At 40.7% G+C, this 60948-nt stretch overlaps 5 protein-coding genes across 10 annotated transcripts; 3 read left to right on the top strand and 2 right to left on the bottom strand.

Moving 5' to 3' along the window:
• Positions 1–1349: 1349 nt before the first annotated feature.
• snorc (secondary ossification center associated regulator of chondrocyte maturation) lies at positions 1350–7096 on the top strand. Of its 2 annotated transcripts, none has more exons than XM_040021720.1 (3): positions 1350–1616; positions 5771–5929; positions 6051–7093. In XM_040021720.1, the coding sequence occupies exons 1-3, from the start codon at positions 1538–1540 to the stop codon at positions 6158–6160; spliced, it is 348 nt and encodes a 115-aa protein (XP_039877654.1). In that variant the 5' UTR covers positions 1350–1537; the 3' UTR covers positions 6161–7093. The 2 variants fall into 2 exon arrangements, with proteins under 2 accessions (XP_039877654.1, XP_039877655.1); XM_040021721.1 differs by lacking the exon at positions 1350–1616 and adding an exon at positions 5183–5673 and having other exon boundaries at positions 6051–7096.
• A 4019-nt stretch (positions 7097–11115) lies between these two features.
• On the top strand, positions 11116–16862 carry LOC120727452 (G-protein coupled receptor 55). Its single transcript, XM_040021715.1, has 3 exons — positions 11116–11281; positions 12330–13092; positions 13810–16862. The coding sequence occupies exons 1-3, from the start codon at positions 11277–11279 to the stop codon at positions 14032–14034; spliced, it is 993 nt and encodes a 330-aa protein (XP_039877649.1). The 5' UTR covers positions 11116–11276; the 3' UTR covers positions 14035–16862.
• Positions 16320–21662, bottom strand: itm2cb (integral membrane protein 2Cb). Its single transcript, XM_040021716.1, has 6 exons — positions 20988–21662; positions 19025–19162; positions 18719–18910; positions 18512–18622; positions 18203–18353; positions 16320–17515 (listed from the first exon to the last, which is right to left on the bottom strand). Exons 1-6 carry the CDS (start codon positions 21072–21074, stop codon positions 17424–17426), a joined length of 771 nt encoding a protein of 256 aa, XP_039877650.1. The 5' UTR covers positions 21075–21662; the 3' UTR covers positions 16320–17423.
• Positions 21663–23173: 1511 nt separating this feature from the next.
• hes6 (hes family bHLH transcription factor 6) lies at positions 23174–26435 on the top strand. Its single transcript, XM_040021717.1, has 4 exons — positions 23174–23284; positions 23370–23456; positions 23559–23640; positions 23965–26435. The coding sequence occupies exons 1-4, from the start codon at positions 23207–23209 to the stop codon at positions 24378–24380; spliced, it is 663 nt and encodes a 220-aa protein (XP_039877651.1). The 5' UTR covers positions 23174–23206; the 3' UTR covers positions 24381–26435.
• Positions 26436–26856: 421 nt separating this feature from the next.
• per2 (period circadian clock 2) lies at positions 26857–60321 on the bottom strand. 5 transcript variants are annotated; one of them, XM_040021699.1, is made up of 24 exons: positions 60130–60321; positions 52633–53197; positions 43190–43282; positions 42843–42997; positions 42231–42352; positions 41909–42110; positions 40893–40944; positions 40225–40367; positions 39664–39742; positions 39455–39561; positions 39206–39359; positions 38946–39060; positions 38570–38710; positions 37880–37970; positions 37566–37746; positions 37143–37267; positions 36752–36958; positions 35201–35464; positions 33752–34644; positions 33321–33437; positions 31234–31429; positions 30343–30469; positions 28854–29004; positions 26857–28767 (listed from the first exon to the last, which is right to left on the bottom strand). In XM_040021699.1, exons 2-24 carry the CDS (start codon positions 53079–53081, stop codon positions 28618–28620), a joined length of 4314 nt encoding a protein of 1437 aa, XP_039877633.1. In that variant the 5' UTR covers positions 53082–53197; positions 60130–60321; the 3' UTR covers positions 26857–28617. The 5 variants fall into 5 exon arrangements, with proteins under 5 accessions (XP_039877633.1, XP_039877631.1, XP_039877632.1 ...); XM_040021697.1 differs by having other exon boundaries at positions 30262–30469; XM_040021698.1 differs by having other exon boundaries at positions 30262–30469; positions 60126–60321.
• Positions 60322–60948: the final 627 nt, after the last annotated feature.

Raw genomic sequence — 60948 nt, forward strand, 5'->3', positions numbered from 1 at the left:
TTAGTGTCTGCATATCATTGGATGATGGTAATCTTCCTGCCCCTGGCTATCATGAGTCTTGGTGAGACGGGTTCCCATGCCATCAGTGCCCTCTTAGCCTCTGGTGCCAACAGTAGCGTGATTGTGGTCCACATCTTCGTGCCCGGAGTAGATTATGGTTTCACCTGAAGACGGTCTGGTCTGGCCGCTTCCGATCCATCGGGTCTCACATAGTCCGAGAACCTTGATGCTGTATCTTTTCATCTCATTGGCCACCTGCGCTGACTCGCCTCTTTCATTCAGGGTTCTGATGTTACAGGTCCCTATCCTGGTCTTGGCCTTGGTCGTAAGAAGACTTGTCGGCGAGCTTGCTTTCACCGGCACGCATCATGGGCCCCACTGAAGAGGAGTCTTCCCGTCCAGGCAGTTGTCAGGATGTACTTGTTGCAGTTTCTGTAGCATGGCTTTTTTTTAGAGGATGGGCTTGCCAGCCCCACACCCAACCCTCCTCTTTTCTCATCCTGGACTTGGGAGCAGGCAATGGCGGAGTTGGCTCTTATATATATATATTCTCTCAAATCTTTTAAGAAGTGTGCTGAAGGTTCTACAAAATCTTTTAACTTGACAAGGCCAAGGCGTATTTACAGAAATTGAGCTATTTGGCTACAATGACCAGAGGTGGGTTTGGAGGGGTAAAGGTGAGGCTTTCAAACATAAGAACACTTTACCAGCTGTCCAGCATGGTGGTGGTGCTCTGGGGTTGTTTCGCTGCCAGTTGTATTGGTATATTGCACAAAGTGGATGAAATAATAAAAGAGGACTACCTCCATATTCTTCACCTTCACCTCAAACCAAGAGCTAGACGGGTGTTGGGGCTTCCAACAGGACAATGATCCCTAATACACATGAAAACTGTTTTTTGTAAATGATAGAGCAGACCACAAGTAAACCGACAGAAATTAAAAAATGACCTCACTGGTAGGTCGCCTAAGACTGACTGCTCAGGAAACCAGCAATTCCTGCAGCAGGTGACTTAACAGGAACGGAAGAAAAATATCACTGGGCCATCCGCCTGAGCGTACATGTAGAAGCTGGTATTTTATGAAGAGTCCGCCAACTCTTAAAATACTGTCCACATATTTGAAGCAGTATCAACAAAGATACTGTCTTTAGATTTTCTCAGTACGTAGTTTATCACTGACATCCTCCAGTTTGCAGTCAGATATTTCCTTTAAGAATTGAATGTCCAATAGAGGCCTGCGTGATGTGACCAGGCCCGAATGTTTACCTCTCACCCCAACTATGTGACCGGAGAAGTTGTGGAGTGGGTGGGCCCCTGTGATGATGTGTTCACAAGGTCCACACTGTCCAGAAAATCCTGTGCACACCTAGTTCCACCCACCATCCCTCTCTCCCTCTCTCTCCTGCTTGCTTTCCCCTCACCTTTCTCCCTTCTGTGCTCCCCCGTACTCTTCTCCTGCTCCCCTCACAGACTCAGCTATTCGTTAAGAGAGTCTGCTTAAGGAGTTTTTGGAGACGCTCGTCGCTCACAGCCGCCATGGTTCACAACAGCAGCAGCATCTGCAGAGTTGCCCTGCTGGTACTCTTCAGCCTCCTGGTAGCCTTCGTCCATGCAGGTAAAACCTCTAGTTCTGAGTAATATTTATATATATATATATATATATATATATATATATATATATATATATATAGATAGATAGATATATAGATATATAGATATATACATATACAAATGTATTCCACAAATATACACATATATATATGTGTATATTTGTGGAATACATTTGTCGAATACACAATAAAGATCACCTGGTTGCGAAGAAGTTAATGGAGGTGGAAATGTTTCAGAACGAAACATGCAAAACCGTAAAGAAAGCATCAGCCTGTCGCATTTTAAATGTGGGCAAATTAATTTCTTACATTTTTTAAAGTAGGTCGAGGTGATTTCTTTACAGACACTGAGATAATTTCATAATCTCCATAAAGAAGAAAGTATTTTCTTTTATTATAGCTGAGCTTTTCTTATATATGAGTACATTTTTAGGGTTTTTAGACAATGTTGCCTGCGTTTCTCACAGCTCTCAAACAAAAAACTTTGTATATTCATGTCATTTTTCCCACAAAGGCACACTGAGGGCCTGATGTGTGTGTCGGCGGCTTGATGTAAATGATGCAGTTGTGAGAACTGAGAGAGCTGTGAAAGCTGCTCTTTGACGAACAAGATGACTCAGTTGCTTTGCCTGATGTTCGTATGAAACTCAAACCCGCCGCCCTCTCACTCGAGCTAAGCTGAAGTGATTCAGCGTAGTGCTGGTTTGGATTTTGGTACCTCTGGAGTGCATTTTATGTGCGTGAAGAGAATTTAGAGATGGTAAGAAGAACATTTCACACAAAAACTGTTGGTTTTCTGAATAAGGGCTATTTTGGATTGACAATCTGAAATAGCCCTTGACAGATTGCCACATCACTGCTCTTTCTTTCACTTTCTCTTACCTCTGCCAGTGTTTCCTTGGAATATATCTCAGATTCACTCGAGAAAACCTCGGGAGACTGTAGACTGGCTCTCAGGCCTAGAGGTCAGAGTAGCAGTCAAGAGGGCAATGGGGCAACACGGTCCTCCCTGTCTTGTATGGGAAAGAGGCAAAGAAAAATGTGTGACCTGTCACCGATTACACAACACCTACATATATTGTGAAAGACAAGTCTGCAGGAGTTATGACTTGCCTACAGCTTTCTACATTTTGTGGGCTGTTCTAACTTTGGAGGGTGCAGTTGCAAGGTGAAAGCATGTCTTCTATGCCTGCCAACACTGACGAATGAATGCTTTGTTGGATCACAGAGCAAAAAAAAAAAAACTCCCGCCAGGAGAATTGCTAATAAGGCCAAGTCGTCATGGCTACAGGTTGCATCTCTGCTGACTTCATATATAAATTTGCAGTGGCACGACTGCATTGTCATACAGCAGTGTCGTCAATTGTTGTCACAAGTCTTGACCACAACATCATCCAAGATGAGCGTGACAGGCAGCTTCATTGGTTGACTCAGCATAGGAAACACACAGAGAAATGTCAAATAAGAAAACAGTGTGATAATTACTCACATATACTCAGTGTTAAAAATCGTAGCCTTGACAGTGGTGTAGTTGTGTAATGTGAAAATGGAAAACAAAGTCTCTTCAGGCTGTCCTTGTTTCAGAGTAAAATCCAAAACACACACCAATTATTTTTCAAATATTTTACTGTGGAAAATGTGTCCACCTACTGTGGTATTTTAAGATGGCGAAGCGAGGGCACACAACACCACCGGTGTCATGTCTGGGCTGCATTACTTGTGGTTTTCGATGCTCTGCCAGGTTGCTTTAGACATGCATTCGTCTGCGTGCTTTGTCACCTGTCTGACTTGTGTGAAATCCTGAGCAAGGAGGCCAGGGGCCCCAACAAATGGGCCTCTGTGCTTTTTAGTGTCTGAAATCAGCCCTGCCCACAGCCTGCCAAACGCGTAGCGAGTCTGTGCTATATAAGAAGAAAGGCTAACGTCTGGAGTTGTGTATCTTTAAAAAGAGAGAAACAAGCAAAGATTTTTTTCCACCCTGAAAAACGCGATGTACACATATGCACGCAGTGAGCACTACTACTGTGAGCAGGAAACTGCACGTAAATGACAGATGCAGCAAATATGTTACAAATTTAAATTCATATATGTAATTTCATTTGATTTGTTAGAAGGTTCAAAAAACAAAAAATCTTTTCCTGGTTCACACTTCACATGGTTAAATCGGACAGACAAAACTGTCATTTTATATATAGCACATATGTTAACACAACTCAAGGCTGCTGTTGCTGTTTGTTGCTCTGAATGCTCTGTGGGCTTAAAATGAAAATAACTTCTTTCTAAAACTCATTTTTATTTTTAGAAATGAAAACTCCTCAAAGCACTGGTGTGTGCTGCTACTTTCAGAAAACAGTGCGAACTTGCTCTAACAAAAAGGAGAACAACAAATAAGATGTCCAACGTCAGAACTGTTTCACAGGCGCTTCATTATATATATCAAAATGAACTGTGCTGGTTTTTTTAATGGGAGTAGTACAAACTGTGGCATGATGTGCCATTGCAAAATGCAGCTCTGTGAGACTCTGTAGGTATACCTTAAAAATCATAAATGCTTTATAATGAATTATTCCATTAACTATGAACTAATTATGCACTCGTGTATTGCAGTTTAACAGCTAAATGTTGTGCATGAATGGTTACAATATCAAAAACTCTAATAATATAAATCCAAACTTGACTAATTATCACAATAACAATCACCACGTTAATAGAGATTATAATCCATTTATAAGAAAACCATTGGAGTGGTCATGTGAAAGAACTGTGAGTCCAAACATGCTGAGGCACAGACAGTAGATAATATTTTTTTTTCTCTAGTGGCTCCCTGACTAGATTCAAACCCTACCTCATGGAAACAAACCCAACGGAAAACATGTTATTATTTTTTTAACCTTCTTATTAAATCATTCTGTCCAGAAGGTGCAGCCTTTCACACATAGAGAATATTTAATAAACAAGTTTGTTTGACATCCAGTGCCCAGCCACTGGCTGGCTAGAGCCTGTCCGGTTGTTACTGGTTGCAGCCTGCTGCCCTGCGTGACCGCACAAGCTGCCTTTTGTGCCCTCGGCTGAAGGCCTCATTGATGCCTGAGCTGGCCACAGGCCCGGGCCTCCAAACCTTCAGCCAGCTACAGGACAGGAAGCTGCACACAACTCTGAGTCAATACTGACATCAGGCTGCGTATCAGAATTTCAGAGATACTGCCGCTAGCAAGACATGATATGATGTGCACTAGTTTCAGTAATTTTGTCGTGTTTTCCCCTCTGTTAGCAACTAAATAAGGTGCATTTGAGCCTGAAATAAGGATGAATCAAAGGCCACAAAGTAAATATGTAGGGTCAAATAGCTGAGTGTAAATATGTTTGCATTACGGTTTTTTGGTATGCACAGAGTTGAGGACAGAATAATTGAATCTGTGAGGGTCTGAATGGGTGGGCTTGTCTACATCGAGCTTATTTTTTAAGCAGAGATGATGATCAGTTTTTCCCCCTCTAACTTCTAAAAAACAGCTGTACAGCTGTTCGATTGCCAAAGCTGTTACCAAGCTGTTAAAGTGGTTTAAACTCTCCAAGTGAGCATTTCCTAAACTCTAAAAATTGGTTATTAAACACAAACAATTAAGTCCAGAGAGACATCGTGTTTTTCTGGCTACTGCAGCAGTGTGAAAAGTCTCAGGGTGACTACATGCTCAGAGCAGAGGAATGCCAGACAAAGAAGATTTGGGATGGAAGGAGAAGAGACGACTGAAGTTGAGAGCAGAGTCGGTAAATCACTTCATCTCCTACAGGATGTTTGTTTGTTTGTTCTGTTTAAGATTGGCTGAACCCTTTTGGGGGAAAAGAAACATGTTGAGAGATTCTACCTGGACCTCAAACGGATAAAATGTTCATCTTCTACAAAGGGATCTTTATACCCAGACCTGAGCTGTTAACCCAGTGAGACAAGAGAGACGCTGTTGGAGTCCTTACAGAAAGCCCCATGCATGCAGTTTTGCATCCCACCTAACACAAAGACAAGCAGGCTCGTTAGCAAACCTGGCGCCTCGTCAGTGAAAGACTTCAGTAAGAAAACATGCAATCATAGCTGATGCAGCACATCAGCCATGTCTTTTCTTTTTTTTTTTAAATAAAAGCTATCCTTGTTGTCCTTTTTCTGCAGACACTGTTTCAGACACTGCCCCAGCAACTAGGGACAACCAAGACACCGTGTCTGGAGATGAGCCACCCAGCGACACCACCCCCAAAACCCACTACTTAACAGACCATCCCTCCACCATCGACTATGATGATGCCACAGAAGTTTTCAACGAAGAGGAAGGTAAAGTTGTCCCATTTTTGACTGATCAACATGCACACAACCACCAAATAAATTTTCTTTCCTAATTGTGTGTGTATACATATACATATATATATAAATAAATATATATGCGTGTGTGCAGGGGCCATGGGGCCAGGGGCCATCACAGCCATAGTTATAGCAGTCTTCCTGGGAGCATCTGTCCTCCTCGCTCTCATCGTCATCACACTCAGGAAGTTCACCGCCTCCTAGAGGAAACACATATGGTTTATGTGTGTGTGTGTGTGTGTGTGCGTGTGTGTGCGTGTGTTGGTAAACCATGACTGTTTGTGTGCCTGTGTTTCTCTGTTGCTTCTCAGTTCCATCTTTCAACTCCAGGCTCGACCTTTGTGTAAAACGTGTCTTTTGCTTTGCTGAAAATTGTGGCAGGCTCCTTATCTGACTATTTGCAGATTTCCTAAATACTCAAATTGTTGCTCAACACGTCCACTTGTTGCTGAAGGAACCATCTTAGAAACTGGCTGGCTCTTCCAGTGCAATGCTGTAGCACATTTGTCACTTGTGGGTTTGTTTTTGTTTTTAAACATGTTGTTTTCCAGTCATTTCAATGTTTCGCCTTTCTTCAATACATGATTTTTCTTCTATGTTAGCAGGAAGTGTTTGTGGTTATGTTTGTCTGCGTCTTACTTTTCCAAACAGTGAGAAATATATTTGAATTTTTTTTAGCCGTACATGGAAGGTTTTTATTGGTCTTTCTCAGTAACTGTACCTGAGTAATTTTCAAAAGTATTTCCAAGGTGTCACCGTGCAAAAGTTTTCAAGTTTGTATTAAACCATTAACAAACATTTGTAGAGTCAAATTAAGAAGAGAACATCTTTAAAAGGGGCTTTTTCAATGAAAGTAAACAGACGTGTTGTTTGTACCTGCAGAGCAAATATGCAGTTAGTGCTTGGATGAATGTGCCTTTTGTCTTTGCATGTTTGTGTGGGTTTTTTGTCTCTCTTTTTTTGCAGGAGGAAAATTAGTATAGTATATTATGAGATATTTTTCTGTACAACCCAGAGTCCTCAGTCATACAGCTGGATGCTGCCATTTTATCATCAAGTCAAAAATTATTAAATCATATTTTAATAGTTTAATGTGTGTGTGTGTGTGATTGCACATGATTACTGAATTAACTGTAATTTTTTTCTTATAGACATTATACATTTTCGTGTACAGTTACAGACTGTATATAAAAGATGCGCATTTGGGTTTGAAAATTGAAGCCAATTCAGTTGGGCTTTAAAGCTGTTTTCTTTATATTGGCCAACAGGGCGCCATGTATCTGATTGCTAAGATGAAGTCAAATTCTTTGGGTTTATAAGGAAGGGACACCACTGGTCCCTCGATGTTTGACTTCAGTAAACACTTTCCTGATCGGTTAGCTTTCGCTCATATTTACCAAAACATTCACTTTGTAAATTATGGTACCATTTAGATATATAAACATGATGAAGCATGGCATGATCCGTGGCACCTGGTGACTAAAAAGTCATAAGTACCATATGGGCAAAAAATGTCCTTCAGTTCTTATTCACTGCTTGCTCATCACATTTAGTTTCAAAAACTAAACAAGGCAACTGGAAAAAAACCTCCTTGCTCAATGCTTTTCATAAAACCAGACAGTGACTCACATCAGAAATTATTCAATTTTAACTTTTACTATAGAACTAATACTGTTATTTCTTCTTAATTCAGAATATTAATTTTAAAATGTGATATGTGTCTTTAGTAGTTAGTAGTCATCCTGTACTATAGTATATCGTCTTTCACTTCTGATGTTTTTAAAAAAAAATCGGGTCAGATGAACAAATAATAAACAAATAATAAATGAATTAAGACACACAACATGTCTTAATTTATTTAAACTAAACAAAGCCAAAATTCAGAGGTACTTTGTGAAAAAATCAATACTGAGTTAACAGAGTAAGTAGATAACAGGTGCTGCAACTCAAATACACTTTCAAACTGATCAAATTAACTCATCATCAGCTGGTGTCTTCCTCACAGTGGACACCCTGGCAAATTCACCCAAGCCCAGACCGTGCAGTGCTCAGAGAAACTGCAAAAAACTACATGCCTCAGTTAGCATGTTAAATGTTAAAGTCCATTAAAGCAGAATCAGTGAAAGACTGAAGAAGTGTTGCCTGTTTAGACGGGATGCCAAGAGAACCTTTCTCTAAAAAGAACATGGCAGCACAGTTCAGAACAGCATGGCAACGTTGCAAACTCAGCATATCAGCAGAAACAGTTCATACCAGCTATGAAGCACGGCAGTGGAGGGGTGATGATATGGGTTTATATTGTAGCCACAGGCACCTGTAGCCACTGAGTCCTCAATGAACTCCTCTGTGTACCAAAGTATTCTGGAATCAAACGTGCGGCTATATTTCCAACATCTAAGGCTTGGATGAAACTGGACCAGGCAACAAAGCAAATATCCTGAGGAGAAAAGAAAGAAAAGATTCACGGAGTTGTCATAAGCCCAGTTACAGTCCCAACCTCAACTCAAATGAAATGATGAGGCGAGGCTTTTAGAGCGCGTAAACAAATGCCCGCAAACCTCAACGAACTGAAGCAAGACTAAAGAAGAGTAGGCCAAAATTTCTCCACAACAATGTGAGAGGCTAAGAAAGTCATACTGAAAACACCCACTTCAGGTTATTGCTTCCAAAGGTGATTCTTGAAGCTACTGAATCAGGGGGCGTACTTAGTTTTTCCCACACCGTATCTGCATTCTGGCTTAGTTTGTGTTGAATAAAGACACGGTGTAGTATGTCATCCGCTGTTGTTCATTTGAGGTTGTATTTTCTTAAGAACTTGGCAATGACCGGATGACTTTTTATGTCCTGAAAACATTAGAACTGGAAGAGGGCATACTTTTTTCACATGACTGCATACAAAGAAACACATTTACAGAAACAAAAAAGTGTCATATGGTTTCCCCAAAAGTGAAAGCATTTTTTTTTTCCCAGTTTAAAACTGAAAGCACATTTCGATCTCTTCTCACGTACTTGAATTTAACTATATTTCTCTGGTGACTGATGATGGTAACTTCAAGCTGTGAAGTGTAGCTGTGGGCACATTCTCACACTTTAAATTCAGTTAAGTCATCTCAGTACATGAAACCAGGAAACCCTTAAACATAATCACAGTCTAAATCTGCTTCTGCAGCTTCTCACAGACTTAAAAGGAAAAGGGCTTTGAAAGCAGTGTTCAGAAATTTTCTTTCACATAGGACAACTCATAGCGGTACGTTTACTAATAACAGCACTACTACTGAAATCACAGTATTGGAGGCATCTTGCTTTATTAATAGTGACTGCTGAGAGACTGTAAACAAACTAGTTGTTGACCTAAAAAAAGAAAAACCATGCAGGGAAGTCACATGGACAAGGCCTGGTCTTTATATTCAGCATTTAATTTTGATCAAATGTTACATCTTATATTATATAAATCTACATTCACATTATATTCATATCTCTTACGATTCATGCAAATCAATTTGTAAATAATGATGGAAATTCCAGTTTGAGGAAACAAACCGCAAGAGAATGAAAAAACTTGTGGTATTAGGCAAGAATTTTATCAATAACAGTTTCCTCAGCTTGATTCATTTTCAGCAGCCTGTGTCTACATCTGATATGTGTTCTACCTTGTAGCGTATCCTTTGCTAAGACTGCAGAACTTAAGATGGTAAAGTTGGTCTGCTGGTCACTAGGTTGGCTTACCACTTTTGGTTCAACTTGAAATTTCTCAACGGCTGTTGGATTTCTCCAGTGTGTGATTCCTACTAGCTCACTGCTACTATTTTAGTGAAATATATCAAACAACGAGGATGGATTTCTTTAAAAAGCCACAGATGTTCAGATTTTACTAAGGATAAATAACAATAACACTTCATCTTGACGTCAAGAAATTTGTGACTTCTCTCACGATCAGACTAGGAAATCTTTCACTTGTTGAGCAAATGTGCAAGTACTACAATGTTTACCATGTTAGGTTTTAATTTTTAGGCAATAAATAATATGTCCCCTAGCCACACAAGGGCTGGTCCGGAGTAGAGATAAATGGAGAGGGTTGCATTAGAAAGGACGCCCGTCATAAAATCCTTGCCAAATCAAACATGCAGATCGAGACTAAAACAATAAATACCAAGAAGGCCACACATTTTAGTTAGGTTCTGGCAACAAAACCATTTATTTTGATTTAGGGAAAGGTCACACTTTGGGTTCTGGTCACAGGCAGGATAAAAGGTGGATGTAGCTGACATGATGCCACCCATTGGTTTCTTAAGTCCCATTTTGAGCAACATTGCCATCTTGGTTGCAACCCCGCCTCCCCCCAGATGTGATGAGGAAAGGGTGGGTCTGACTGTGAAACCGTCTCTCCCTGGGTCATGACTTGTCATTCGCAAGTGGTTAGCTAATGACTTTGCAGTTTCATATCACTGACAATCCTCCATTTTAAAACTAGGAATGACCAAGATTTTCAAATGAAACTTCATCTTCTATTCAGTATGACCCAAAATGAGTGACTGAGCTCATAATAGTCATGTGCCCATGTTTTATACTGTCTAAATTTTTTATATAACCTTTCAAGAGCTTTAACCAAGCCTTCAGGAGCATATCTGAACCAATAACAGGTACCTCTTGTTATCTCTCACAGCGTAAACCAACCCAAACCTAAAACTGAAAGTATTACAAGACAAAATAAACTTTTCTGATTTAAAGCACCAAAGCCACACTTCTTAAAGTAGCTACTGGCATAGATTAGCTCATAATGCAAATTAGCTAGTAGTCTGTGTTGCGTAATTCTAACCTTAAAGGCACATTTACCTTAAATTGCAATGTGGTGCAGTGGATTTGTAATATCATAGGCCAGTCATGTAGCCTTACAGGCCTAGAACTACTCAAATCAAACATCAGCATGAAACGGCTAAGTCACAGCACGTAGATTATATCTTTTGTCCAACCCAGTCAAAGTAAAAAAAAAAAAAAAAAGTCCATTATGATAGAGAGGGGTAAGCAGCCTATCAGGATAAAGCCCACAGTCATTTTAGGAAAATATCTTGCCACTTAAACATAAACATAATCATCGTGAGTGCTGCTGCTAGTTTCTTCACATGTTTACACAAAAATAGAGTTCCAGCAGACGTGCAGGGCAGGTTCATGTTACTTTGATTTTAAACAGCTATAATGCATATTTGAACACATGCATGATGTGTGGCACAGTCAGGAAGTGGTGATGAAACAACAAAGGTTTGAAAAGGAGAAGTGCGTCTGGCACCGCGCAGACAGTCAGACACACTGAAACTTGACTGGCATGAGGTAAGAACACAACTAGATTTCACATTTTCCACTACATGTTAGCTGATCGCAAAAGAACGCCAGGTTAGATGTTAAAAGTGCTGCAGTTACATGTAGATGATGAGTCAAACGTGAGGAACTTAAATTACAAGACATATTTCATTTATTTATCTATTTTTAAAATTTATTTACTTATTTACTTCTAATTAATGCTTACGTTAAAAGTCAGGTTTCATTGTATATATAATGTGCTTTTTTTATCTTCATGCAAATTATTTTGATCTGAGTGCAAAGGGCCTTCAGCTTGCTCGCTGTAAGGAGGGACTCTGCAGCCAGCGACACGTAGTGCACGCAGTCAAAACCTGCCTGTTTTTTTAACATTAGGTTTATTTCAGTCGAGTGTCAACTCGATGCACAGACACTCATGTCAGAGATGTATTTGGGATTTTCCTGTAAAACCATGGCTTCACTCAAAATAGAACAGGTGTCAGGTTTGTCCATCACAACCTGACACCAACGCAATGAAGAGTAGAACATGTGACGAACCACCTGCTCATTTGTTTTCAACTGATATTAAATCAGTAAACACTCCGAGGTAAATGGGAATATTGTTAGTGTCCAAACAAATAACCTCAAATAGAGAACCACTTAACTGTGCTGTCGCAGATTGCAAAACTAATACAATAACAGAAAGTCATTTCCTTTGAAATCTTGATCATAATATTCACAATTTGTTTCTAAATGTCGAAGTAAAATGAAAGTTACTCCGGCCTGTACTTTACTAAGACTACCATTGCTACTACTTTCATGAGAATCAGGAGGCTAAAGGTTAATAATGTTCACGGTGCTCTTATGTTTGCTATGTTGTTTATACCAGAAACAAAAAAACAAGTTCACAGTTCCTGTACCCACACAGCTGAGAGGTTTCTAGTGGCTTGGTATAGTGGCGTATCATACAGCCGTTTCTGTGTGGGAACGAGTAACAAAAACAGGAAAGACAACTTAAACTGTTCTTTGAAATCCTGGCAGAGATGTTGAGATAAAATTGAATCCAACTGTTATATTGCAGTGACATCATGACCAACAACATGTCAGTGAACTGCAGTAAAGAGTTCGACCACGTGGATGAAGTGATGAAAGTTTTGGAGCTGGTCTTCTATATTCCTATATTTGTCGTTGGTCTGATTCTCAATATTGCAGCGCTGGTGGTGTTCTGCGGCCTTCTGCGAAAAAAGACTGAATCTGCTATTTCTGCTATCTACATGATAAACTTGGCTTTGATGGACTTGGTTCTCCTGTCGATTCTTCCCTTCAAAATGCATGCCACTAATCACAAGTGGCCCGCCAGCTTCCACGGACTGTGTTCAATTTTGGAAGGGCTTTATTTTTATGGGATATATGGAAGCATATACATCATTATGTGTATAGCTGTAGATAGATGGGTGGCTATCTGTCATCCGTTTAAATCCAAGCAGTTGCGTTCACCCAAAGCAGCTATGGCAACTTGTATGGCCGTGTGGATGCTTGTGTCTGCATCAGTCATTCCAGTCATCTGGAACTTCAGGAAAAGCAAGAGCAACACATTTCATTGTTTCCACGAGTTTTCACCGGAAGGCTGGAAACCTCCCATCATCATCAGTGTGCAGGTGTTTGGGTTCATTCTGCCTGCACTGGTGGTGGTTTTCTGTTCAGTTCAGATCATCTGGACACTTCAGCAGTCTGGCCAGCACAGCCCACAAAGCCGGGCCTGTGTGAAGATCATCTACAGCGGGCTGTGCGCGTTCCTGGTGCCTTTCACTCCGAGCCACCTAGCCATCTTCCTGCAATTTCTGGTGAGAAACCCAAGGCTCATTTTATGCTCATTTTAAGTGTAAAGAAACTGAAACAACAGTCCAAAGCATATCACCTTAGGGTCCATTTAGTAGCTGTCCTTTATCACATTTATTTCAGCAGGTAAACATTTAAAATTTTGATGTTTAAAGTCTCGAACTCCTTATAATCCACTGGGTAGCCTGAATCAGAAAAATATAATGTGTACTGAACCTATTTTATAAAAAAAAAAAAAAAGCTTATTAATATTTCAGTTAAAAACATTTAACTTTCTGCAGCTTTTTTACTTTGATTTGAGATTTATGTTGAGTAATCATCAGAAAAATTCAGGGGGGGGGGAGGATGCTGCAAATGTTATGACTCAGCAGCGCTTTTTATGTCAGTAGCACATATGGTATGACAAAACAAGCCTAAATGGTTGTAACCACTGGGGTATTTGTTGAGGGGTACTTGTGTATAATTTTGATACTTGCAATAAAATTCTTCTTCAAAAGTTGACGTTATTAGAAATTATTAGAAATTAATTATCAAACTGGAGAGTATGGCAAGTGCGTAAGCATGTGTAAGTACTGCAGATATGCACAGAGAGGATCTTCATAGGAAAATTCACAGATAGGACCTGCGCTTCACACTGCAATGCTACCTCTGCTACAAACCAAAAGTGTCACACATGATTCTTTGATGGTAAACTAATGTTTCCTTAACACACATACTTGCAGGTGCATCAAGGAGCATTTCAGGACTGTGGCACCAAGGCCAATCTCAGCCTGTTCATACAGATTGCTATGTGCCTGTCAAACATCACCTGCTGTCTGGACGCCATGTGCTACTACTTTATTGCCCATGAAGTGAGGAACACCAGACACAGCTTAAGGATGTCAATACTGAGCCAAAGGAGAGCCACCAACAGCACTTCTGAACGGGAGAGAGGCGAGTCAAGTTGAGACAAAAACTGTCCCTAGAGGATCACTGATGTGATGTGATGTTGTGTTAATATAGCAAAACGAGGCTAAAACCTTGTTTTGTATCAGAGCAGTAAAGCTGGAGACAAGTCAATAGTGGACCCAGTAGCTGATAAGCATAGTGTCACGCACTAAAAGTAATTAACCTGCTCGTAAGGAAGCAGGTCAGAGTGTAATCTAAATTAACCACACAGCTGAATGCAAGGCTGTATGATCTGATCCAGCAGCAGGAAGCCAGTAGGCACCTCTCTAACCTCAAAGCGCTCTAATGCGTTAAATGAAGGCTGCAAAACAACCCATGAACTAAAAAGCCACAGTCTGACATGCTTTAAAAAATCATTAAAAGCATGAAAAGGTCACTCAAACCTGTGAACCAACAATGAGTGAGAAAGTGACAGGGACAGGCAGCATGACTCATTTTAAAGAACTAAAAACTGATACTGGCGGGCAGTTCAAAAACGCCTTTGTGATATTATCTAGGACTGAAATCAAACATGCACAAAGACGGCTTTTATTAGTCAGAATTCTCATCAAAGACAAAATAGATTAATTGTTTCAGACTAAATGAATTTAACAGATGCATAATTATTATTTTTTATATTCAAAAGAGTTAACTAACCGTAATAATAAGCATATTTTAGTCGTGAATCTCTAATCTATGAAATGCAGATTTACATAAAAAGTAAACAAAACGAAATTATGCCAATATATCTAATTAATTACGATTCAAATATGCATATTTCCTTGACGAGTACACAGATGAATCAGGGTTTATAAATCACATCCACAGGTATAGCTTTAAACATATGAAACTAAAAACGAAACATTAGCAATAATTTCAGTGGTTCATTTCATTTTTTAAAACATTAAATAATACAATGGATCCTAAATGGTTGTAAAGAATTCTCACTGCAAAATAAGTAACAATATCATCTATATTTGTAAATGTAAATGTTTAATCAGAAATACAGCAACAGTCAAATATAGAAATAAACACGGCCTGAGGAAGAGTAGAGAGGATTTTTTTGTGCGTTGTTAATAGATTTTACATTCATTTTCTGTCTTTTAAATCTCATAAATTATACTAAAAAAATATAATATAAAAAAAATATTAAAAGTGACATTATTATAAGAGAGGACTAAAGCATTTATGATTATTGCATTAAGTGATCTGTTTATAGTTTTGCAGATGAAAACTGACTTCGTATGCTTTTTTTGCTTTGTTTATAAACTGATATTGTTAGCTGTAGCATTTCATATTTAGCTGTACTGAACTTTGTATTTTATTTTTAGATTGCAACCTTAGGTGCATAATAGTTTTATTGAAATGTTTAAAAACCGTAAGTATGTAGTCCCGGCCATGCGTAGGTCACTGCTGAAAGAACTGTTTTCATATTACTGTTTGGGTTTATGTGAATGCTGTCACATGAAAAGTCAAATGGAAAGCTGCTTATGAAGCACACAGAGCTGTCGCTGACCATATGTTGCCGATGTTGAACGGTCATTTTGTGTTTTATGACAGCGTGCCTCACTGGTGGCTTAACCGTACCATAATGTTGTATTTAATGTATATATCTTTCATAAAAATGTGTGAAAAGCTCTCTTTGAAACCATCATATGCTGGTTTCATTGCATTACCTGCATATTGAAACTTTATTTTATTATAATTTAAGTTTCTGCATTTTGTACTCAATTTTATTTTTACTTGTAAAATACTTTTGTGATCCCTGCATCTTGAGCCAACCCACGGAGTTTGTCGGTCTGGGCTTTTTTCCTTTTCTTCATAAGTTTAAAGTCAAAATAAAAACAATGTGAAGACAAAAACAAAAAGGATTTATGAGTGAATATTATGAATATTTATCCTAAATATTTAATTAATGAAATGCAGCCGGAAACTAAGCGTTTACCTAAATATTGCATTTTTGTAACTATAGTAACTGCTGAATATTTAAAAATGTACACTATTAAATGAGACATTGTAAAGTAGGCTGATCAAATCACAAATGTATTACTCATCAGTTTTGAAGGGAAATAACCTGAACAGATTATGATGTTTAATTGATAACAAAGTTGCAGATGAAAACTTTCAGATATTATCACTGTATTTTTGTTCCATTTCAGTGAGAATGCCACAAAGGCAGTGTAATGCTGTGTTGTTTCGCCTACTTTTATCAGTACTGTTCAGCCAATCTCCAATTGATCTAACCCACAGCCTACACAGTGATTATGAGCCACTGTTGGTGAAGAACATTCAAAACATGACCAAGAAAGTTTGATAATTTATTCTCAAAGCAGCAAGATTTTACAAGAAAAATTGACTGTACAGCGAAATACAGTACCCAAGACAGTGAAATATGACAACAGATCACAGATCTCTCTCTCTCAACAGAATCAGATTTACTCCAACTTATACATCAGAAAGACAGCCCAAAATCTTTTCCTTTTTTAAGCTGGGACGAAACATCAGAGAACATTATAATGCCAAGATAGGAAAGATTGGGAAATGGCAAGAGCTGAAGACAACAGGCAAATCTGAGTGAAGAGGAGGAAGAGCAAGACAACGTGAGTTTTTAGCCTTTGATATCATCTACAGTAAGTGATCTAGACTATAAAGCGTTCTTTATAAATAATTCATATGTCCTTAAAACCAAGCTTGTAGCATCCCTGACTGCAGACTTTGGTTCCTTCTGTCCTTCTACAGCACTGCTACTAATTACAGTCTAAAGCCGTTTATATCCAAGGAGTAGGAAAGTGTGAGAAGAACAAAACTAAAAGGCAAACAAGAAAGAAATGATCATCCACAAAACAAGTTGATCTCAGATAAAAATCTATGCATGTAACAATATGAAATTAAGAAGAAAATCAATGTACAGTATATATTGCTTAGGAACAATCAAAGTTATATACACCACTCATTATGATATCAACCAGCAAAGTAATATCTTAACTACATGAGGTATGTTTCGCCATCTTCCGACATTCAAAACAACAACAAAAAAAGTAACTAAAAATAACTTAATTGAAAAAATACGAAGACAAGTATAAAAATGAAATGAAATCAAGTCCATTGATGTAAATGTCACAAACTTACATGCACAGGTTAACACGTTCTGCACGACATGACAAGCTACAGATATATCGAAACAAATCTATAACATTATCCAGGAATCCGTTTAAATTAAAAAGACATTAACATAGTACACGGACGTTTCAAAAAAATAAAAGCATAAACAAAAACATTCCAACTGGATCTGAAACTAAAACTACGAGACAAACGCTTGCTCTTAAAGTGCAGTTTAACGCTTAAGGAATTCAAGAGGTATGGTTTAAATTGGCTTCAGTGTTGGATGGCTGTGATTTCCACCTCAGATTTAGAACCGGTCGCAGATCACAGTCTCGACCACAAAAGTGTTCTCAAAGTGGCGGATGCTGTGACAATTCTTGGTCTCACGCCTCTCAATACCTGGAAGAGGAAAACACGACGCATTTAGAAAATCTGTTCAGAATCGAAAGCGGACATTTGTTCACATGCTTTCTCAAGCTACTCTGCCTACAACGTCCATTTTGAATCAGCAGAAGCCATCCCCACAAATCACGTCCATATATGTACGCAGGGGGAAGTTTGTTGCATCATTTCTGAAGCTCTAAACCCAATCAAAGGCAGCGACGACACAGATATCACTCATCCGAATCACAAACACCTCCACAGAGTGTGTGGATGTGTCCACTGCACTACAAGTGACTCACATAGCAGGAAGTTCCCAGGCTGAGCCCACACAAACACACACACACACAATAATATTCAGGCTCACAAGCTGGTACAGCAGCATGTTACACTGCAGACGCACTGTCTCAAGTGTTCAAAGGAAGACCCTATATGGTCCCCGTTGATATTTGCTTTTCTGTCACTCTCTCTTTACTCCTACACACCAACTCTAGACACTGGATTCCCTGTGACTCAGTGGAGGAACATCTTCCTCCTCAGGTACAGAGTTTACAGCAAACGTCACTTGACTCAACATCTGACAAGAGCTGGTGTGAAAAAGAGGGTGACGAAAAGCGGAAGCAATCCTGCACATGTCACTACATTATTTAACATTTCATATATACTCCGAACAGACTGGAAAAGGAAGTGAATGTGTCAACTCACGTTGGCGCTGGCTGCGGCGTCTGAGGCGGTAAGTTTCTCTGCCGTAACAGAGCCTGTGAATGAAAGGGCCCAGCTGCCTCATGTTCCTCACCCTCCCCGTCACCATCATCTCCTCCTGGATGATGTACGTCTGAGGAAGGTACGTCCCTCTCTGTGGCAAAGAGACAAAAATGAATCACTCGACTGATCGGTCTGTGGGAGGAACGCTGCCAACAGGAAAGTGGGAACACACTGTCCTTCACTCTCAGACAGCCATTTATCTCTTACAACCACAAGTGGCATTAACAGCTAATCCACTGCGTGTCTCACCTTGACATTGACGAGCAGCTCCCACAGGTTGCGTGGTGGCATCACTAAGGTTGTGTTCAGCTCGGTGATGTAGCATTTGTCCAGTGCGATGTCGTGATAAGCTGTAAGGCCCTGGAACAGAGAAAGAGAGAAATCGTGTTATGCCTTAATCAAACGCTTACAAACAAGTGTAATGAGAGGAAAAAACACGCAAAGACAAACACCTACCCTCTGAAAGTCGTGGATGATATCGGCAGGATCGCTGCCACCAAAACGTGGCACGGGTACGCTGATCTGCTCGTAGTTGTCTTCAAGGTAGATGCCGACGTTTTCCTCGAGTTCTTGCCGCCCCCTCAGAGGAGCATACACAGAGTCCTCAAAGATAACCCGACAATGGAACAAACTGTCCTCTGGGATCTGCTAATGGGATGCAACAGAGCTGTGTCAGCATGTGACGTTTACTTTCAGCTGTGTGATTTTTACCCACTGTGTTCAGGATGTTATTTAAGAAAAGAGGGGTAATTGCTGACTAACCTGAGGTATATAGTAGTGGCGATAGATAAAGACAGACGCCAACACCAGTCCTATCAAGAAAACTGCCAGGCCCAAGGCAAGGCAGCACAGGCCGGTTGGAAAAGGCTTCTTTGGCCTGACTGGGTGAACCGACTGCCCCTGTAAAAAGAAAAAGCAGACTGGTTAGAGTTCAGATCTTATATCTTATCCTACATCCTGGTTCTTTTCATAGTAGTGTGTGAAAGTTTTTAAGAGTAGTTTAAATGATGCACTGCAACTCTGAATTTGCTTTGTGCAGTGTGAAATATTTGTATCTAATCCTATCACACTCACACTGCTTTACTTTCATACCCAAAAGCCAAATTTGTAACAGAGTTCATTTTGAAAAGAAGCAAGTGCCAAGTTGAGATCTGGTAGACGTACGACGGACATGAATAAAGCACGCCAGATGCCCACCCACAGTCTCTCAGTCAATCTGCTGCCTCTCCCTACTACTGTTGCTATGGTGAGCGGAAGCATGCTCTGACGAAGATGCTGGCACGTGGCCGTCTGGGTCTATTCTTAGAGGCCTACTTCCACGCTCCATATTTGCAGATATTAAGTCTTAACTCCCTTGGTGGGAGTTAAAAATGAGGACAGTTGCGTAGAGCAGGAGTCCCTCAGAGGCGGGCGTATTAATAGATCTACACACATTGGCTCTGACGCCTAGCCTGCCATAGCAGCCAATGGAAATCCACACAGCCTTTCACATCCTTCTGTTGACGTAACGAGCATTGGTAAAATATGTCTGCAGAAGTGATAGGTGCGTCATCTGTGCAGTGTGCTAGGGGGGAAAAAAGACGAGAAGCTTTATGTGAACATCCATTATGTGCCAAATATCTAATTATGTTCAACTCTGGGGATGAAGTCCAGAAAGGAGGCTAAGAAAAGCTGGTGACAGATCTGACTTCCCACTCAGCTAACGCAGGTACAAGCCGTTCTGCAAACCCCACTTTACACAAGCAAGGAAAAAAAATCAGTGTTTGAGAAACTACATCTATGTAGTTAAATTACATGTTTGAGAACTGGAGACTGAAAGTGTTGCAGAACTGAAATTGAGACAGAACTAAACTCCTCAATTTTTTTGAAATAAACTCTGAATTTTCCAAGTTTTATCTCCTCTAATATATTCATCGAAAGCAGGAGCTACAAAACAGCTAGGTCAAAACGACACTGACTTTTTATACTGCTAGTTTCGGGAGGGTTAAGCTGCCTTTACACACACACTTTGCTGCTAGATTACTACCACTCATTCTTATCTGCTCTCCGGCACTATCTGCAGGACACACGTGGTATAACACCGTGACATTACAGACTGGTGCAGTATTCACATCTGACAGCTCTATTGTTTCCTCACAGCGACAAAAGAATAAACAAGCCCAAGGCTATCTGTACGCTGACAGCGAGAAGCCTGAGATTTTTGTCTTATACATGCACACTTTATGAACAACTTGGTAAAATGATGTCCTCTTTCTGCCAATTGCCCACATGTATACAGGACTGCCTCTTCTGCAGTGTGCCTCCTAGCTGTGGCTAAACAAGGTGATGTAATACCAACATCCCATAGGTGGGATTGCATTGCAATGCTGGGGCTGTTCCCTTGTTGTAATATTAATGCACAATAAAACTTTTTTAGGCTCAGAAACACTACCACTGCCTTTATTAACCTTTAAGCTTGTAGATAAGGGTGTAATTATATTTTTTAAGAAAACAAATGCAATATATAACTTTAAGCAGTTACTGGCTTTTCTTTATAATCATGTCAATCACATAAAATCCAATCCCATTAAATGCCATGATGCATGGACAAGGAAAGCGAAACTAATTATATCAAACTTTATTTTTTTAAGCTATAGCCTATGCAGAAGTAAACATCTACTTATGCTATAACGAGACAAAAGACAAATGCCGCAGCATGAAACAAAGACAAAGTGTGCAAACTCACGTGAGCCTGAGGTATAATGATCTTGTCCTCATCGTTGTCTTTTTCGGGCTTCTGCGCCGACACTGGCTGGAAAGTGATCTTCACCATGTTTGTTTGCTCAGTGTGTGCTTGCTTTGTCTCCTGTCTGATTCAGTGCGCTGGTTTCGTCCACCGGACCGGGAAGATTATATAGCGCCGGACCAGGCTCGCCCCCGGGCCTCGGTGACCTCACTAGAGCGTCTTCTCTGACGAACAAGCAGTGTGTGGGTCTCAGGGAAAAGCCGCCTCGCCGCTGTCAAAATAAGAGCCGCTATCGGACTTCGACTTTTAGAAAAACGCTAAAAATAACAGACTGTGAGCTTAGTTGCTTCCTGGTGAATATAATTAAACATTTAAAGCGGCTTGAGTGGAAAAAATGCTAAATTTAACTCGATTTTGAGGATATTTGGCTACCGAGTGCCCTTATTTTGAAGACAAGCGCCCAATATGGAAGTGCTTTCCGTATTTTATTTAAAGCTGAATCTTCTATTCTCAATGTTCTCAACACTATCATCCGGAAATATTGTGATGTTTCAAACTGGCTGATCCAGCTACTACACTGCAATAAAGTTATCAATAGGTCAGCACTACTTAGTAGTAAGAGAGATAATGCTGCTCAGATGTCCATGGGCTCATCAATGCATATATAATATTTTACAAGGTGATTGTGTATTACTTGGTTAATATGCCATATAATCTAATTTATATGAATGTGGTTACAAAATGTACTTTGTAAGACAGATTAAGAATCTATATTATGCATAAAACAAGCCTGATGTCATTAATACGATTCTAATATACAGTAACAGTTACTAATATATAGTAACATTAAATTATTCATTTCTTTCTAGTGAACATCACAAGAAATATGCTAATCAGTAATATATGCACATTTTTTACAGCCATGGTGTACACACAGCTCTCATCTCCTTGCCTCAGTAATCATTACAGCATCTATGAGTCACTACAGACATAAGACTTGCAGCAATGAATTAGACAATATAGGAAATTTGAGCTGATAGTTAGTGATAGAAGCATGTCCTGAAAGGGTTACAACCCACACCACAGCAAAGTGAAGTCCTAATGCAATAGGGATGATCTACTCTCCACAGTGTCATCACTGTTTTCCGGTCTTGATCACTTTTAAAGAGGTTCCAGGCGCTTTACACATAAGAGTGGTCCATATTCTCCGGGACCCATCTAGTACTATAGATGGGGTGATGCCCCACAAGCTCCAAAAGACATGAATGTGTGGACTGGCAAACATACGGTCTATAGCCCTAGGAGCTGTGGCTCAAGTGGCAGAGAGAAGTGGATCAATCCCAGGATTCTCCAGTCCACATGTCTAACACATACTTGGACATACTGAACCCCAAATTGATGCTGATCTGAATGTGTGTAAAATTTTAGAAAAAGCACATACAGAAAAGCATAGTATGGATGTGTATACGTGAGACTGAGTGAATGAGACTTGTAGTAGAAAGCACTATGAGTGCTCAATTTGAGTAAAAAGGTGGCTTCGAGGCGATTGTTATGATTTAGCACTATATAAATAAGTGTTTACTTCTTCCCACTCCCTTTCAACATGTAAATTAATCAGAACGGTAGCAATATTGAAATGTATTGATTTTTTTGTATAGTATTTTTTCTCTCTTATTTTCTTTTCTATATGTACCTGTATATTGTTTACATGTTTGAAATAAATTACCAATCAATCAATCAATAAATAAATAAAACTGAATTTAATATAAGTAACATGTTTAGCAAAATTGATTGAATGTGGTCAAAAGCTAAACCTCCGGTTATGTTTTGCTTTTCCAAAATAAAACTATTTTCTTTCACCCACTACAAACTAAAACCTTCAGAGTTGTTGACATTACCTTTGCAGCCTCTTTGTCCATATTTTGCACTCTTATGTCTGCATGCTGCTCCATGGTTAAGACATCGTTGTGACACAATTTAAAGTGACCACATGTGTTGGGGGGTCGTTGCTCGTTCACCAATTCACATGCAAATGAACCCACTGCACACAGTGCATTCCCCACCCCACCCAGTTTCCTCCTCTCTGTGCTCACTGCTGCTGGGATCGCCCCGGCCATCTGTCCCACTGACGGCCTCTAACGGCTCTTTGGATTACACACCAACTAACCAACCTCCAGTCTGGTCGGCTCCTGGCAGCGCCTGGGTTAAACTGCAAAAACATGGCCCCCATCAGCAGCAGCAGCACACACGGCCTGGACAGAGTGGATGATTGCGGTGGGGTCAGACCTGACAGAAAGGTAAGATCCCATGTGAGGATTCAGAGCTACTTTTAATCAGCTTTGAACTAGGGAAAAAACAACTCAGTTTTCCTTACTGTTGTAGATAAGAAAACCTCTGGTTGAGAAGAAAAGAAGGGCTCGCATCAATGAAAGTTTACAAGAACTCAGAGTCCTTATCGCCGACGAAGATGTAAGTTGCTGTTGTTTATGTAGCGCCATTGCTCAACAGCAACTAAACCGATGAGTGTGTTGTGGCTAAGCTAGCTTGTGTTCCTGATGTTTGTTGCTGCAGTTACAGTCAAAGATGGAGAATGCCGAAGTGCTGGAGATGACAGTGAAACGAGTGGAAGGCACTCTTCAAAGGCGTGCTCAAGGTAAACCGTACATATAAACCTTATTTAACTTTATTTACTTGAGTGTACAGTATTAACCATAAGCTTAATTTAAAAAAAAAAGAGACATATAAACAGTAATACAATTTACAAATCATTCTTCCGCCAAGTAATATAGTTCTTTATAACTAGTAAAACTACTGATTAATTCATTGCTCTTGGCGGATTAATATTTTAATCAACTGTACTGTGGCCGCCACAGGTGCGCTTCGACCGTGGCGCAGCCAATCAGAGCACAGAGTGTCTGTTAGTAATTACACGTTAGAAACTAAGGTTTAACGGTCGTTTCCATCTGTCTGTCCACAGAAGCAGATGCTGTACACCGGGAGGCCTGTGAGCGTTTCGCTGCCGGATACATCCAGTGTATGCACGACGTTCACACATTTGTGTCCAACTACCCGGGGATTGACCCAACAGTGGCAGCGGAGCTGTTGAAGCACCTTCTGGAGAGTATGCCACTTAACAACAACGAGTACCACCGAGTGATGCTTCCGGACATCGTAGCGGACAGCCCTTGCTATAGCAGCACTTTGTCCCTGTCTGAGAGCATTCACACAGCCCTGGTGTCCCCGGCACCCTCCACCACCTCCAGCGACGACCTCTGCTCTGACCTGGATGAGACCGACTCAGAGCAAAGCCAGGTTTCTTCTTCTGAGGAGGCAGACGGTCAAGAAGCGTTGCCCTGCCTAACTTGCTCTAAAGCTCTGTGGAGACCATGGTAGACAATTTAAGGTGGAATAGGAGTTTGGGTTTTTTTGTCGAAACAATAGCTTGGGTTAGAAATAGGCCAACACTGCCTGAATGGGCATCAGATAAACTCTTCGTAAAGATATTCTAATATATCTTTACAGAGCTTAGTGACCTTGTTTGGGCCTGCTGACTTATGTAAATATGTACTTGTTCAATATAACTGCTGTATAGAAAGTAGACCCCCACCAGAAATGCACTAATATGAGTGTGTGTAAATTATTTCCTAATTAGGATCTGTTGAAAATTCTATTTATACATGTCAGTTGACTGCTAGTAGGCTACCTCATCTAAGTTAAGCTAAAACTTTTAAATAAATATTTTAGGGGAAAAAAAAGACTTGTACTCCATTTGTGCAGCAGACTCTTCAGGAGAAAAAAAAACCTCATTTCACACACAAGAATCCCACTAACCACCCACCCACGGCTGTTTCCAAGATATTTGTTATTACTCTGCAATTGTGGACCATTTGTGTGCACAGGCTCTCCAAGATCCCTTAGCACGTCGTAGGCATTTGTGAGGTGTGAAATGAGTAATCCACTCACTCCCTCCTTATATAGTCCTTGTTGAGAACTTGACAAATGGAATTTATAACTCTGCTCGACTCGTTTTTTAAATAACGTGGGCACATAACCTGCACAGTCATGACTCTGGAATAAGTTTGGCTTTGTATTGCGCTGTGATATCCACAAACAGTCATCTTTTTCTTTCTTTCTTTCTTTTTGCAAGTTTGGAGTGGTGCACAAGCCTGTGGAAGTGAACATAATTTTAGGCCTGTGAAATCTAAGCATGTCATCTCGTAGCAGTGGGTCAGGCTGCCATTGCTGCTGACTTTCACAGCTTGCTTGATGTCACACATCACTTCTGTGGTCTCAGTGAGAGCCACAGACAGTGTTCTGCATCTGCACCACCTAGCTCCTACTGCTAGGCATGAATAAGAAAAGCCAGCAATCCTAAAACAAGTCTATTCATATGCCACGTGGAGTGTGAGTCACGTCTTTACACCCCACCCCCGACTTAATAGGGGACACTGGTGAAATGAGAAGAAAAAGACTAATACACTGTGCATTGAATAGTGGAGCATTCTCCTATTTAGCAGATAGAGTAGTAATTATACATCGAGGTAATGCAATCAGGTAAGATTTCGATCTGCTTTTGTTGTTCTTTGTAATCCCCCTTGCTAGAAATAAGATCGACACACTGTTATAATAAATATCAAACGGTGTGACCATACGATAAAGTTAGAAGGCCTATATTTTAAACTTTAAGCATTGGTATTTTTATAGTTGTTTATTTATGTAAAAAGGTGATATTTCGTTTTAAACCCAGCTGTGACCACTTAAATTAATAACAAGCTTTCTCGAGTGCAAGAAGGCACAAGTAAATTATCATAATTCAAATTATAAACTACTAAATGACGACCCATACATCCTTGTTTTGGTCCTATTATTTGCTAAACTTGATGTAGTCCGCTGTGTTGTGACCAGACCGTATTAAAATATCACCGTATTAAAATATTACCGAAGGTATAGCTGTCCGGGGGGGGATGTTCTTTCTTTTTCTTTTTTTAAAGCATGTTCGCACCTCACGCTCAGTTTGAAGTAAGTATGAAGGTGTGAACAAGGGTCGCTTTGATCAGGAGGATCTGCGCAGAAGTCTGTTGTTTCGGTGGTTGGACAGACAGACATTTGCATTGCGAAGGTAAAAGTGACGACAGAGAGAAGCATGAGTCTTTTTACTTTAAAATTTAAATATGTATAAGACAGGCGGCAGCAGGGGCGTTCCCAGGATTTTTAAATGGTGTGGCACAAGGGGGAACCCATAATAAGGCAAAGAGGGGAGGGCACAGGTAGTCAGATTATTTAATCAGAGTTAAAAATCAGTGTAGGAATATGCTGTACAAAACATGGGGCATGATTTCCATCTGTCTGGTTACAGATTTATTATGTTAAAGGTGAATTTATGCAACCTTAAACATATGTGTGTGTGTGTGTGGGGGGGGGGGGGTGTCTAAAAGTTGTGATCCGACTTAAGCAGCTTAACAGTGAAGATATAGTATAACAAAAATATAGTTAACTAAATGTGTTCATTGTGTGGAATGACACTTTGCAGAATTATATTAAAGCCTTACTTATTTTGCAGATAAATCATATGAAGTACAAGACAAAACATTTGTATCCAAAATAAAACTGTACTTTATTCAAGTAAATATATCAGGTTACTTTGCTATCCATATATTCATCCAGGGATTTGGGGCACTAAGATTAACAGAATTGTAATTAAACTGCATTTAGGGCTCTGCAGACACTGTTGAGAAAAACTAACAAGCTAAGTTTAAGATGTCGGAACAGTCTTTTTTTTTTTTTTTTTCCCCCAGTCTGCAGAAATCATCCCGTCTCTTCCTTATTCGTCGTTGTTGGACTGGCAAAGAAGGTGCACGACACACTTTGCTTTAAGTTATGCAACATTTTATTTTGAGAAAAGTTAGCAAACATAGTGGAATCATTTCCTTTAAAAAATAAGAAAAACAAAAATAAAAATGTGTATGTCAGTGTCTGTTTGAAGACCACCCCCCCCCCCAAAAAAAAACTTGAACAAAAATGTTCAAGTTCCCAAAGAGACTCAAACAACAGCGTGGGCTTCAAAGTGAAAAAACTCTTCAGCCACCTGACGTCCAAGCTGCTTTATAACAGTGAAATTACCCTAAAGTCAGCCTGAAGTGTTTGTTCTGAACAGTAACGAGCTTCAGTCTGTTCAGGATGTTCCTCTCCTTGTTTATGATTGCAACATCAGACCACGTCGAGTGTCATGCAGCACACTTCAAAACTGGGGAAAACCACAATAATCTCTTTACAATAACCACCCACCCTAAACATGCAGCTCGGTACTTTTCAGTTTGTGATGAGCGGCTTTCCTAGTGTTGATTATGTAATTCACATTTTCAAAATAGATCTTATAATAAATAATATTAATTCTTTTGGTCCAGTTTGCTTTTTAAACTTTTTTTTTTAATACTATAACTTAAAAACACATTGACTCATTTATAGAGAAACAGTTATCAGTTATTTTATGTAAAAATATAGCCTATACATATGCCTAGAATCAGAGAGTGTTGCAAACACCAACACAAGCTTTGAAATACATTTAAAAAAAAAAAAAAAAAAAAAGAAAAAGAAATCTTTAAAGTGAGTGTCACAGCTGAAAAACAAAAATGCTGCATTTCATCAGAAACAGATGAAAGGAAATCTGCTGAATGAAAAAAAAATAAAAATCTAGAGCTGCTTTTAGTAACATGTCACCAAATGACAGAAGTGTAAAAATTTTGAAATGAGATTTTTTTTAAAAGTATGACATTATGTGAATCAGTGTAGCATATGTGCCTCACATCCCCACCCCCAACTCAGTGCAAACTTAAATCAACTCCATCACTTGATCAGCAATGCTTGTACTACATTGGACATCTTTCCCCTCTATGTTTAACAGCTGAGATCCCCCAATTGAATACAGGCATCAGCAGAATGAATATCAGACCCACAGGAGTCTCATTTATGTTCTTCTTTATCCAACCCACTTTGTGGGTTGGATAAAGAAGAAATATACAATTTAAGATTCAAAAAGTTACCTTAGTATCAGATTTCTTTCAACTATAAATACTAAACTGCAAAGTGCACTTGTGCTCATTTGGTGTCTGATGTGTATGAATGACAGAAGTGCCGTTGCAACTCGGGGAAACGCCACGAAATACTGAATTCATCAAACACCACAGAGCCACCGAGAGCAGCCCCCAGCTGACTGATGTTTGTTTGACCTCTGTGGTGGTGCCTGGCATGCGAGCACACTTTCTCTTTCCCTTTATTGGGCTCAGCATCTGGTAATCAAGTCTATATAAAAACCATTAAGAGCCGCACGTGGCAACATGCTACAAAAGGGATGACGCAACAAACAGGCGCAGTCTTAGAGACCAGCAATTCCTCAAGCAACAACATAGTGAACAATTAAAAAGTAGATTAAAATATAATGTAATGAATCTACTACACATGTTCACATTCTACAAAAATCTGGACTGTTTTATCCAGTTTTCTTGCTGGCACCTACACAAGAAGAACTCACAGAACAGCAAGAGAGAAACAGTAAGAGCACATTTAAAACTGGTCCCTCTTCAAAGGCTGTAAGCCAGTGGCTAACAAAGTCACTCTGGACACTTTGAGAAGCTTATTGTGCCGCCGTCTGTGTTTGACAGTCGGAGGCCGAAGGAGAGCCGTGGCAGGATATCCCGGCGGTCTCAGATTCATCGAGGTCTTGGTACGGCTGATCCTGTACCGCCGTCGCTGCCTCTAAGGCGTCATCACACCAGGAGCACATCTGGAAAAAACATGTTCAGGTGTAAATGAGGCATTATGTTTACATTAACAGTGGATATCTGAACTGGAAGGGGTATTCAATTCTACCTTGATATCTATGGCTTTGGGTAAACCTCCCTTCTTGATCCAGGGGTGAACCTCGATCAGCTCCTTCTTCTGCTCTTCAGAGAAGCGCGGTTGGCTCTTCTGCAGCAGCCTCAGTTTCTCTTTGTCTTCTCTCAGCACCTTTTCAATATCACTGCAGACACATTGAAACGCACAGACACGGTCACGATTCAGCTCACACATGTGACAAATGCTCAGATAAACAACACTGGAAGCTTTGATTTGCATGCTTATGTTGCACTTTTGGATAATTTATTACTTTTATGTTCGAACAAAGTTTCGCTGTCAGGCTCCTCACACCCAACACAGCAGATCTCTTTTGTTGTGAGGATTCCATCTAGTGGTCAAAAGTCTTACTACAACCGTCAGGGTTGGAGCTTCTGTGTCATGATTACAGATTGCAGTTTCTCTTTTCCTCCACATTTACAAACACTGAACACAAAAAGTTTCCGTGCTCCCTCTTACACAGAGATGATGCAACACAACAGGAAGATGAACATTTGCTATCACAGTTAAGGGAGTGTGTGGTAGATGCATAAAGAGTCTGAGTATATCAAGTGATGCTGCCTGAAAAGGGTGCATTGAAAGTATCGCATCTTCTTTCTCTGGAAGATGTGGTAGTCAGTCAGCATCCCAGTAGAAGCCTTGTAGACTAGCACTAATCTAATCCTATTAGAATAAGGATGCCAGAATTTATATTGAATATTTTCTGGGCAGTGGGCCTTTTCTGTAATTTAACACATTTATTTATTTGTGCTGACAGATTTCTTGCATTTAAATGGTAAATGGCCTGTATTTGTATAGCGCTTTACTTAGTCCCTAAGGACCCCAAAGCGCTTTACACTACATTCAGTCATTCACACACTGGTGATGGCAAGCTACACTGTAGCCACAGCTGCCCTGGGGCACACTGAGGCGAGGCTGCCAGACACTGGCGCCACCGGGCCCTCTGACCACCACCAGACAGCATCATCATACGACAGCATCATTTCTTCATCGTGCAGGAAAAAAAGGAGTCTCACTGTTGACATTGCACTTCTTTTTATATTAAATGGGATTAAATGTGTAGTTAAACATCTATTCAGCCAGTGGTTCACCTGAGATCAAAGCTAGCTAGTGATGAATGTAAAGCAGTTTTACAGGGTGGGTTAAAACTGCGCATACGCTTTCCAATGGTGGGGACTCGGTTAAACATGTTAAACAGTCTTTTAGCAAGCTGTTGCCTTCAGGCATCCCACACCAAGTTTCCTGCACACGCACACAGCCTTATCACTAGTGCATTACTGAGGAACCTTCCATTACAAACAGATGGTGAATAACTACCGCACCACAGTGTCTACAGGGTCATTTATCCTACTCCTCACTGGCTGAGCCCCATTCTCCCACTCACCGCGAGGCCAGCTGATAGGTCATCATGACCTTCTCATCTGTGTTAGCCATGAGCAGCCACAGCGGGTCCTGCAGTACATACTTTGTGATATGGTCGCTCTGCTCCATTCTGCTGCGTCTTCCATCTCTGCCGCTCATATGACCTTTGACCTTCTGGCTGTGCAGCGATGAGTCCACACTGCCAAAGTATTTGCTACTGTTGGTGCTTTCTGAGAAGAGCCAAAGAGCAGAGTATTGTTAGAGGCCAAGTAAGTTAATGATCATATGACAAATTATGTAGTTTTAAAAGCTTTGCATTGGCCTACCTAATAACACGACATTTATCATTGAGGGGACAATGCTTATTTTACACAGGCTAAATGTTAATTTTGCAGAGTTTTGGAAACCTTTCACTTCCTACCTCTACCACACTCACTCTGTACTGTGTGGTTCTCTTTAATGATGAGATTTCCCAGTTCAGTTCTTGACACTTGGCTATACAAAGTCATCACAGCATTTCCATCTCCTGCTCTTTAAACATCAGCGGTTCTTTTTCTCAAGTCTAAACTGATTTAATTTTTTTTTAGCAGGATGCTTTCTCAAGTGACAACTCGAACCCTCGCTGAAGTTTTTATACTGTGTGTAAATTGAAAGAAAACCCTCAGTTTTTAACTTGATTTTATTAGCTTTGCAAAGTAAGAAGTTAAAGCACATCATTCCACAGCTGTTGTTTACATTATGGATCAATAAAAGGTCAGTTTTTCAGGTGGGCTAATAATACTAACTCTGGTAATTTTTGTCTTTCTTTTGAAATAATTCTGTTATTGTGTGCAAACAGAAATAATTTATGCTTTCTAAAGAATGCTACTACGTTTAGAAATGTTAAAAATCGCTTGCTCTGTTAAAAAAAAAAAAAAAAAAAAAACTTGGACAAAAACTTCAAATCTATATAGCAATCACAAGTTAAAACACGTGGTTATAACTGTAGGACTACCTGAGACTCCGCTGGCTGACGTCCTGCCCTCAGACGTCCCACTATTCGAAGTGCCGCTGGCTGACGTTCTGTAGCCCATGGACCCTGAGGTGGCTGAGCCGGTGCCCGAAAAGGAGTCCTCTTGGAGGATAATGTTCAGCATGTCACTGGATGAAGAGTTGGCATCGCTGTTGTTAGCGTCACATTGCGAGCTTGTCTGCAAAAACAAATATTGAAGGAACGCCACATCAGAGGAGCAGGATTCAGGTCCTCACACTGAAGCATTCATTACACTCGCAGACGCCGTTTCTCTTGCCGTTTTGCATCCTGCCTCAGATTTTAAAGACTCACCTGGGAGCATGTTTCTGCTTAATCATAAAAAACTGTCATTCTCAGCAAACACTCCTTGGTTCACAAGGACCAAGGAGACCAGTGTAGTTGGTTTAAATTAGATACATGATCCTGATCCTTTTCCAGCTAATTTAAAGTGAGAGAAGTCAATAATTCATGAATGCAATATGTATATTATAATTAGAAAAGCATTTGCAAAATACAGAAGATGGCTGCAAACCACTTTTCCTTTCTTCATTATATCATCTCGGTACAATACAAACGACAATACCCCCTTCCACATGTTTAATTGTGAATCAGGTTCCCACAGCTGTGGAGGTCATGCTAAAATCAGTGTATGTGCAATGGAAAAAATACAAAGGTGAACCATTTAGAAGTAGCTGCATCAGTTTAAGTGTGGTCTGATCTTCATCAAAGTAACAATTCTGAAAAATGCATTTTTTTTAAAGGACTAACACACAAATTAGTGTATCGTCTTCAGTAATATGAAGCACATAGTTCAAACACCCACAGTATAGTAGACCCATGGGCTACAGGCTTTAAAAACCCTACTGGAGATATCCAATCCAGTAAGTCAAACCACACTGTTGGCATGTGTGAAGAGAGAACTTGACCTCTGCATTGAATCACACTTGTTATTAATCTCTGTCTCTCTTCCACAGCATGTCTTCTATCCTGTCTTCCTTCTCTCACCCCAACCGGTTGCAGCAGATGCCCGCCCCTCCCTGAGCCCGGTCCTGCGGAGGTTTCTTCCTGTTAAAAGGGAGTTTTTCCTTCCCACTGTCGCCAAAGAGCTTGCTCACAGGGCGTCATATGATTGTTGGGTTTTTCTCTGTATGTATTATTGTAGGGCGACTGTTGTTGTGATTTGGCGCTGTGTAAATAAAATTGAATTGAATTGACTTATTTAAAAAGGTGAGAGATGAAGGATGGGATCTGCAGCAGGACGCCAGAGGAAGCTGATCTTACCGTGTGCCTCAACTTGTCAATATGACACTCTATAATGCTTTTTTTGAACTGAGGAAAGTTAGGTTGAATTGCTTGGGGAGAACATACACGCTATGTGCACTGTACGGTAGAAAAAAGATCATGATTTGAGTTTTTCTGGGCCTGGAAATAAACCCACTGCAGAATAACTACAAATAGAGGAAAATCTGTCCAGTATCCAGTCAGACCCCAGAGACACAGTTAAATGAACTCAAGAGAGCGCTTCACTTCAGACATCTTGTGAATCTGGCTAAGCTGAGGAAGAGAAGTCCAAAATTTGGCAGAAAAATATGCTCTTCAACCCACAGCTACCAAAAACATTTGAAGTTTCTTCTGCCAGAGCATTTCTGACCAGTTAAACATAACATTTTGGGTTATTTTCCTTCTAGCACAACAAATACTTAATGGCTGTGTTGATTGAAAAACAGAGAAAACTTAAATTGTTCATGTTTTGGTGTTTGTAATGGTCAGTTAAATAAAAGATCAGTTCTCATTTTATAACCAATTATTAAAACTGGATTATTCCAAAGGTGCATATACAGAATACTATCCTGCAATTAACTTCCTCAAGAGGGCACGTGCCTCCAGGTTTTATTATGCTTCTTAGGCGGTTTTCATTGTCATGCTTCAGCTAAAAATCAGCGTCTACTGAACAAGCAATAATAATACTCATAAGTCATGAAAAGGAAAACAGTAACTGTAACAGTTGACATGGAATCGGGAAGAAATGGGATTTGAAAAGTGCGGAGGTTTTACGATGATTCGCCTACCTCGTTGCTGAAAGCACTCAGCCTAGAGCACACTTTATCCCAAGACAAACGCTCACAGAAACAGGCTGTACCCCCGAAATACAACGGTCCTGGAGGACCAAGGAGACTGAGAGATGGCTAAAGGGTGTAAGGAATAATAACATGATTAACACACCCTGGGCCACATTTAATCGGAGGAGTTTTTACAATAGCAAAACAGAAGTTATTTAGTGGAAATAATTTTGGATAAAATCACTGTCATAACGCCATTAAAGCCCACAAACTGAGATGGATATATAGTGAACTTTATGGGGGAACATGCCACAGCCTATAAAGGGAGCCCACGACGTTAAAATTCATTATCACTGTGGGCTGCTGACAGATTAAGAAGGATCCAGGTGGGAAAAAAAAAAAAAAAACAGGACAAAGGGAAGTTGTATTTCCTTGTTTACCTGATTCAGTTCCCTCTCCTTAGGCTGGCTGGCACTTGCTATTTGCTCCCTCTCAGCTGCAGTATTTCCTCGTCCTCCAGAGGGGAGCATCGCGCCGTCCTGCCTGTCCACGTTCAGTTCCAGCTCCAGCAGGTTAAGGGGTGAGCTGCAGCGTGACTGGAATAAGCGAGGGGAGGCCTGGCCTTCAGCTCCTCCAGACTGTGGCGTTGAGGACCGAGACTGTCCTTCGACAAAAGGCTTAGGGATTTCCAAGGATGGTGGGAAGCAGAATGATGGAGTTGAGCTGCCTGCTGCTTGAGGAGGAGTGAAATTGGTCTGAACGTTGAACTGAGTCTGACCGCTGAAGGAAGGTGGGAATGGAAAGGCAGCCTGAGCAAAAGGCAATGTTTGGGTGGGGAAGACCCCAGTCTGTGCTTGGTACACTGGCTGCTGTGGTGGAGGACCAGGGCCCATTACAGGGTACAGGTAGTTAGGGAGTACTAGAGCCACAATGGGGGTGACCATGGGGGAGGTGTAGGGAGCAGAATGGATGGATGAGGGACCAGGAGTGGTTTGAGCACCCTGGCTGTCCCTAAAGTTTTGTGTAGTGGTATCTGTCCGTGGACCTATGGACTCAGCTCTGGGGTAAACCTGGAGAGGGTAGCCTGGCATCACGGTAGGGTAGGCCATGGGAAAAGCCGACTGCGTTGCCTCAGAGGGAGACCAAGATGTCTGGTTAAGGCTGTAGTTTGGAAAAGAAGGCCGCTGCAGCTGTGGTCCTTGATGGGACGCTGTGCTGTCGGAGGACTCGACCTGTTTAGCCCTCTTTGATTTGGTCTTCTTATTCCGCGTGCTTCTCCGTGTGGTTGGCTCTGCAAACGCTCCACCCTGTTTGGGTCGAACAGCAGGTGCAACTAGACGATCAAGGAAATGAAAAAAAATATTTTATTTAAAGTTTTCATGAAAATTTTCCTCACGCATTGTCCGAGTGGACAATTCACAGATTCCTCCTATGAATAATAGGATAGGAGAGAGTAAAAAATATTGTTGTAAATATCATAAAAGTTGGAAGCAGGTGATCTAAACCACATAAAAACATCCTTGCTGCACCGAAACAAATATACTGTGCAGTCATAGCTTGTGGAAATATAACAGATTAAGGTTGAAACAGGGAGCCAGTCAGTAAACTGTAGAGAATATTCCCCATAATATTTTTTTGTCACTTACTTTTTTTTCTTCAAAATAAAACTCCTCTAGCTTTGGGATTGATTTCAAAGTTAGTTTGTGTCTGTTACTCTATTTCTAGTCTTTTTTTAAAGCTGTGTCACCATCTCCGAAGATGTTTAATCAATGGAATGAGTCATAAATTATAAATAGAGATTAAACAGGTTATAAATAGACATGGACGTAAATTGCAGTGAGCCAGAATTATCCTTCCTGTGTCAGTATGGGGTTGGTGTTTAGTTGTACCATCGCTGCCGATCTGTTCTTTCTGACGCTCCAGGTACTCGGAGCAGTTTGCTTCGAGGGGGGAGAGTTTGCGAAGCTCTCTGAAGTGGCACAGAAAGGCCTGCTCCTCCTTCTGCGTATGTGCTGCCAAAACCTGCTTGGTCAAGCCCAGCTTCTTGTAGCACTCTCTCTCCTGACTGGGAGGTGAAAATGCACACGGAGGAGCTGCAAGGTTCTGGCTGGATTCGGCCACTTCCCCTGCGCCCGGTACGTCCTCTATGATCTCTGCATGAATGACAGCAAGAGAATAACTTTAATAAGCTGTAAAGCAACAGAAGGTGGGGTTTTTAATGCAACACAACATTTTATTATTAAAAGCGACAAAGAGAAAAGCAACATAGAGAAAACAATGCAGTAGCCTACACTGGAACATATAATGACACACTGAAAGAAAGGCTCACACAAATTGGGAACCACGTTCAAAGCCAACAGTCTGTAAAGCAACTGCACAGTTAAGACATTGCAGTGAAGTACAACAGTTACAGCCAATGAATATAGAGAAATTGGGCTGAGGTATTAAGATGAAGCGGTGCACAATCAGTGAGAGTTTTGCTGCATTTTTGCATAAATAGCTCAGTTCATTTTCAGTCGATTCACTCAGTACAGCACATAGTATGGGGTGCGATATCCTATACTACACGTGTTGTACCTCAGTCCTCTCCTTCAGAGAACAGAAGCTATAGACATAACTGTTGGTTTTGTTATTCTGAACTAAAGGTGGATTATTATGTTACATTTTTGAACTGCAGAGTAGCTTTGCATGGTTTCAGTTTAAAATAATGCTTATTTAATTCATACTGGGCTTTGGTGCAGACAATCGAGCCGTTTTAGCTTTTTGCAGTTTTTCCTACTGACTGGCTCTGTCTAAACTCTCTGTAACTGAGTATATTTATGGCAGTCTAGTGTGTTAAACTGCCATAGTGTGTGTGCATGTGTCTTTGTCCCCCCCATCATAAACCTTTGCAGTTATTTCAAATAGGACACAAACACACTTCATACATACTGGAACTTGAACTGAAAATTTGCCATTGTTTTTTTTTTTCCTGTATTGAAGGTTTTGCTGATAAACTACAGCATCACAAACACACAGACACACATAAATCAGCACGTACACATACAGGCTGCATTTACAGTGCTGTGAGAAGCCATTTTCCTCTGATTTCTTCTATTATTGAATATTTTTCCACACTGAGACGTTTCAGATCTCCAAGAGGCAGAAAAGGATTTTTTGCATACATGAAGTAAAAAGCACTAAAATATCCACAGTAATAGGTTTTAAAAAAACAAAAACAATCTGTTGCATCCGTTACAGTCGCCAATATCACTCCAAATCAGTGATTTTTCAGTACTCTGTAGTGCTCTTTAAACAGAAATAAGCTGAAGAGTGTGCGATTCACATCGAACAACATTTTTTTGTCTTAATAATCAGATACCTGTAGAGTTCCAGTATATTAAATATGCAACAATAGAGGGAATCTGGTTGGAGGTCAGTACTTTTTCACGTCACTGTACCTGACTCGGGTTGAGGTTTCTTGTCCCCAACATGCACTATGGTGCTACTGTAGCTACACTGGCTGGTTATGGACACCACACTTTCTGGTTTGTTTGGTACAGGTAGGGGCCGCGAAGTGCCCACTACCGCTGTGGCTGCGTCAGTGGACTTTTTATCTTGATCGTCCAAAGCAGAGAGACCAGACTGATCCTTCAACAAGGATGATTCTGCCAAAGAGAACAGAGAACAGGAACTACTGACAAGGAAGTGGTATTGTAGAAGAGTCTGATAGAGAAGTTTAAAGGGAAGAGTCTGAAAGCCTTAGAAGGCTGTAACTTTGCATGATAAAAAAAAAAAGGTAAGAGGTTTGTGTTATTCTTATTTTAGATGATCTGAAGCAGTGCCACATACCATTAGACACCTGCATGCTGCTGGATCCCTTCTGTTTGTCCTCATCAGAGTTTGAGGACGTGGTGTTAGAGAGAGACTGGCATTTCCTTTTCATGGTGATGGGAACATTACAGCTCTCCAAGTACCTACAGGGATTTTTCAATCACAAAATTAGTATTTATGCTGATAATACCTGATTGTAAAAGTCAAAGACAATCAAGAACTTTAGGAACTCTGTAAAGGTTGAATTTTATAGTAACAATTCTTTCCAATTCCTCCCTGGTAAAAACATGAATTTGGACAGTAATAGAGAAAAATATGATACAGAGAACTTGTTGAACTTTCTTTGTATCCATTACGTATTACAGGAACATATAAAGTCCCTCTACATGGGATGAGCAATGCTAATGGCTGGCATTTTCTTCTAATGAGTCATCTCTGTACCTGATAACACTGTCCAGGCAGCTGATCTGCTGGTAGGAGTATACAGTCTGATCATTGAAGGCCAGGTCCTCCTGGAAAGAGGCTCTGCTCTCCTCCATAGGTGATCCCGCCTCCTTCCAGTTAACAGGAGCAGCCGAGTCTTTGGGTCGCACCACGGCTTGGCTCTTCTTCTGTACAGACTCTGTAGCAGACAAATTAGGCATTAGTGTCTAAGATTAATATGAAATCACCTCATTGTATCAGCGACTGAACAATTTTCAAAAAATTAGCTCTGCAACCTAGCAAATATGCAGATAATTATTCACTGGACTTACTGGCATTGCTTTTTTTGTTGTCTGGCTTTGCCGTCTGCTGCTCTTCTCTCTTCTGAAGATGAATTCCCTTGCAGATTTCTTGAAAAGTTCGCTGGTAATAGACAAACAAATAATAATACAAGAATATTAAGACTAAATTCATATTAATCTTGGCTAAATTTGTTTCATAATCCAGAGGCAAAAGTGCTGTTGCCATCTCAACCAATTCTAGCATGACCACATGGGTAAGGATTCACTGCAGTGAGCTGTAACAGTGACCTAATTCCCTTCCTTAGTCACTTCTTCGCCATATAATCAAGTGAATAATTTACTTAGTGGTTAGCAGCAACTTGAGGTTCAAGATTCTGAATAGTTTCACTGCCAACTGTTGAATAATCAGACGTCCATAAAGAGAAAGCGAGCATGACTCACTACTCAGTGCTCTTTAGACTACAAGCCACATTTACCTCGTCACACATACAGTGCTTTTTTTCTATACAACTCGAGAGCTTCATATCCCTTACATGCAGGGTAAGACTTTCCAGTGAACCTAACATGCATGTATTTGGACTGTGATCTGCGACATGCATGCACACGTGCCTTGTTTTCAAGGCTGCTGAACTCAAACTCGGATGCTAAACTAAAATGTCAAACAGTAAATGCAGTGCATGCAGCGTTTAAGAAATAATGCATGTTTGTGGGTTTACTCACAGGTCTGGCTTTGCCCCTCATGTCCTCTTCCTCTTGATGCATCTTGTTGTACGACAGGCTCTCGTTAGAGGAGCCTATTTCAAGAAAGTGGTCGTTGCTGTGCAGACTACCATAGCCACTGGACCCACTGTTATGAACAGGCTGGTTACATAAAAAACAAGACAAAAGAAAAAGATTAAACAGGAACAAATGAAGAGATTATTTCCAGGGACAGAGAGGACATTGCACCTGCAATAACAGTAACTGTTAATCTCCTTCCCTCGATCAATCCTTAGTCTGTGTAGGGTCTTGCAATGTTGCTCTTTCTCTCACCTTCCAACTGAATTTTTTTCCTTTCAGCTTATAAAATTTATATTAGTTTTGTTTTTTTCCTCACCTGTAGCAGGAGCCGATGGATCTGCTCAGTAATCTCCTGGACGTCAGAGTCCATGGTCTTCACCTCTCTGACGCCTGAGACTGGGCCCATAAAAATGTCTTCATTCACGGGGCCCCTGGTAAACAAGCACATCTTACGTGAAGCAGCTTTGTCATCCAATTAAGAACTTGTTTCTATAATGTCACATATGCCGTGGTCAAATATTAATCTAATATCGATTTAAATGTATGTATCAACTTGTTTAGGTAATAAATACTTACATGCGGACTTTGTGTCTCCCAATAACAAAGGAGACCTTGCGGCTCCAAGGATTGACAAAACTGGACCAGCTGGTGTCTAAGATGATGTACTCTCCATTTCTTGCACAGAACCTGATGGACGAGTGGTCAAACGGTTGGCCTGCGCACTGGAGGACTGCAGAGGAAAAACAAACAGATTGAGACAGGCGCTGATTTCCCCTGCTTACACTGGATGTTGATGTTTCTTCTGTCAATTTTGTGTGGGCTCACTCTTTCTGTGAATAGCCAGCATGATCGGGCGGTCACTGGGATGCAGGTGGCAGAGGACTGGGGTGCCAATCAGGTCCTGTGGGAGGTACCCAAGAAGAGGTACTGCCCTGAAACAAAGTGCAGTGTTAGCAGCCAACAGCACCAAATGTTTGCACCTTTTTCAGAGATCACTTAGTTTAAATTCAGCAGTAAAAGCATTCTTGGCTTACCTCTCATCCACATCCTGGAACACACAGCTTGGAGAGTGAGTGGTGGTGAAGATCTGCTTGTCTGTTGGAATTCTGGGTGCTTAAGGATAAAAAAAATATACAGATACAGTTCACTTTAATTTCTATAGCACCAAAACACAACGACAGTCTTCTTAACACACTTTTTAAAATTGTATGATGAAGACCTTACGGTGTCAGAGAGAAAACCCCAACAATCTTCAAGAAAAAGGGAAGTTTTAAGTCTAATCTTAAAATTAGAGAGGGTGTTAGTCTTCTAAACGCTGGCTGGGAGTCACTTCCACAGGACAGGAGTCTGAAAGCTGAAGGCTCGGCCTCCCATTCTACTTTCAGAAACTGTAGGAACCACAAGTAAGCCTGCAGTTTGATAGCAAAGTGCTCCATTAGGATATTATTGTACTAATAGGGCTTTTAAGATATGACTCTGATATCTCGAGACCTTTTATAGGAGGAGAAGAAATTTAAATTCAGCTCTGGATTTAATAGGGAGCCGGTAAAGAGAAGCCAAATTAGGAGAAACATATTCATATTCAATATTTTTACCATCATAGCCAGAGTGGACCCTCTCAGCCAGAAGGAGGCAGCAGAACTGGTCTTCAGTGTGCACTGTGTCCTGGACCTTCATCAGGTAAGGCGTCATGCGGAATGGATAGTACTGCAGGTCACCCCCACACTCCTTACCACCGCTGGATATTAGGCAGAAGAGGTAAAGTGAGCAAAACAAAGATGAGACTGGGTACATGAGTCAAGTATGCACAAATACCCTCTAGTTTAATCGCTTTTGGATTTTAGAATCTGAACACATGGGGGCGCTCTGTGGTCATTTTCCACCCATCAGTAAATAGGAGTGAATGTTTGTGTGCACAACTTTAAATAGCTGTTCTGTTTAAGGTTTTAGATCTCTGATGTGACCCCATAAATCAGACCAATACTCCAAAATACAGTTAAATAAAAGAATTCTTTAAAATAAAAGATTTAAAGAATGCTATAGAAGTCTGTGGAACATCCTAACAAATGCTAAGTGTGTTGTTAATATGTAAATGGTCTTTAACGCTGGCCTGGAAAAAGCAGCTGTTTACAGGTTTTTACGCATATGATGTCACAAACTCATTGAAAAAGCATCTAGCCTGGATAGAAAGTATGAATATGAACTAAGAGCAGGTACGAGCAGCAGATGGCCCGACACTGCATTTGACCCAGCACCCACCCACCTGATACGACAGAAAAAGGACTTCTCCTGCATGCAGTCAGGCGGGGACGACTCTGAAATGGGAAGAGAAACGTTTTAATTCAAAAGCAACACGATCCAGCCAAATGGTGGTGAGAGTCTGGTCTCCTGTAGGTGTCCAATGGTTGATTAATTCCATCAATAAACATCCTTTGGAAGCCCAGCCCTGCACTTACTTTAAATGAATTTAAACATACATGGTACACCAGCCAAAATAATTCCAGGCCTAATTGGGAGAAAGAGTAAATGATTTATGGAGTATATTTAGTCTTATTGAGCACTTTGTGTTACAAGCACCATATTTACCACCACCCTTCTGAGCTATTCCCCACACACAGGGCTCATCTGGGATTTAAATGCAGGACCTCTACAAGGGTCTTTGTGCGTAAACAAGATTTAAGGCACCACACTGACTGGTGAAGCTGGCCATTATCCGTTACACAGAGTCTCTCTGGGAAAATTAAATGAAGGGTATTCATTATCCGATTTCAAACTGTGTCTTGGACATTTGCATGTTTTGTTCTTTTGTGGACTTTTAAAAGCTTCCCCATTTGGCAACCCATTATAATTTCCAGATTATGCTTTAACGACTGAGACAGCTCGATCTGTTCCATATAGCTGAGTGAAAAGGGGTAAACATCAGCGGTTTTAAATGCATAACTTGAATCCGTTGAACATAAACTTATTAAAGTACCTCTAAGCCTCTTCATTATAGACTCTCAAATGTTTTTCCATTTCTGTGAAGTCTTTATATAGTTCTGGTACTTGTAATGGATGGTCTGACATCATCCTCTTATTACTTGTCTGTATTTAACTTAAACGCTCAAAAGCTAAGCCCTCTTGGATAAACCCATATTTGTACTTATTTGGCTTTTCTTTTGCTATACTGTAACTGTTCTTGAAAATATTGTATTGGAAATCTGTCCTTATATTAACGTTGAAATCCCTTCTGGTGGTCCATAAGAACAATTACTTCAGAGATCTGTGTCGTCACCATACCTGCTCCAGTGCACATGCTCCAGGAGGGCAGGTGATAAGGCGTCGTGAAGCTGTAAAAGACGCTGACATCCTGCGGTGTAAGAAACTCCACAAACTTGGTGTTTCTGAACACATCTCTCTTACAGTTGAGGATGGAGGCAGCCTGGTCAGAAATGTAGACTATCCTTCCAGTGATAAGAGACACGGCAACTGCAAACATATCCTGTTGAAGACATGAAATTGTGGTTTGAGGAAAAAAATAATAATTACAAGACTTTTTCTTTGCATCTTTGTTATTGTTTAAGAGCACAAATCAGTTTTAAAAGCTACTTCAAGATCTTACATTGTTTTTGAGAGTGTACTCAGAGGTGATGCTATCGATCTCCTCTATTGTGTATGAAGACACATCCAGGCCTGAAGGCTGACTGTCATTGATCATCAGGAGCTGGTAATACTCCTCATTGGCTGAAAGAAGAAATATACACAGAACATTTTTGTCAGAATATGCTCAAAATATAAGCTCAGAGTAGATGAAAACTAGCAAAACTAACAAAATAGTATCAACATAAGACTACCAAGACAGAGCTGATGTAATAGTCTATAATCCTAAATCTCAGTGCTATGCTGAAATGCGTCGCAAGTAAACATCTGCCCACCCATTAACATCTGCAAGCATTTCAGCAGGAATGAGGTGAGCATTTACAGATCATTACCTGGAAACTGCCTACATAAACATTCCCTCCTGCTCAAAGTTATGCCTTTATTTCTTTTTGGGTTTGGCTTTGAGCAAATTCTGTAAATTGCGCAGAGGACATTCTTGTGGCAGAAATAGGAGTCAAAAGCAAACGTTTACACACGAATGTTAAGTGTTTCAATAAAAAAGTAGCTACTAATAAGGAGGAACAGACCACAGAAACAAGAGAAACTCAGACTGACGCTTTTAGACAGTACACACCTTCCACCTGTTTCACACAGCGAAGTGCATACTTCAGGGTGTTCAGCGTGGTCGACTTGTTATTGTGTCTCTTGTCAGCAGGCAGGTGAAACTTCAGCTCTTTCAGAGTTTTAATCACCTCCTTCTGCGTCTTGGCTTTGGCAGACTCCTCGCTACTGCAAGTTGCACACATACACGCACAGCGGCGAGTCAGACAAGGAAAACAGTCCCTCAGAAAGCGATTAAATAACAGGCACAATAGCTGGTTGTGTTATTATGTAAGGTGTTCTTGTGGCCCAAAGAGTGAGAATGTCCTGTGAAGTGACAAGAAGCTTCTTCAGTTATACAGCAACAGGTGGTGGATTTACCTGCAGCCGCTGGTTGAAGGGTTGTCCTGCTCAGAGCTCAGCAGGCTGAAGGCGTTTGAACTGCTCGGTGGAGATGGACTATGGGAGTTCGAACTGTGTGGGAAAAGAGGACAGGGACAGTTTAGTTTAACACTGCAAATGAAAGTCGACATCATCTTTATTATTAGAGTGCTGGTGTATATGCTTTGCGTGCAAGGTAATAGATTAAAGTGATCTTTTTGTACTGTAAAGGTGGGACAAACCAACTCATAATTAAATAACTAAACAACAGGAAACTAATTGTAAAATAGGTGACTTTCTGTGCATATGTTTTATATTTTATATGCACTTCTTGTCAGGGCTCTGTGGGCGGGCAGGTGGAGATGTGGATCCAAGTGCAGGACTCGGAGACGAAAATGTAACTGAAAACCACAGCTTTATTGCTGGCATCAAACAAAACATAACGTGAACACTGAGACCCAACACACACACAGGCACAATCCGAGGGTACGACACGACACTGAGCACAGGAAAACACAGGGCTAATATACACAGGGTGGTAATCAGGCAATGGGCAACAGGAGGGAGACACAGCTGGGAGAAATTGGACTAACGAGACAGGGGAGCAGTAGAACTGAACACACTCACATGAGACACAGACCTTCACAATAAAACAGGCAAGACGCAGACAGACACATGCAACTCAAACAATTCATGAAACAACAAATCCTTAAACACGGATAGACAGAAACATGAAACTAATAATCATCATCACCACAAGCACTACAAGAGAATAAGAAAACAATCCATAATGCACAAACACACCAAAACTTAACAACTCAAAATACTGGTTCAAACACTTCTAGAGTGATTACATCACCTAAAAGAATATTGGATATCTAATAATAAAATAATAAGTACTCTATACTCAAGTTACCTAACATAATGACATGTAACTCTTATAATAAAGGAACAAGTATACTCAAACTCACAACAGGGTTTTTATAATTGAGCTAAAGAAAGCTGCTGTTTTCTGCCTTTGTGAATGTGAATCAGTGATCGGTGTCCCAGCAGCAGCTTCAAAATAGCTGGGTTACAAAAGAAGCTCTCTTCAACTGTAAGTATAGTTAAGGTTGGTTTTCCCTCTGTGGTGACCTTACATAAATCTGCATTGGGAGTGCAGCAAAGGGGTTTGGGTCTTTACATTTCTATATGTATTTTAGTCATTGTTCATGCGGTATCCAACTTTGAACTTAAAATATTTTACTCCAGTAGTATATTAGATCAATCTGTCTCATATGGTTAGGCCAGTTTGTTAAATGCTATTTCTGATTAGAGTTCTGTTTTGTTGACCTTTTAATGTCCCCATTTATTTCTTAAAGAGAGTCTGTTTGAATTATTATGTATTTTTTTGTATTATTTGTGTCTGATTTTTTACTCATGGTTTCCTTGGTGATGAATTTTCTGTTAGCTCTTGAGTTTCTATTGTGACTTTGTTATTCCTGCCTCAGCATGAGTTCATATGTTTAGTAGTTATCCTTTGGGTTCATTCCCGTTTTGCTCCGATAGTTGCTCATTTCCTGTGCCCACTTTTATTTTTACTTCCCACCTTATCTCATTGTCTTGATTTCATTCAGCTGTGTCTTGTTGCCCTCCTGTTTCCACTTCCCCGATTACCTCGTTATGCATAAATAGTCATGCCTTCCTCTCAGTCTCTGGCTCAACATCTGTTATGCTTCTCAGTGTGTGGTCCCGTGCACAATTCTGTGATTACTCTGGATAAAACGGTGTGCTTTTTTTCCCCCTCCTCGGTCCGTCTTCTGTATCTTGTGTTACAGCCCTAATTCTGCACAACCTGATGTCGACTGATGCATCTATACTGTACATGTATGACCCAAGGTGTTAACCTACAAGCTTAACACTACACTAATACAATAAAATCAACAGCGCTCGAGGACACTGACTCACTATCATGCAGCTTACTGTATATAACAAGCTTACCTGGCCAAGAATAGAAATAACCTTTACAAATAGCCTCTCCAAGCACAGGTGAGTCTCTAATTCTGCTAAATATAGACTCCAGCACCCACAGCTGGTTTTAGATTGGACAGATTGAGCATGTATTAGTGTGTGAGACTTAGAAAGTGTTTTTGAAAGCAGGCTAGATTGCAAAGGAGCACTTACTAAGTCTGTGTGCCACTCTCTGAGCACCGCAGTACATAGTTCATTTTAGTTTCCACATGGATGTTGGCAGTAATTAGAACCTGAGCTGTGTCGCAATTTTATTATTATTCTGAGTTAGCTTCAGATCGTGCTCCATGAAGGACTCAAAGGTATCAAATATTTTCAATGAAAAAAGCTGTCAGTGCTCAAATTTCCATGCCAATGTAAAAAAGTGAAGCTAATTTTGTGCAAAAAGTACTCAAGTACAAGTATCTCAAAGGTGTAATCAGTTATTTTCCAGTGACACAATATTTGAAATAGACAGCATTGGTGTAAATAATTTACCTAATAACATTTTATTCTTTAGACCCTTGGTGGGTTTTTTGTTTTTTTACTACAACATGCACCTATTACACTTTGATGCTGCATATATGCATTTTTAAAACCCTCTTTTTCTGAATGACCTACATAAATATATGTGTGTCAGCTGGTATTGGTCTGTCACAGATTAACTGGTATCACACCACAGTGCAGGCAGCAAGTAATCAGTCAATCCTACTATATTTGTATAGTACCTCCAAAGCAGGTTAGTGCAGTTCAAAGTACTTCACAGAAGACTGACGTGGAAATTAAGGCAGGACCAGGAGTAATAAAACCTCACAAATATGATGCAATAATAAATTTAAGAGTAAGCTACCAAAAAGTTCATCTCACCATCATTTTCCCATTTGACTATAACTCTATTAGTATATTATATGCATTAATACATACAAACACAGTATTGTTAATGTTAGGGAATGAAAAAGGAAAATATATAATGTAAATATTTAGTATTTCACCACACTAGTATCTTCAAAAGCACCAGTATGTTTCTGTGCAATTTGCAGGCACCAGAACACCAAGCTGTACCAAAGAAAAGGATATCAAAAGGCAGCAAAAAATAAAATAAATGTACTCATTGATACTTTTTTGACCAATTTGATTTAAAGATAAGAGCACCTGTTCTGTTGCAACACTACAAAGTCAGAACATAAACAAAGCAGCCAGTCCACTGCACGTATTAGCCAATAAGCTTGTCTAAAGACTATTAACAGCTGTCTGAGAAACTAACTCACCTGAGCTACAACTCAGCAAGCTACTATGAATAACCTCCTTACCTGACTAAGAATAGAAAACATCTTTACGAACAGCCTCTCCAAACACAAATAGGAGTCTAATCCTGTCAAATATAGCCTTCAGTACTCAGAAATACAACAGCTGGTTTTAGACTGTACATACTGACCATGTATTTGCGTTGAGCAGCCTAATTGTGGTAGTAAGTCTGTAGGTCGTTTAAACTAGTTACAATAAGAGCGTGCTCAAAGAGGCTAGTCTGCAGCAGGGACACAAGGTGCAGGGCAATGCCATCCTGTTTAATTAGGAACTGCACAATGACTGTGGTTTTCTTATGTTTCACTGACATGAATAAGGCCAGCGTAAGTGGGCCTAAAAGCAGGTTTTAAAATGAACAGTTCTTTACATGAATGAATATAAGTGGAAAACAACCCCAGTTTGGGCTTTCTGGGCCAAACTGAGCCAATCCTGTTTAAGGTTCAGAGTATTAATGGAAAAAGAAGTCACATTTCTGCAGCAGGTGTTAAAACAGATTTATCTGCATGTTTGTTTAAAATGTAACATAATGGTCCAAAACCACAGAACTGTATTTTCTACTATGTACATACTGGCAAAAGTTAATTCAGATGAAATGTCAATTTTTAATCATTTCACCCTTTTATTTCCCCCTGAGTAGTTGCTGAATAACTAACAGCCAAACTATTGTCAAAAATGACTAATTTAAATCTGGCCACCGTTAAATTAATTGTTTTAACAGGTCAAAGTCACAAACATAATCAAGTTTAGTGATTACAGATTAGGCAGCTGCAAAGAAGCAACTCACATGTTCTACTAGGTAAACTAACTGCTTGACAACTCAGTCCTGTGGCTTGGAGGAGATCAAAATAATGGCTTCAGTTACCGATCGGAAAGGGCAGCAAGGTAAAGTGATGAAAATATTACAAGTGTGGTGTCCACTTTAATGGATGATCATTTTTCTTTAGGTGGGTCTTTGCTGGGATGCAATGGTAAACACCATGTACTCTTAGTAACAGGTTGTAGTGGGTGGTGTTACCTCATACAGACTTATTTAAAACTACTACTTTCTGTACAGGCTTTGTTCTCCCTACCTTTTATGAGGTTTTCTTCCAGGTGCTCTGACTTCCTCCCACAGGCTAAACATTTTAGGCTAATTTGTGATTGTAAATTGGCTGTAGGTGTGAAAGTGAGCATGTGCGATTGTCTGGATCTCTGTGTTAGACCAGGGAAGTACCATGTCTCATCTCACTCAAAGTGATCTGGGACAGGCTCCAGATGAACACACAGTGAGAGGGAGAGACAGAGCAAACAGTATCCTGGCAAAGGCAGAGAGGAAGAAAGGGACAGAGAGCGAGAGAGGAGAAAGCAACCCAGAGGAAGCAGAGATCGTAACTTGGAGTATGGATCATTAAATTCCACAATTAACTTAAACTTCAACATGTTTATTATTAATTAGTTTTTGGGAGTGATTTAATGCCCACTGCCCATGGGTACAAAGAGACTGATATTAGTTTTCCAACAAACACTGGGGCATATTGGCATTTGTGTGCTAGTTTAGCTCACTGGGTAGAGCAGATGACCTATATTCTGTAAGGCTAACGCAGAGACCTTGGGTTGAATCTGCTATTTGCGGTGTCTTTTCTGGCTCTTTCTTCCAGCTTTTCTGTCCTTTCTCCACTGTCATATCTCAAAGAAGGCTAAAAAGTTCAAGATAAATATGTATAAACTGTCAAATATCAGTGGTGCACTGCACTGTATCCGCTATGAGATACTGACTCACCTGAACTATAACTCTGCAAGCTGCTATGAATAACCTCATCACTTGGCTAAGAATAGAAAACATATTATTTACAAAGAGTCTGTCCAAACACGATTAGAGTCCAATTCTGTCAAACATTGCCTTCGGAAATGCAACAGCTGGTTTTAGACTGTACAGAGTGACCATGCGTTAGTGTCGACACGCTGATTCACAATGTGGCTCTAACTCTGAGTTATTTCAATTAGTTAAAAAAAAAAAAAGAGGCTCAAAGAGACTTTAATTTTTACACTGTGCACCAGAGACAGGAGGTGATGATCAGGGTGAGGCGGTCTTGTTTAAACTGCAGAGCGACAAATTTTTATGCGCGTTTGAGAGACATAAATAACCCAGGGAAGCCATAACACAGGTAAGTTTACACTGCAGTGCGCTTAAAATCAGTGGCTCGTTCTCTACGACGACTATAAAGCTATATGAACTATATGAATAGTGAGAAAAGACAACAAGAAATGTGAATTAAAATTTTGATTTTCTTTTTTAGGGAGTTGATTAAAATAGCAGTGTACAAGTGATATCCAGTTCTGGCACTACATGGTAATTATTTCTACAGAGGAGTATGCAGACGTGACGCACGTACTCCTACACAGAGAGTGATTGTAGGGATGCAATTTTCTATTCAGAGCCTTTTGTCAAACAGTTATTCATTCACTGATAGCTGTGCAGATTCTTTATATAGTTAAACTATTTAGTCCAAAGAAATATATTTTAGACCCATTTCTGACTGACTTCCTCTTTGGAGTACTGATGGAAAGTAAATATCTTTACAAACGGAGATTTTTAACCTTTTTATGTCTAAAATCCTGCATACATACATGGAAACACCTGTCCACACTAAGCGATAAATACTTATAAAATATATCTTTTATATCTTTCATATTGGTGCATTTTGATACATGTCCTACACATTTGATGCACTGTGATCCAGAGTTGTTAAAGACTAAAACGTGAACCCGTTTCTTACTTTGGACTTTCCCTTCCTTCAAATCTGCGTGCTGGCTTATCTCTGTATGTCTGGCAGATATAAATCTCGACAGAAATGTTAAAAGCTGAAGAACTGGTGGCAGTCATCCACGCTCGCTAAAATGTGGGGCTGTTAACTGAGTTACATCAGCCGACAAAGATTTACTTTTTCTCAGAAGACATTTTGACTTGTCGCAGGAGAAAAAGGACAGGTGACATAACAGTGGCTCTTCTGGATTTGGCTGTACGAATAATTTCACACCTATGCTTTTAAAGGTCAAATGTCTGCTCCTACTCTAACACATATAACACTATTACTTGAAGTACATTCTCCTCCTTGCTTCACTCTCGAGCATCACAGGTGGATAAAGTGGGATATTAAAGGGGAAAATTGAAGGATACTCCTGCAGATCTCACAACATGAAACTGTCTAACAGACCAGTGATGGACCTGAGCCTGGAGCTACAGGCTCAGAGAGAGTATAGTGTGTATTTATTCATTAACTGCTTTTACTTTTGTCCCCTTTTCATTAATTTTTTGCTTCAGTGTATTAGAAGCATGATTTGACTTGAGTTCTTACTCTTTACACAAAATATGGGGTGAAATACCAGCCACTTAAGTAGGTGCACATGATAACCTGCCTGTTCGTGCAAATATCTAATCAGCCAATCACCAGGTCAAAGCTTTAGACATGCAGACATGGTCAAGATAATCTGCAGAGGTTCAAAGCAAACATCACAAAGTGGAAAAAAGGTGTTGTAAGTGACTTTAAATGTGGCATGATTGTTAGTTAGGCTGGTCTGAGTATTACAGAAACTGCTGATCAGCTGGGATTTTTCCACACAATCATCTCTAGAGTTTATAGATAATGGTCAAAAAAGAGAAAATAATCAGTGAGCAGCAGATCTCTGAGTGAAAATTGTTGGTTGATGTCAGAGGACGGCTTCAGCTGATAGGAAGGCAACTATAACTCAAATAAGCACTCATTACCAAGGTATGAAGGCGAATGAATGCACAACACGCTGAACTTTGAAGCAGATTGGTTACAGCAGCAGGTTGCACTCCTGTCAGCTAAGAACGAGAAACTGAGACTCAAATTTGCACGAGGTCACCAAAATTGAACAGAAGGAAAACGACGCCCGTTCTGACAAGTCTCCATTTCTGCTGAGACATTCAGATGATTGGGCCATAATTTGGAGTAAACAAGTGAAACATGAAAGCATGGATCCATCCTGCCTTGTATCAGCGAATCAGGCTGCTGACGGTAAATTGTGGGGAATATTTCCTTGGTACACTTTTGGCTGCTTAGCATCAACTGAGTATCATTTAAATACCACAGCCAACCTGAATACACAAAGCTGAAATCATCTCACACTGGTTTCTTGAACGTAACAATAAGTTCACTGTACTCAAACGACGTCCACAATCACCAGATCTTAGTGCGATAGAGCACCTTTGGTAAGTTGGTATCCATATCATGGATGTGAGGCTGACAACTCTGCAGCAAATGTGTGATGCCGCCGTGTCACTAAGGACCAAAATGTCCAACCCCCTTTTGTCACTTAAATTTTGCTATTTAAATGAGGAAGGTGAATGAGAAAGAGCAACAGATGCAGGTAGCAAGGTACTAAACACAGAGAAAGACGGAGTATTTTTTAAATGCTGAGGAAAAAAAATAGCAAAAAAACTGGTACAAAAGGTTAAAAGTTCAAATAAAGAGAGCGGCGTGAGTAAGAAGAGGGAGGGAAAAAAAGTAATAGCATTTTTTGAGGGAGGGAGCTATTGCGTGCGAGGCGCATATGGACAGGAAGAGGAGCGGTTTTTAAACAAATAAAAAAAAAAACTCCATAGTGAAAAGATCAAGTGAGGTAAGCCAGTCAAGGCTGAAAGTGAGGCAGTATAACGTCAATGCCTTCCACTTGGCCGGCGCCACCCAGTAAACAAAGACAAACATTTTGTTGCCATAGAAATGTCAAGGAGCTGGCGAGCATGACACAACCCATCTGCTATAAAGAGACAGCCAGCCTCCAGTTTTCCTACTGGAAGGAATGGTCGTTTTTATTTTTTCCACTGCTGTAGTCATGCCTTGGGCAGGCTGCACTGCGTCTGAACATTTTTTAAATCATGATGAAGTCACGTCTGCACGTCTGCGGAGAGGCAGGGGATTTTTAACTTTTTTTGTACTTTAGTCATTTAAAGTTTTCTTTGAGAAATGCCGTAACCAACAACTCTTCAGATACTAAGGCTGTGATGTGACTGAACATTAAGTTAAACTTTAAGGTGTGCCGTGGACAGTAAGCAAACATTAACTCTCACTCAGAGTGAGAAAAGTGAACATTAGAACACATCTGTAAACATAAATCCAGAAAAACACACAGCGTGCTACCCTTTAAATTCTCGTGAGGATCATTTTTAAACATAAAGCTGAAACCACCTCACAATTCATGAAAATAGCCTTTATAATTAAACACTAACCACACAGCATCACAGTACAAGTGTTTGCATTTAAACCTGTTTACTCCGGAACGAACAGAAGCGTGGAGCACATGGACGTATCTTGCCAAAACATGTTTTTTGTGTGTCCTACATAGAAAACAGCTCATGTTTATCATGTTGGATTCGTTTATAAAAAGTGCAAAAAACAGACACCAACTGCTCCTAGTATGATTCACTTCTATGCAATGTGAGCTGGCAATGAGATCTAGTTTAGGGAGTGAGAACATGTTTGCAGTGACACTAAATAATGTCAAATTAATCCTCATTTGGCAAAAGTCCCAATGTAACATTTTATGACAAACAGGATGTGTACAATTACATTTCAATTGGGCTTCTGGGGCGAAGAGCACGACAGCCATCACTGAAGCCTTGGTTCACTCACTCATCTACATGCATTAGCCAATGGGGGCGGATGCATCAGCTGCTGCTAACTGCATTTATTATGACTGTGACATGTTGATGGTCAATTTTTATGCCGATTGTTGTCACTCATTAGCAAAGGTCAAACGTAACTACGTAAGAGGAAAAAGGAAAGAGCATAAATAACCCAGCACAGTTTTTCCCATGAGGAAAGCTGGTGTTATCTTCGGATTGGCATTTTTGGCATTTTCTTTTTTTATCTAATGGGGTCTTGAAAAAACATTTATCAGCTGCTGCGGTAATTTGTAAGCACAGACACAGACTGCTGTGATCATTCTTTTTGTTGAACTACCTGCAGATTCCCGAGATAGCAACCTCGGGTCTTGACCCCATTTATTATCTCCTACTGCTGGCTTGTCAGACCAGCCAAAGACTTGTCAAAGACGCAGTACTTTGGTTGATTGTGTGTATGTGCTACTATGCAAACACGAAGAGCAACCCTCATAATGGTTTTATCAGTCCCACAACCACCACTGACCTCTTATTGCTCTCAGAGGATTCAAGCAGTGCCGAGTCCTTGCTGTTGCCGGTGGAGCTTCCCATCGACTCGTGGCCGTTGCTGTCGTTTCCATGACTTTCATTGCCGTGGCTTTCATTGCCGTGTGATTCGGTCCCACTCCCGCTCGATCCGCTACTCTTCATCTCCACATCCTCCTCAGGTAGTGACCGAGAGCGAGCGTTCTTGCGATGGTTGTCTGGTGAAGCGGGAGGGTCCTGACCGCTGCTGTCGCTGCCCTCAGAAGGGAGGCCCAGGTCAGGCCTACCTTGGCTGAAGGCACCCATACGGTGCAGCTGTGCCATGGAGCTGCACCCTGGGTCCCCCCTTGGGATAGAATTGCATGAAGTGGACGCTCTGCAACCCAAGGCTCCATCCTGATCTTCCAAACCTGGGAAGCAGTAGGGCTTGGAGTCTGAATCTTCTGACATCAGGAGATCTACGCAGGCCTTGTTCCAGGTTAGTTTACTAGATGATAAAAAAAAACCCAATCACCCCATTTTTACAAGGGTAATAGCCGAGGGAAATAAAGAAGAAGTGGACTGATCTGCGGAGAGAAAGAGAGTACGCATGTTAGTAATGAAGTAAAACTTGTCCATTCCACATTTTATGACTGCATTATATGTAAATAAATGGGTAATATATGATGGAATGAAGTGATAGTGGAAAAAAAAAACCCTGAGTCAACTAAGTTTTGATGTGCTATTATATTATTGTTAATACCAACAGAAATTGAATTCAATAGATGCCTGGGTGAAGTAAGGTCAGTCAAACACATGCTTGCGAGATTGGTCAGGATTACTCCAAACCATATGCAATTTGCATTTAATTAGTCAAAACATAAAGAACCCACCAGCATTTCATTTGCAGACAACAACAACGTATTTTTAAAAAGTCTTTGAGACACAAATCAATGCTGCGCCCATCCTTCAAAAAGCTGTCTCGTCTTTGCCTGGTGTGAAATCAGAGCACATTGTGCTCTTTGACCCCTGACCTGTGAAGAGCCCTGCAGATTCTTCTCTGATGTACTGTAAAAATGGCTCTCTGGTACAGACAGCGTGGCCTTTAAGAACAGCAGGCCTGTCCCATGTGAGCCCTCCAACCCTTTCAAAGGATCTTTCACTCTGGGACACATGAAACACCAGACAAGCTGAATGCCATCATACACTGCAGGCCAGCAGTGACGGGGCTTTGGCCTGTTTTCTGTGGTTTTTTGACAAACTGTGCAAAACCTGTGCTCTGTTAAATAATGATGCAGTACAAAAGCCAGATTCCCAAATACTGGTGGTTGGAATTACTTCTGGTTACAGTAAGTGACGCAGAGCTCGGTGAGAACATCAACAGTGTCGTGTTTGGAGTAAACAAGAAAAGGCCATGGTGATGGCTATGATCAGAAGAAGCGGCTAAAAGTTTTTTCCCTCAACAGGCCGTTTCTGGAAATTGATTTATCAGCAGCGAAACTCTTTCTAAAGGGCAGCACTTTGAATCACAGCTAAAGACTGGAAATTTACAAGAGAATTTGCACAGTCAAATCAGTCAGGTGAGAACCTTTGTGAGAGTCACGTGTACGACATGTCCAAGACCAAATGGTAAAAAAGGCAGATTAAAAAGGCAGTATGTGCTGCTTCACTCTGTAATGATACAGAATTAAACTAATTACGCACAGTGATGCAGTGTAACCCATGGTTTGTATGATTGCTTTGGTGTGCAAGTACTTTTCACTAAACTAAGTTCAAATATTGTTTTTTTTTTTTCCTTTTAGTCAAAGAAAGATGAATGTTCCCAAAACATATATTCAAACTTGAGATTTACAGTCATTCAAATAAAATCTTATCAGTCACTCAGTTCTGTTTCTGGGCAGCATGTTGAAGTTAAAGCCACACTGTGCCCGTGTTTAACCTCTAGTCTTGGATGCCTTCCAGGAATAATCTCCCTCGTCACTAGAATGCCTTTCCCCAGCCGTGCAATGGAAAATGTCTATATTCTCCTCAGCCTGAAGACACACGGCAGCTCTATGCCCTCCTTAAGTCAGTAAGCCCTGGAAGCAGAAGTGGATTTAGCCTCACAGAGTTAGCTTTTCAACGTCAAGCCCATAGAAGTGCAACGACTTTTACGTAGGCACGTGTTTGGATGTCACTAATGTTTGTTGTCTATTGATCTGGTAATAACCTGTTTGAAAGGTGTGTGTGTGTACAGTATGTGACAAAAAAGTTGCTGGCTTGACAAAAATGTGTTTTTCATGTTGTTTCGGAAGGGTTTTTAAAACTGTAGATTTGTCCTACTTTCTACTCACGTTGCACCTGATCGATAAGTTCGACCATCATCTGTTTGTCTTTTACTTAAAATAGAACACAGGTCAAATTAGACAGAATGACTGACAAGAATTGAGCAAGCGCAGAGGGATTTGATACTTTTCTTAAAGCACGATACAACTAAAAACACAAGGACCACACAAGCAGCGCGACTCAGTTTCTCAAATTCACACAAAAATATTATTAAAGTTACGAAAAAAAGAAAAGAAAACAGAAAAATTTGGCTCATTGAGCAGTTTAGAGTTCAAGTCGAAGGTTGCAACACTGACCTCTTGACTTTGCATTAAAAACGTTATCACTTACTAAACTTTTATTGCATGTGTGCACGTGATTGTCTGCAAATCAGGCTGGCCCATCGATTGCGCAACATCACACAGTCATCCTTACTTTGTCAAGGGTACTGAGGCATTTGCATTAATAATGAGCAGATCTGTTGGCCTTTTCAAATGGCAGAAAGCAGTTGGCAGTCAGCAGCCTGCATATCCCTGACATGCTGTGAAGTAGGCATATTCTCTCTGTGAACTGGGTCAACGTACAGCCAAATAATAGGGACAATTAAGACAAGTGAGCAACTTGTGTTGTAGTTTTTAGACTGCTTGGCAAGCTTAACTGGAGCAGTGAGTTTGGCAATGACTTGTCATCGCTGCAAAGTGAGATGAGCTTTGTGGCTTTTTTTTCAGTCTTTCCTTTCCACACAAAAAGTCCATCATGATGCACAGCAGACATTATAAATGAAAGAGTTTGTTAAACCCAACATAGTGTACATACTGAACATTCTTCACTGACCGCTGACCGGTTCATTTTAGTTAAATGGATGGGGATTTTGGCAGGCGCTGCTGCAGAAGCAAAAAATGCAAAAGCAAGTCTGGTCCAAAGTTGAAGAGCTGACTGGCAATGTTTCTAACATTCACAAAGTCCAGGAGTTCGCACTGGTTGCCAACTACCTACCAAACATTGACCTCTATCGCTCATTATCATGCCAGTTGGCTCAATACCAGCAGACAGTCGGTTGAGAAAGATACTAAGAGAGACGGTTACCAAACACGAGCAGGATCAGATACTTAGAAAAGCTAAGAGAGAGAAAGTTCATCCATCCTCAAAAATATTCTCCTTGGACTAGATGGACTGCTTTAACTGTCTGTTCTTCACTTTGTTAGGTATTCAACTGCTTCTTAATGCAAATATCTAATCAGCCAATAACATAAGAGAAGCTCGATGCATACCGGCGTGTCGACATCGTCAAGACAACCTGCTGAAGTTCAAACCGAGCATCAGAATTGGGGAGCAAAGGTGATTTAAGTGACTTTGAGCATAACACATTGTTGGCGCCAGACTGACTGCTCAAGGATTTGCAGATAGTGGTCCAAAAACAGACAGTTTCCAGTGAGCTGCAGTTATCTGGGTGAAATTACCTCGCTGATGCCAAAGCTCAGAGGGGAATGGCCAGACTGCTTTGAGCTGGTTTGAAAGGCAACATTTAGCTCAAATAACAACTTGTTACAACCAAAGTATACAGAAGAGCAGTCATGAAGTCAATGGGCTACAGCAGCAGAAGAGCACACTGAACACCACTCCTGTCATCTAAGAGCAGAAACTGAGGTGGTGGTGTAAAGAATGTGAAAGCATTTTTGTTTTTGTTTGCTTTTTGGATCAAGGCCCCCATAAAATACACTCCATCAAATTCTTATTTGGATGGAAGGCTAAGAATGTGAACAGAGACCTGTCACATGTCTGAAAGTAGGCTACATAGTACATGATGGTCCAGCAATGACAATCCAAGCTACTCTGGCAACACTGGGAAGTTTATGTAATTTATTGCTCTACACTACACTATTTTGTTTATGGAAGCTGAGGACTTACTCAAAATAGATCCCCCTCTCTAATTTTTATTTGCGTAAAAGACAATTAACAAGAAAGAGTCAATAAACCCATGCAATAAAAGTCATTAACGGTGGTTCATTTTCAGCATTTACTCTTGGCCCACCACCTGTTAATCGTTTCTCAAAAAAGCCCATGGATGTCCGTTTCTTCTCTGTAGTCAAGGTTACCCGAGGCCACTTCAGCATCTTTGATTGTTCCTTTTTTCCTGTCATTAACTGGGTCTTTTCCATCCAGTTGAGCTGCCAAGGAAGCAGAGGAGAGAACGAAATGGATTTCCTGTTGCCCAGTAAGAAACTAATCATCATTTTTAACTGGGTAAGCTCGCAGGGACCTTGACCCATACTCGTCCCTCACGTGACATTTGTGCAGGGTTATCTTTTGGTTATCTTTCACCAGCTTTGCATAATCAATACACACGGGCAGTGACACTATTAAGCGTGAGTTACGATGCAGTTCTTGTCAAAGGAAGCGGTCAGGAAGCCTTTATATCCTCCACTGAGGTAAGCAGAAGAGGTAACAGGTGACAAACAAGGTAAGATCAGAAACATAACGCAATTACAGCCTCTGTATTAGCAAATCTTCGCCAACACTTTCAATCCATTTAATGCAATCAGATGGTCGTTCTTCCGGGAACACGATGCTCACTTGGCCTTTCTGAATCTTCAAGGACAAAATGTCCCATTTAGAGCTTAAAACGTTAAAACTAAGGTTGTAATTAAGGTGGCAAATTAAGATTTGATTACATGTGTTCAGCCCCCTGAATCTATTCATCTCTCTAGTCATCACCGCAGTTTTCCTAGACGGCTGGAAAAACAGACTGTCTGCAACATATTTCCAGATAACCTTGGTCCTTCTTAGAGTTTTTTTCTGTTTTGTTGCTGGTCTTATTCAGAGTTACCAGAAATATTAAAACCTCCTGCTGCTGACTTAAAAAAACCCAACAGACTCATTGTTTAAAAAGTCAAAACTCTTCCATCCTGAGATCCTAACAATAAGACTTAATAAGATCCACTATGTTAGGTACAAATGTCACCGTACTGGTAATACACTGTGAGTACCAGCTGACTTCCAGATGTTTTAACTGCTACCTATACAGGAACCTGAGATTATATCATAATAACTCTCACCAAAAAAACCAAACCATATTACCCATTCCTTACTGCATATCGCATGCTAGACTTGAAATTGAATATGAAAAAGTCCATAAGATCAAAAATGCTCTAGCTTTACAAACAGCTCCATATCAAGCTGTAATTTTATTTCATAACATTCATTGATACTCTGTGCCGTCTGCTCACTACGTTCCCCTTCATGTGATTTTTATGTAATTCATCTTTTCTAGGGGAAATAACCAGCACCAGATTACACAACTGTGCCAAATGAAAGACGTTCTAAGGATTCATTCATAATTAATCTTTACACACCACAACTGCATAATTAATATGTTTATTACACTTTAATTGGACTCAAAACAACTCGTATAACCGCACAGAAGTAGCTGCAGATTTATGTGCATCGTGCAGAAGGAGTCCATTACATTTCCATTATTATCACACAGGCAGTGTTTCTCAAAGTGTTTCTGGCACTCTGCCCCCCTCATGATGTCTGAGAACCTCAGATTCATGGGGTTGCCCTTGAAACAATGATGCAATAATGACTTTAGAAGCTTAATATAAAAAATAAACACCACTTCAAGATATTTGTCCAATGATTTGTTTTTGTAGGCAAAGTTCTTACACCATCATTTGTGTTACCACAAAATTTAACTGCATGTTTAAATTAGCAGATGGAGGCTGAAAAGCCTAATTTCTAAACTACCTATAAGTACTAAAACAGAGGCTAAAGGATTTAGTCTCAAGGAGTCTGAAGTCTTATGGATTTAATGTGGGGGTTTCCACCAGTGTGTGCATGGTGTGTCTTGCACACTTTAATATGATGGTATGTTTTTACTTTAGCGTCTCAGTTCTTACATGCATGCAAAAAAGTGCAAAACAATGACTTGTATGCACCATGACTCCACTCACGTGCAGACATGACTGCAGTCGCTCTTTGGGATTATTTCATAATTCCCTGACCTACATCTGTCCTTGATGACAGCTCAAAAACTTGCTGTAAATAAGACTCGCAGTGCACGCGCGCACACCTGCAGAGACCACCTAAGACTTTCTTTGCTGTAGACCACCAGAGTCCAAGCAGAAAATTCCAACTATTTTCAGCACGACTGCATCAAACTGCTGCACGTTTGCTTTGGCACCTTTCCCTTAGACTGTCCTACAGCACTGTGTGCTTTAAGATGTTTTAACCATTTATCATAACAATAAACTCTGAATGACATATGGTTAAAAAAAGAGAAAGAAATCTGCAAATTCATCTCCTGCTCCACTGCGATTGTGGGCAGGGAGTGCTGTGCCAAGGCAACCGTTCTTATTGCAACAGTAAAACAAAAATGCATAAATGAGATCTCCACTGAGCCCTATTTGCGTCACTCATCTTTCTCCTCCCTCCTCAGTCACAAAGGGCAAGGTGAATACACCCAAATTAAGCCTTCCACGCAGACACTTCTTCCATTAATTATGATCCATATTTGCATGCCGCATTTTTACTTGTCTTTATCCTCTTTTAGCAAAATTAAAAATCAGCATTTACTTTTTTTTTCTCTCCAGTTTCCCTTGTAAGGACTTCTGTTGCTGCTGCTGCTGCTGTTGAAGATGAATGAATGCTTTCATATAAGGATTGTCTCACTGTAGCGAATACCAGCAGCCTGACTCGGCCTATTCAGAAAAGCGTGGCGCACAGCCCAGAGGTTTTCTAATAGGAACTGCGTGTGAACTTCTGCCATGTGCTGCTGCAGTAGCCTCTTTATGTAAGTCGTCAGGAGTTTTCATGTGTCAGTAACACTACAAACAGTGCGCCATATGCGACTCTGCCATCGCTGCCCTATGCATCTCCGCCGCTGTGAAATACCTGCCAGATTAAACCTTTATGTTAAAGGTCCTCTGAGCGCAGGCCACCACCGGTATTTCACCTTAAAGTGCGGCGAGTTTCGTTCCACTCCCGCTGTTACATAGGCACAGCTGGTGTCCCGTTGGAGTCTCCTGACCCCCACGGCAACACACAGTTATGCAACTTTCACCTCCCGCGATCCCACAGCAGAGCCTTTTTACACATTCAGAGCACAGCTGGGTAAAAGTGGAGTCGGCTTCACCCCTACACGTTCTACAACCCGGAGAAGCGCTGCAGCGTCTTACGCACCAAAGAAAGAAAGAAAAGAGAAACTCCCACCAACCTGACAGAAGGCTGATCGTCTTTAGCTCCGGGTGTCTCCGGGAAATAAAGGCTGGCCTCTGGTGTAGTTCTGCGGTTGGATCCGTGCTGCGATGATTAGCGGGTCCCGACAGCCCTGCGTTCGTCTCTCAGCGATGCCCTCTACCCCGTCCTGATTCCCACTCACACCGGGACTCTGCCCTGGATCTCCAGCGCTGGCAGTGACCTCATTTCGACGGCCATCCTCCAGCTCCTTCACTCATTGGCCCACGAACCTGTCGGTCTCTACGTCACGGCGCTCGCATCGAATCAGCGCCAGCCGCCCCCTCACGGGCGGGGGCTCGAACCGCCGCTCCGCACTGTGATTGGTCCCCCCTTATGCCACTCCTTTTATATAAGTGTGTCACCGCTTTCACGTGGAAACCCACGGCTACTGCCGGCGTGAGAGAAGCGAGAGCAAATCACTACGACGCAGCTGCCGGTGAATGAAGCAGTGGCGATGGTTGGCTCACAGCGGCTCAGAGCGGCCGACTGTTATCTAAACGGTTATACAAGTGTGCGTATGACCAATGTGGCTGAAGTGCGCAGTCATTCGCCTAAGCAGAAAAGTTCCTTGACTCTCCTAAAATAATGTGATATAACCCAAGGTCTCATTGATCGCGGCTGTTACCTAATTACAGCCACCCTTATATAAAAAAGTGGGAACTTGTCGCGGAAGCTGCCTCTAAGATATGTCGTAACACAGAACTGTGCAAAATCATCTGACGATGACGTATCAAAATATAAAGGCAGGTTTTGTTCTTTTTTTGTATTTGTTTGTTTTTGTTTTTCCTGTTTGCAG

This window comes from Simochromis diagramma, unplaced genomic scaffold (assembly GCF_900408965.1).
Source record: "Simochromis diagramma unplaced genomic scaffold, fSimDia1.1 OVJJ01000205.1, whole genome shotgun sequence".
Lineage (NCBI taxonomy): Eukaryota > Metazoa > Chordata > Actinopteri > Cichliformes > Cichlidae > Simochromis > Simochromis diagramma.

Excerpts from the sequence above, each read along its gene's own strand:
- snorc (XM_040021720.1), top strand. The coding sequence starts at position 1,538 with ATGGTTCACAACAGCAGCAGCATCTGCAGAGTTGCCCTGCTGGTACTC. Across the intron at positions 1,617-5,770 it reads GGTAGCCTTCGTCCATGCAG|ACACTGTTTCAGACACTGCC; the intron begins GTAAAACCTCTA and ends CTTTTTCTGCAG. Across the intron at positions 5,930-6,050 it reads AGTTTTCAACGAAGAGGAAG|GGGCCATGGGGCCAGGGGCC; the intron begins GTAAAGTTGTCC and ends GCGTGTGTGCAG.
- LOC120727452 (XM_040021715.1), top strand. Across the intron at positions 13,093-13,809 it reads CCATCTTCCTGCAATTTCTG|GTGCATCAAGGAGCATTTCA; the intron begins GTGAGAAACCCA and ends ACATACTTGCAG.
- itm2cb (XM_040021716.1), bottom strand. The coding sequence starts at position 21,074 with ATGGTGAAGATCACTTTCCAGCCAGTGTCGGCGCAGAAGCCCGAAAAA. Across the intron at positions 19,163-20,987 it reads TCATTATACCTCAGGCTCAC|GGGCAGTCGGTTCACCCAGT; the intron begins GTGAGTTTGCAC and ends TTCTTTTTACAG. Across the intron at positions 17,516-18,202 it reads ACGCCGCAGCCAGCGCCAAC|GTATTGAGAGGCGTGAGACC; the intron begins GTGAGTTGACAC and ends TTCCTCTTCCAG.
- hes6 (XM_040021717.1), top strand. The coding sequence starts at position 23,207 with ATGGCCCCCATCAGCAGCAGCAGCACACACGGCCTGGACAGAGTGGAT. Across the intron at positions 23,285-23,369 it reads GGGTCAGACCTGACAGAAAG|ATAAGAAAACCTCTGGTTGA; the intron begins GTAAGATCCCAT and ends TTACTGTTGTAG. Across the intron at positions 23,457-23,558 it reads TCCTTATCGCCGACGAAGAT|TTACAGTCAAAGATGGAGAA; the intron begins GTAAGTTGCTGT and ends TTGTTGCTGCAG.
- per2 (XM_040021697.1), bottom strand. The coding sequence starts at position 53,081 with ATGTCAGAAGATTCAGACTCCAAGCCCTACTGCTTCCCAGGTTTGGAA. Across the intron at positions 43,283-52,632 it reads TCCTCTGAGAGCAATAAGAG|TTCGAACTCCCATAGTCCAT; the intron begins GTCAGTGGTGGT and ends TTTCCCACACAG. Across the intron at positions 38,711-38,945 it reads TCCATCGGCTCCTGCTACAG|CCTGTTCATAACAGTGGGTC; the intron begins GTGAGGAAAAAA and ends TTATGTAACCAG.